The sequence below is a fragment of the Mercenaria mercenaria genome, chromosome 15 (genome assembly GCF_021730395.1).
Source record: "Mercenaria mercenaria strain notata chromosome 15, MADL_Memer_1, whole genome shotgun sequence".
Classification (NCBI taxonomy): domain Eukaryota; kingdom Metazoa; phylum Mollusca; class Bivalvia; order Venerida; family Veneridae; genus Mercenaria; species Mercenaria mercenaria.
Genome location: NC_069375.1, coordinates 33786268 through 33847215, shown reverse-complemented (window position 1 = coordinate 33847215; position 60948 = coordinate 33786268). Strand labels below are relative to the sequence as shown.

At 34.0% G+C, this 60948-nt stretch overlaps 1 long non-coding RNA gene across 1 annotated transcript; it reads right to left on the bottom strand.

Moving 5' to 3' along the window:
- Positions 1–813: 813 nt before the first annotated feature.
- LOC123553453 (uncharacterized) lies at positions 814–29938 on the bottom strand. The gene is made up of 3 exons (XR_008367417.1): positions 29571–29938; positions 1688–1792; positions 814–1189 (listed from the first exon to the last, which is right to left on the bottom strand). It is a non-coding gene; the product is annotated as an uncharacterized LOC123553453 (long non-coding RNA).
- Between the last annotated feature and the right edge of the window lie 31010 nt (positions 29939–60948).

The following is a 60948-nucleotide window of genomic DNA, read 5'->3' as shown; positions in this document are numbered from 1 at the left end:
TACGATCTTCTTTAGATCCGGATAATATGAAGTTATATTTAACGTGCTTTTAGATCCAGGAAAATTGAAGTTATATTTGATATGTCTGCATTCTTCAGGAGACATGCCTCCAGATAAATCTACTTTCTTATTACGTCATTATTATTACGTTAGTATCAAATGTTTTGTTAAAAATTGTAAATATACATTATGACATAAACCCGGAAAAAAATTCAGCGATAATGTCCGCTAGGTTAAAAGTTCGCTATTTTAAATATATAAATTGGTGCGCGTTACAGAATTTTTGTGATAAATGGCCATATTTTAGGATTATTTAATTATGTATTCATAATCTATTCTATTATTTCGATTGTAAAAAAACAATGTTCGTTCGCGGGCGTTATTTTAAAGTTTATCTATTTGTATATATCTTTTTCCATTTTTCATACAGTCAGTAAGTAAATATAATTAAGTACAAAAAATATTAATGGCATTATTTCAGGTATATACTTAGCAAATCTGAAAGGGAAAACAAGTCAGAAAGGAATCAAGCATGAACAGTAAATAGGAAGATATATCCAGCCAGGTAACTAAATATTGTCCGAATCAAATTGCGACACGCAAAATGACAGATTAACTGTTTATTACTGTCTCGGAGACGCACGGGATAGTCATAAAATACCGGTATTGCCTGTTTAATTTCGACGCATAATTTCGTAAAGTAGTGGCTCGAAGTATAATAATTCTAGGTGTCTATAAACAGTAAGTTTTCTTATTCAGGTATTGTCATTGTATACATTTCAAAAGCAAATATAACGCAGAATTACATTAATTTATTAGAAACAGTTACCTGGTGGACAACCATTATCTGTGCCGTAAATACTGAAGTTCAAGTCTGGCCAGGGGCCAATATCTGAAATGTTGCTTCTGAGTTTATAACAAAAACCTAATTTCAGATAGTTTGGAGTGGCAGGAAAAAATAGGTGCCTCTCTGGCGTACTAAAAACATGTTCTTCCGTTACGTTAACAAACTTTGTAGTTGCTTCCTTAGCTACATTTCTAGTGAGCACATGCACAGACTGGGCTGTTTTCCACTGAATCGAAAGGAAACCTTGCCGCCACCCATGATTAGAGGATTCTGGACATCCATGTCGTGTCATCGGTACAACATAAGGACCTGCTGGCCATTGGCTAACGCTCTCCTCTGTATCTATTGTAAAGATTGTAATAATAATAATGTTTGCAATTATAACATGAGAAAGAAAATGAAAAAGGTGAATACCAAATCCATTGATAATGATAAAAAATTATTATTACAATAAGGATGAAAACATTATTGAGAACTACAATAATAATTATGAATAAGATAATGTTAATAAGAACTTTACTGCCATTTATTGATACTATAATCTATTGGTGATATACTATCCCTATATTTCTAATTCTCCTACTACAACCACTTCTTCTTGTGCTAATACTAATGCGTTTTCTGTGTGTGACTGCTTTTATCGTTACAACGTTTGTACCTGCTATATGATTGCCGGTCTTACAAATTTACTGATGATGCCGCAACCAACTACCACAATAACTGCCGCTGATACACTAATGGTGTAACAGAGAAAATAAACAACAAGAACATACATTATTGAAATCTCTTATAAAAATATTCTTGCTACGAGTTAACCATACTATGAAAGTCAAAAGTTACCAGAAATAAAGTCTTCACAAATTATGTTGTGGTCCATCTTTTGCACGCATTTCTTCAGTGTATGTGTTTTGGCCGCAATACTCGCTCGTGACGTCCTAACTTGTTCTGTAAGTAATTTATCTTGTTTTCAACACATGTTGAAACACATTTTTGTTTCTTTTCATTTGTTTGCAGGTATACATTCTATTTGTCTATGTTTGATGTTTATGTCTAACTACATATCTACATACTAGTAGTCGAGAGATGAACTGTTATGAAGTTAATTGGTATGACGATTGTGGTACGTATAGTTCGTAATTACATGTGTTGCATCTTTATTCCTAAGACAATCTTCAAACAGTGACACACGAACCATGTTAATTTAATGAAAGTATTTGGTTGTAAAAACAAACATGATACAATTCTTACTACGAACAGTAGTATTTGGGCCTCTTGGGCCCCACCAATGCACATGCTTGAGAATGCCCGTGCGGCGGCATTTTGAATTCTAGTTTTAGAATGACATCATTTTTCTATGTTAAGAATGAGCTCACTCTGCTATCTATATCTCCCTGAAGTATATAGAGCCGACCTATATACCTATCGAGGACGTGTTCGTGCACATTGAGGGTCAGCCCTACACGGGGAGATAACACGAAAACAAAAGCTATACGCATGCGTAAAAAGAACCTCTCGTATAAGTAACAGGGAGATATAGATAGCAGAGTGAGCTCATTCTTAACATAGAAAGGTGATGTCATTCTAAAACTAGAATTCAAAATGGCCGCCGCACGGGCATTCTCAAGCATGCGCATTGGTGGGGCCCAAGAGGCCCCAATACTACTACGAACAAGTCTATGGTTTTCGTTTTTAAAACATTAGAACTGTTTACTTCAATTTCATGTTGTAACTTTGTTTTCAACAAAAGCAAAATAACAAGTAGAACATTCTGAACCTCTACTAAATATACATTTTAAGTCTTACAAGAATATGAAGATTGATTTAAAAGCAAGACTTCTTTTGTCTTTTTCTGCACAATGGAAACCCTCTTCCTGATAAAATTCATGAATAGTGGGCATCAATCATTAACTACTACAGCTCTTGAACACGTTAAGAGACCTATTGAATATATTGAATGGATCGACTTGACGTCATAATATGAACTGTACAACCAACTGACAAGGAACCTCTGACGAGCAGCTACCTCCTCATAGCAACAAAGTTATTCCTCCAACCTGTTTATTTTTAGGTCATTATAATCTCCGATAAGCGTTTTCTCTCCACAACGACAAACGGCAGTCAAAAAATGTTCCCTGTTTTTACTTTTACTTCCGAGAACAGGCAATGGAAATAAAGTGGGCTATCTTTAGAACAGCTAATTTGACTGATCACGAGTCTAAAAATAATATTTACTTCTATAGGACTCAGTTCCGTTTACACAATGTACTTGTGTTAGGATGAAATACAGTGAAAGATAATGAAATCGAAAACATAACACTGTAGATACTAATTTGATTTAGTGTAGAAGAAAATGTTCAATGAAAGTTTTACCTGACCATTTAAGTACTTAAATTTCAATGTTAAATGCAAAATAATGGATCATTATACTTTTAGCTACTTTTGTACTTTCCTTAAGTTCTAGACATTCTATGAATTTGGCTTTGCAAGGTGTTAAATACCAAAGATTAAACAAACACAAATTTCAAAAAGAAAACGCCATTCAAAGAAAACATCCACACTTATACACTTGGTGTAATTGTGTTACTAACAAGAGCTGTCGGAGGACAGCAACGCTCGACTATTTAACAGCCTTGTCGCTTGAATGAATAAGAAAGTCGAAAAAGGGGCATAATTTAGTAAAAAAGTAAAATAGGGTTATGGAACCTGCAAAGTGCTTATCAGCTCATGACAGTGGACAAGTGTATGAAGTTTCAATCCATTCCCATCAGTGGGTACTGAGATACCAGCTTACATATAAGAATTTAACCCAAAAACTCCTAAGTTGAAAAAGGGGCATAATTTTGTAAAATGCAAAGTTGAGTTATTGATCCTTTGCACTGCATGTCATATCATGACAGTGAACAAGTGTGTGAAGTTTCAATCCTTTCCAATTAGTGGATACTGAGATACCAGCTTACATACAAAAACTTAACCAAAAATTTCTATGTTGAAAAAGGGGCATAATTTTGTAAAAAAGCAAAATAAAGTTATGGGACCTGCTTTGTGCATGTCAGATCATGACAGTGAACAAGTGTGTGAAGTTTCAATCCATTCCCATTAGTGAGTACTGAGATACCAGCTTACATACAAAACCTTAACCAAAAAATTCTAAGTCGAAAAAGGGGGATAATTTTGTAAAAAAGCAAAATAGAGTTATGGAACCTGTGCAATGTAAGTCAGTTTATCAGAGTGAATAAGTGTGTGAAGTTTCAATCCATTCTCACAAGTGGGTACTGAGATACCAGCTTACATACAAAACCTTAACCAAAAATTTCTAAGTCAAAAAAGGGGCATAATTTTGTAAAAAAGCAAAACAGAGTTATGGAACCTGTGCAATGTAAGTCAGTTTATCACAGTGAATAAGAGTGTGAAGTTTCAATTCATTCCCACAAGTGGTTGCTGAGAAACCAGCTTACATACAAAAACTTAACCAAATCGGGACGCGGACGCGGACGCCGACGCATGGGCGAGTCCAATAGCTCTACTATTCTATGAATAGTCGAGCTAAAAATGGATAGATTTTCTAAATAGATACACTAAAGCCTGGTGTCGGAGGAGTTGTGTACGCCTGATAAAAAAGCAGTTGTTGCTTTTCCGGTCCCGAATGTCTGCATTTTGGTCGTCTCTAAACTGGCAGCTAAGGCACGGTAATCATTTGCCTCGTCTATGAATTGAAGCCAAAACTGAAGATTCTAATTATCTTCCTATTTCTGGTACAAATAATAAAAATGATTTCTTATTTCAAAACCTATTATTAGCATTGTTTTGAAAGTAATCAAATCAGAATAGAATATTTTTACAACATGTAATGAATCTGAGTCAGATTTGTGGATAATGCCCGTTGGTATATGGGACTTGAAGAAATAGTCCACACCTCAATCACATCGAAATGAAAATATGAGTTATAAAATAAAATAATAAATACACGCTGGAATCAGATAGATACAGTAATAACCAAATATTAAGGACCCCGTTTCTCGACTCTTACGACCATAAAAGGAGAAGATATAGTTCCAATTGTTTTCACTCACAAGTTGTTTCAGATTCACATGGGGCAATTAAATTGACACATGATTCAAAACTTGTGACCCCAATCAAAATAAGCATGATGTCACAATAGCTCCAAGATTATGTCCCAGCATACTATTTGATACAAGGCTTTCAGGCGGGTTTTTCATAGGGCTTTCAGGAAGCATGTTTTTCGTTTTCGTGTTCTGAAATCTGATAAATTTCCCGATCTTATGGAACAAAACTTAGTCAAGGGTCCTTACACTAAAATCATTTTCAAATAGGCAAGGAAGCCCCATAGGTCTTGTTCCAAAAAAGGTTACTGTCTAAATTATCCGAAAGGCTATTGAGTTAAGGACTCAAGGATCAATCTTAGGTCGTTTGCTTTTTTACGTTAGAGACATTACCGAGACTCTTTTAAGTATATCTCGACTGTATGCTGCCGACAGTTCATTCCCCGTTAGTTTTGACAATCTTGGGTATATCTAAACAACACCAAACCACGATTTACATATGATATCAAATAAGGCTCCAAATGGCTAGTAAATTTTAATTCCTCTAAAACAGAAGCTATGTTCTTTCACTCTGGACTAAAGAAACATTGCAAGACCCTCTTTGCAATATTCAGCTCAGTTATCTTCGAACACAAAACCATTGTGAGTTTTTTTTTTGATTTCGTGGCGATGGTACTTGGCGTACACATATTTCAAGCATAGCTTCTTCAGCATCTAAAGTATGAGGAAAAATAACAGTTTTAAAATTTAAATTTAAAGGACTATCCCTCAATCAAACTTAAATCTCCTACGTACATTGTAAGGCCACGTTAGAGTATGCCTCTATTATTTTAGGATAAGTGTACATCATACGGAAACAAATCGTTTGAGAAAATGCAACATAATGGCTAGAACAGTAACAAGATATGCTTATATAAATAATATGATAAATGAATTGGTTTTATTTCATAATCCGATAGACGTTAATTACAACAACTATTTCTTATTTTCAAATACAGTAATGGCGATTTACTAAACTACTTGAATGAACTTTTACCTAGTACAGTTAAAGATACAAATTCATACAACCTGAGAAACTATAACGATTATGAAACTGCTGTCCGACGTCTTGAAATTTATTCTAGATCAGTACTACCGTCTTCTATTACGCTTTTGAATGTCTTACATATAAAAAGTCAGAATTTAAACACTCTCTTCTTATTCGAAAGAAAGCTGATAAAACCATTTAACCCATCCGTCGTTCCAACATATTTTCTGGTAGGTGACCGTTTCCTGCAAGTGAATCTTGCCCGAATACGAAACAAATGCAGTAGCCTAAACAACGATTTATTCAACAATCATCTGCATTATAATCCACAATGAACGTGCGGCACTTTGTATGAAGATGCTAAACAATTATTCTTACGCTCTCCGTTATACATAAACCAAAGACTTCAATTATTCACCAGTACTATACAATATCATCCTCTAAACAGTCAAAAGCTACGGTGTTCGTATTGATCATTTATCCGAAGAAGACAATAATATTCTACTCTTTACAAAGAAATCTAGCGATTTAATACATTAACCAGACGCTTTGAAGCTTCCAGTAACTAATGTTTTTTTTATATACCATAAACAATAATTGTAGGTACTCAGTGGGGCACAAGAGGCACAAGGAATCGAGGGTGATCATATTCCAATATAAGACTTAGTATCTTCATTAGTTTTTTTTTCATTTTGTCTAGACATCGAAAATTTGTATCATTATTCTCTGTATAACAATGCATTTTTATATTAAATGAGCCGTGCCATGAGAAAACCAACATAGTGGGTATGCGACCAGCAAGGATCCAGACCAGCCTGCGCATCCGCGCAGTCTGGTCAGGATCCATGCTGTTCGCTTTCAAAGCCTATTACAATTAGAGAAACCGTTAGCGAACAGCATGGATCCTGACCAGACTGCGCGGATGCGCAGGCTGGTCTGGATCTTTGCTGGTCGCATACCCACTTTGTTGGTTTTCTCATGGCGCGGCTCAAATTATAGATCCATCTGTTATGTTACAAAAATGTAACCTGGGGAAGAGTCGACGCTGTAGCTGGACAAACTTTAGGCTGAACCCTTTTGCCCTTGATTTCAGTATAATTATATGTTCCTTAACATGCTTTTCAAAAAATATATATCTGTTAAAATAATACATGTGTATATTTCTATTACAAACATGTATTGATTCCTTTGAAATGAAAATTATTTAAACTATCAGATTTATGGAGCTAAAATAACACTTAGTTTAAATGGAAACCCGTTTATCATTAGACAAACATTTAAGCTTAAAGAAGTTGCTGCACGTTGTTCATGTTTGTCAAAGAAAAAGGTCTGAAAGGAATTGCATTCACTCTAAGATTAATTGAATTTCGGGTGCTGCCTTTTGGCGTTGGACTGACTATTTAATCCTTGGAGATTCTGGGATCGGTATTAAGGATGAAAGTTATTGATTGGCGGTTTTACGATCTGACAATCATGCGGTTGTATACATTCTAAATAAACAAACTTCTAAGCACCGTGATTTTACGAAGCTAGTTAGCTTGTTTGCTATAGATTTATCAACTTGACTGATTTGATTAGAGCTAAACATCTTCCGGGTAAATCCAGTGTTTATATTACCTGATCTTCTCACCCGTTTATAGGTCATACAGCTTCGTCAGTTGGCTCCTAACATGTACATACACGACATAATAATACAGAAAACTTGCAACTACGACACGAAAGAATATTGAATATGTCCCTATGTTCCTATGCAAAACATAGTTCTAGAAATGCTATTAAGCAATAAAGTAGGTTTAATGTTACCTTCTATCCGGATAAAAAACAATTTCCCGCTCCCATTTGACAGGTTAGCAAAACTTATTGATAATGCAGTTTTCAATGACACTAGACAAATACCGACTTCAGTTACTTCTAGAATATTTCCTGACTTCTTGGATTACCTATCCCATCGTTTGTTTAAGGACTTACAATCTTCTTGAAAATAGCGACGAAATAAGTTTGGTGCTTTCTTTACAAACGTAAAATTACTTTCACTCTAACATTTGCACTGTTAGAAAACAAGATGTTCATTTCACTTGCCAATAAAGGTTTATGCTTATAATAATTTTAAAAGTAATATTTGTATCAGTCTGTTATTCTAATGGTACGTATTATTATGTGGATTTTGGTTAATTTCACGTTATGCTTTCATTTTCTTTGCGAATGGAAACTTTGCCCGGACTACTCAAACAGAGAAAAATCATCCTTAAAAATTCAAAATAACATATCTTTAAAATTATCCAACGCTTTATTAAAACAAAAATGGTTACAGGGTTCTAGTGCGAGGTCCTGCTTATAGATAGTGTTTGTTTTAGCCACTTATAAATACTTCTAACCTTTAATATTGCCGAGGCAATAAGTTCTTTTAAAACTACACCAAGCTGCGTATACAATATTTTCGGGTCACTAAAATTGTTTCAATTCATGTTTTTTTTCCTTTTACAATTTGTTTTACATGTACGCCCTTTGTATTGCATGTACGTTTAGAACACTTTGTATTAGCCTGGCTAAAAGCCCAATATGTCACCCACTTAAAATAAAGTTATTTTTTTACTGTTATTATTTTTACTATTATTATTGTTATTATTATTATTGTTGTTGTTATTGTGTTCTTATAAATAAATATGGCTATTAAAACAAATAGTCTTTACGGAAATACATTTTATCGCCTTAGGAATATTCATAACGAAAATTAATCTTTTAATATTTTCTAAAAATCAAACAAACCTCCTAAGACAATCAACCAAAGAGCGATCGTCATTTCCAAAGAAAGCATCTTTTTTCTATTCATTTCATTATTATTAGTCACTTTTGTACTTTACCAAGCATTTGATATACTTTATGCCTGAAGATGGCTGTCTGGCACGGTTTTATCCAAAGTTTCTCTATCGGTAGAGGTCTCATTTATGAATCAACCAATCCTATACATCTTATGCAAATTTCATCAGAAATATTTATCAATATCATAACAACAACGCCATCTATTACTATTGAAGCAATATGCGCATTAGTTTTAAAATAATATTATGTTTAATGTGAAAATCTATGATTATATATTGGATAAGTGAGGAACAAATATAAACAAGCGCCACTTTACTTGCATAATGTATTCAATAAATTGTGTAAAACTGTTTAAAAACATTACAAAATTTAAGTATTTCCCATAGTCATAAGATATCAGCGACTTTTCTGATCGTGTTCACATTTTTTCATAAACTACATACTATCATAAAACACTACATTTGAAAAACGAGTAGGTTCACCATTTATAAACAACAACACAGCCTTTCCAATCACTATTGATCAGCAATAAAGGTCCCCTAGCGGAATATACTGGTTTTATTATAGTTACCACAATTTTAGACTAAAGTATTGTTTTTCTGTTGTGTCTACCATAATATCTGTATACTGTACAGTTTCCATGCTTCAGTATAGTTTATAACATTTTCTTCCTGTCTCTAATGAATGTTTTGTGTCATAAATCATTTCAATAAAAATTACTCAGCGAGTACCATCTTGAAAGTTATTTTTTCGTAGCTGTTTCAGCCTAATTTTGACCTATTTGAAGTCAATTGATAATTCTTCAGCCATAAAACACAGCGGGGTGAACAGAAATAGATACATGCGTATTTTTGCCAGCTAATTAATATACCGTTCCTCAAAACCTTCGTTGCAATTCAGCAGATTATTACATAGATACGGTAGATACTTCTCTAATGACGTTTATTGGAGAAGCAAAGATTTACTTTCGAAAGTTCCAATCGAACGCCATATATCCGATTGGATTTTGGAAAAAGTCCAATTGGACAACTTTTTTTAATCATCTTTTTTGTCAAAAGCCCCTGAACTACCATCCAAACTAAAGTAGAAGTTTTCTAAGTCACTTAGAAATGGTTACTAAGTGAAGTTTACCAAAATCCTGGTTTTGCAAAGGTATCCTGGTGGCTGTTAGAAGATTACGGTAAGTAATTATTCACGCTATATTAGAGTTTTACCTGAATTATAATTGATTTTGGTACACAAATCTTGGAACTCCAAATTTGTGTAAATTTTTATGTATAGTGTAGCTGGCGTTTGTGGTGGGTGCGACTATCTGCGCAAACTCTGTAATGTACTTGCGGATTGATTCCAGCCGCTTGATAAAACTAATAGCAATAAAATTAAGTGTTTGATATTTCACTGAATCACAAAATGCTTGGTTTATCTACCGAAAAGTGTCAGAAATAATTTAAAACTGCATAAGAATTTTCGAACTCGTGCAAAGCGTCATAATTTTGTCTTCTGAGACTGTTATCTATCTATACTGTAACAATTTACTGCAATCCAACATTTTCAATATATCTAATCCCACCCTACCAACGCCAAATATCTTTTATTAAAGATATTGCTTGTTTAAACTTGCTCTTTAAATGAAGTCATTAAAGTGAAATGTTTCCAGACTATTATGAAGATAATTGTTGCACTTGTCATTATACGACATTATAACTCGCCGAACTAACTTCCGGGTTAGTATATTTTGCAGTGTTATGTCGTATTGTGCTTTTTCCACTATTTCGTTCCCTAAAAACCCTTTTAATTAATTATTCATCTAAATCATTTCAACATAAATTTACGTAAGCTATTGATTTACGTAACATATCGTCAACGTGAAATAAATCATAACGAAAATTATAAGTAAATATATATTATGTACTGCTTCGAAAATTAAATAACTTCCATAAGCATTATATTATCACAACTAAAAGCAGCGGCAATGTTATTTACTTACATTACGCATGAAGAAAGAAGTCCACTAAGAATGAATATTCGTAAACGGGAATATTCAAAAGAGGCAGCATCGTCAGATGTGTTATAGGTAGTCATCTGGGAAAAAAGTAATATTTGCAGAACATCTGATTAAAAAACAGATATCAAGTAAATATAAAAAGAAGATACTTTGGAAACAAAGTATTATGTACATGTCATTCTCTATTATGCACCATTTGTTATTTTTTCTATATCGTTGTTTGATGTAAGGCCTGCCCTAGTTTCGAGACATCATGTATGGTGATAAATTATATATATTCAATGGTTTTCTTGAAGTTTTTAACATTATACATAACAGTACCATTGCTATGGTAATAATTATGTTAATAAAAATACCAGCCAGTGAAAATGAACAACAACAACAACAACAACAACAAATCTCTATTTTAAGCCCTTATGAAAAGAATACTCTTGGTAAATTATACCATAAAATTCAAAGTTACATTTTAAACTTACCAGAAATAAAGTCTTCACATATTATACTAAGGGCCATCTTTAGCACGCATTGCTTTGTGATGTCCTGACTTATCTTGTAAACAATTTATCACGTCTTTAAAATGTTTTAACAAACGACAATAAAAAATCGTACGTACAAATGTATATATTTACAAGCAGTTATTATACTGTTATATTATAATAATGTATAACTCAAAGTAAACATTTCTTCTGGTATACAATTCGGGAGAATTGCTTGTGTTCAAGTCGGCCTAAATCATATATAATATATTTGTTTGCCTATTGTAAGCAGCATATTTCATCAAGCTGGAGATCATAGGTTAACCGCCAGTTTAGGTCATGGTCGTAAAATGAACGATGCCATGCGCTCTGACGGACATTATCCGCTAGACGGACGATTACTGTACATCGGCAGTTACCTGTTAGAGCAGCTACTGATGTCTGGACGGTGAAAGTACGATCGCCCTTCGATTTTGAAGGCTTTGAATAGAAATCCCATTAATACTGTCAGCGCCTTATTTAAGCAAGCACTATCCCAGGGCTCTTCCAATTATCGGACGATGTGATATCGAGTTTAACAAAGACTAAAAATACTCCCGCTCGCCGTTGAATTTGAACTTTTCCCGGATGCAGTCCAATGGGCTAAATTAAACTATACTGCCGTCCGATTTAACCTGCTACCAGGTAGGCGCTGGAAAATTGTGCTGGATTATCTCCCAAATACTCGCCGTACGGCGGCAGATCGCCATCTGTGATTTTTGCTTAAGCCTGTGTTCAAGACATCTGACTTGTCGTGTTTTCCTGTGTATTTTTAACTCTTGTCAGTTGTCAGTAGCTTAAAAGGCGTGGACAACTAATTAGTTGATCGAATTCGTATTTAGTACAGTTGTTCTTCACTTCATCAGCATATTCAAAAATATGTCTTATAAAGTAATCTACTTAGGTAGAGCTATGATCAAATGAAAATTTCAATTTTCACTTAATATAATATGTAGAATACCAGAAGCAACCATTTGAGAGGATTCCACGGATATGTTTGTGTTCAGTTACATATTTATGCGTCTGTATGTTAACTTCTTAATTTTGGCAAGAAATGGTTTCATATTGGACAATAAACATCTTAATATTTAAGTCTTTTAACTAGAAAGGATATCACCACATTTGACTGTAAGGTAACATTCATATTCACACACTGGCCATAGCTTTATCAGATCAAGTGGGTCCAACATTGTTTGAGCGGTGAATTTTACGCAGATCAGATGGCGAAATATGGCCGATACTATAAATTTCCTGTCTTGAAAGTATGATTTTAAGGAATTTCTACTCGTTAAGTAACGACTCAAATAAAAACGATGGATGCACCTTGAGCGCAAATGTGTCCACTTTTTAGCACATGTGTCCATTTAGCTGAATTTGTGCCCTTTATTCAAACACTTCTGTACAGTCCGACGGGAGAAGGAGATTTTTGACAGTTTTTGACAACATCGCATCAAATATAGCGTTTATCGGAAACAAGTAGTTATTAAAACATTTTTCATGTAAAGGGCTACCTCTTAAGTTATTAGACCCTTTATAGTGATGTTTAAGAAATGGCATTTGCTTGGTATATTCTTACAGTTTACCGTGCTTCGCACTTTGTTGCAGATTTTTAAAAACTTTTACCGTGCCGTTTTTTATAAATTTGTGTTATTTATGGTATTTCCTCAGGATCAAGTAGAGACAAATTTCAAAGTGGCAGCCTTTATCTAAAACATTTGCAGAGATTTCATTATACCATTATTTGTTTTTATGAAAGAAACATCAAACTACATGTAATAGTAAACAATTATAAAACTTGAAATAAAAATGTCAGTATTATTTTTCTCTAGGGTACCTCAAGTAAAGGGATTTAATGAGACCAAATTCTAGCTCCAACATTAAAAACTTAAGGTCGAATCCTGCGGGTCTGTTTGAATTTTGCTCACTTCATTCAAAAATACATTGGGCAGAAGTAAAGCTACATACATTTCTAACAATATGTAATCTAAGAATAGGCAAAATAGAGAACTTTTTACGCATTAACTCAATATTTTTAAAGAGTCTAACTCCATCCTTCTGTTCAAGAGGTAAGTTCATTTCAACAGCAAGAAATAGCTTATCAAAATATTTTTTCCACTTTTGTACAATCAGTCAATAACGAGTATTGAAAGAAGTAAAAAGTTACTAGAAAAAAAAGAAAAATAAGGTGAAAAACTTTTGGTCCCGGTGGGGCTTGAACCTACGCCACCACCACCCCCCCCCCCTCCCCTTTGAAAATTGCAGACAAAGTAGGTTTATGGTAGGAATTGAATACTCTTTAAAAAGGAGGTACTCTGTTATGGGCCTAATACCTTAAAACAAAGCGTATGTATTTTCATAGAATTATTCGTGTTTGTTTCTGAAAAGTCGGCCAAAAACCCGATGCAACGCAGTTTCGAGTGGGTTGCTACGCAACGCAATCAAGTCCATACCGGTCTGTGTCTTACTTGCGAAGTCATATCCGTCTTACAAAAAGTCATTAGAGCCTAGCCATAAAAATCTTATACCTGTATTTCGTTATTAGCATATAAAACGCATCAGGTACTTATTCATAACGTTGCTTTAACACTATACTCAAACTATTGATATATAGCATTTTAATTGACTGTAAAATGTTATGCATATATATATATTTGTTTTTCAATCATGCGCACCATAGCTTATTTTCGTAAAACTGGTCAAAGAGTTAGCATCCAGTTTTTAACATCATTTTGAATGAACAAAACTGGAAACGTAGACATCTACTGGCTAATGAACAGTGTTTCTTGTGATAATTAAGTGATGCCCTATGGTTATATTTATTTCCACATTAATGTTTTTGCACTCATAAAATTCAAGTTGTCTGTGCACACACCGCATGTGTTCATTTAAATATCGTTTCTATTTTATTTTCCCCAGCAGACTTCACATTCACAACGGAAGTTTAGTCCGCATGCTTGGAACATTAGTTGCACTTTTGTTTCTCTTCATGAACTTTGGAATGTTTCCCTAGCGCTGATGACGTTAGGTAGAATTTTTCACATTTACTACACTGAATCGTGAATTATAGCGTGTTGATAAAGTGGATTTTGTCGTAAAGCATTTATCGCAAGTTTGGCACATAAAGGACGGGTTTGCCATGTCATGATGCTTTAAATAATTTATGTACACTTTGTTTTTTAAGACCCTATGCCACAAATGGCACATTCATGAGGCCTGTCCCCATTATGTGAAGTTGTATGTCTGTTTAGAGTTTTCTGATGCTTATATGACTTCCCACATGTATAAGTGGCCATGTGAATTTTGCTCGCGGAATGATTGCATCCCTACAGGAAATATATCTTGAACATAATTTCATAAAGAAATGATAAAGAGGATCTATCTTTCTTTTGACCCCGTATGCGACGAGTCGAAGATATAATAAACGGGGTCACAAGAATGTTACCAGCTTTCCAACGTTTACTTTGGAATATATATAGTAAATTTTGGAAATATGTTGGTTATAAATTTGTTCATTTATACATATATAATTGATTTACTATTGTTGCGTACATTTATGTTGGAATACTATATAACCTGAAATTTCTTTAGAAAAGAAAGGAAGCTGAAAGATCATTTGGTGTTTTACTATTATTGAAACACCATTTTTGCATCAGCTTTATTTTGCAAGATTTTAGATTTAAAAAGACCTTAGCAAAACAGTAAAGGAAGATTGAAATTTATACTCTAAGAAACAAGTTTTATCAGTATTATATCTAACTTTCGACGAAATTAAAGTATGACATCATATAAACCCTGTCTTGAAACCTCACAAAATTGATAGCAAACAACAACAACATCAAAAAAATGGAAAAAAAAACCACAACAAAATAATGTTTTTCTCGTGCATTACCAAAGCATAAAAACATTACTTTTCTAATATTTATCCACACTTTGGCGAACGGTGAATATTCTTACAAGGACTACAACACCAAATATTTATATTTGTTTTTCTGTAAGTGAACAAAAAACATTCCAAGTATATAATGTGTCAACTCATATATTCAAGTGTTAATTGTTATGTTATAAACTCACAATTTACAAGCTAAATTCATGTCAATATTTAAGGCTTAAGTAATAAAAGTTCAGTTATCGTCTATCAGGTTAAATCTCTGGCAAATAAAACTATACATTTCAAAACAATCCATGTTAAAGCTTATTGAGTGAGTCATTATGTCTCCCACAACACAGTGGTGTAGGGGACATATTGATGTACTCCAGTTTGTGTGTCTGTGCGTCTGTCACAAAGCTTGTCCACACTCTAAGTCAAACATTTCTCATCCGATCTTCACCAAACTTCAACAAAATGTGTCTGCCGATAAGTGCTCGGCCGAGTTCGATAACTAGCCAAATCGGCCTAGGCAATGCGGAATTATGGGCATTGAATTACAAAAAATGGATCCATTCATGTAGACCATCCGGAGAAACTAGTCATATTTCATTGGACAGCGCTGTCACAAAGCTTGTCCGCACTCTAAGTCGAACATTTCTTATCGGATCTTCACCAAACTTGAACAAAAATGTGTTTGACCATAAGACCTCGGCCAAGTTCGATTATTCAGTTCACCTCAGGCATTGTTTGTTGTGAATCACCATACATCAAGATCCGATCAATCAGTTAAATTGAGATTGAGTGATTGACAATAATTATTTTATACATTACCAATCGTTTTAAAATCATTTATTTTCAAATCAGTCGGCAAAGAAGCCCATAGGAAAATTTATACTATATTTTATATACCGAGCTAGGCCGTGCACGCTACAAATGAATCAAATGCCACGTGCAGATTTATGTCAAGAAAGTTATTCGGAGAAATCGTTCCTTTGCTTCTAGCAAGTTCATTGATACTGGACCTTCTGTGATTACGCTGTGTAAAAAAAATGCCTTGTTAGAGGATACGATGCGAAAATCGTGAAGCACAGTGCATGTTTAGTGATTGACCCATCTACAGTTAATTGCTACGTTTTCCTATTTGATGGTGCGATGACTAATAAAATGTAAGATTCCATGATGATTTACTCCTTAAGGTGGGTCGATACCTTATTCGTCAAATATGACATTCCTTCCGATTTTGATGAAACTTGGTCCAACTATAGCGCTATGGTTCCTTTTTTTGTTTTTCAGTCGTCTTGGCAACAATAAATAATCAGTTATGACGTCATGAACGTCGCAACGTAGGGCGCCAAAATGCCCGAAATCCGCCGTAATAGGTCTTCTAAAATATCTAATCAAGATTTAAAATAAGCGAAATTTCACAATATGATACTTTATCTAATTCACATGCGGACTAGTGTGTTTTAAGTGGTATCGCATCACAGTTCAACGGACATTTATAATTTTATTGAGCAACCCATTTCCTTCTGATATAAAATTTTGACAAAAAAATCGGCAAATATACGCGAAAATGACATCTTTAAAAACCTACAAGCCCATTAAAAGTCTGATATTCAGCACAAGTGATCAATTTGCAAATGAAATGTCAAATAAAAAAGGGAACTTTACGTTTTCAGTTTTTCACAATATTGTGTTGAAGACAAACTGTCCTTCCAATTTTTGGACGTAAAATGCAACGTTTTATCGACGTTGCTTATTGTTTGCATCGTTGCGCTTTGGACGTTTGCATTATATCTTAGGTCCATTTCAACTGTATTCATAACTTTGGGAAATTATTATGCATCAGTCTTTCTAATATTGACGCATTACCAGCTATCTGGGTTTCATGCAAGGACATTTTCCTTCCTTTTTAACTTCAAGTGGCTACTTAACTGACCGCGATACACGGAACGTAATTTTGACATCACCGATCTAAGAAATATGATCTTTCCTTTTATTTATTTTCATTTAACATTTCTTTTTTTTTTTGTCTCGTTCCCGCTGAATTTGCAGTCAGCGTCCTTAATCCAGCCCTTCATTCGCACGTGTATTCTGTCTGGCATGTTGCGTGTATGAGTATCTTAGTAATGGCTGTTTCGCATACGCACCAAAAACTGAACCGGTGAAAAAAGAAATAGAATGTAGCTAAATGACATCGAGGCAGGCCGAAACGAAAACGTGTGAATTGAGTAATTTTTTTCTTGCATGTAAATCACTTTTCCCTAATATTAGTCGAATTTTTACATGCTGCACGACTACTTTAAACAGGCGTACAGATTCATCGTGCAATTCCACACAAAATCGTATGTTGATAAATCAATGCTAACGATTTCATTATCCAATGCCGACGGAATTGTTATATTGTCATCATCGATATTAAGGACTTATTACATACTCATTTCTATTCCCCGTTAAGTTACGCTGGTACCGGTGTCGCGTGAATATCACACGCGTGGTAATATCGGAAACGTCAATATTTTTCCATATATTGACGCCTGAATTTCATATCGGGTGCGTGACGTAATTCAGTTTGTGTTGTTGCACTATTTTTTCTGTTTAGTTCAGTATTGCCAATCCTATTCAGGCTATTGAACATATTTATGATATTTTCATAATATTTATACGTGTAGATGCGTGTGTAATAAAAAGGTAATTATTTTTGCATCGGGAAATATGCACTCGTTCTTCAGCGGAAGAATATTGCGCTCCTACTGAAGAACTCGTGCATATTTCCCGATACAAAGCTAATACCCTTATAAAATCTGCCTCGGGTATTTTGATATATTTGTGAAGCACTACCCGATTCGGAAACCTTTTTTTCCACAGCAAAATGTGTAAATCTCTAAGAAAACCAACAGTATAATATTCCCAGCAGCCATTCTCGTTCATAATTATGTGAAGTCACTAATGTTGCCTACAATTATATTTACTACAGAGTTACGCAAATGTTTTCTCTTCTAATACGTGGCTTAACATGTACTTGAACTATATTTTTTTTTCAGTTAAATTGCTTATGCATCACTGCAAAGTTAAACTGTAAAAAATCGCGAACATCGGTTTCTTTAAAATACCTGCCTGATTTGCAATATGAACTTATCTTCTGTTAGTTTCCAATCATATTTTACCCCCAGATTAATGTAAATAATAGACAGACCTATCATAAATAAGAGCATTTTTGCAGTTAGAAGTATTGATGACAAAGCCAGCATTGAAAAAGAAAACCTTTTAGAAAACTATATTTCGCTGAAGTAAAAAAAAAAGTGACATGCAAAATATTTCACACCTTTTCCTAAATATAACCAGTCTTACATTATTTCCATTATAGGTTAAACAGTATGTAGACAAAAAATCACAAGATACTTCCACGGTTTAGCCATGTAAAGGCACTGGCCTCCAGATTTACGCTTGAAGTTCAGTCATGTTTTGACAATTAGAACACGATTGTTTGTTCCTAATCTGTCTTAAACTACCAAATCAAGAGAGAAGTTTTAAAAACCTTAAGAAATAGAGTAATAATTTTTTATATCTATCTTTTTTCTTTTTTGTTGTCGTAGGATCTAGAGGTCAATGCCTTTAATTTAGTTTATACTAATTTGTTTTAGCTCGATTGTGATGAAAGCTTTCAAGCTTATTGGAATCACTCTCGAGTCCGCTTCCTGGAAAAACCAGTACTGGTGTCATATGAGAAGTCATGGTCGTGTCCCCAGTGGGGCTCGAACCCACAATGCCTTTAAAAGAAGTTTACTAAAACATGTACCGCGTGAAATCATTATTTTAAAAACGGATGTCTGAATTTCCATAAATCATGACTGTTCAAATAAATCACAAGTCTCGTCGGCGTCAGGGCATGAAGGCATGATACATGTATGTTTTAATGACACAACATGATTCTTCCAATACATGTACTATATTTCAGTAGAAACTGTACTAGATCACTATATACATTTTCGTACACTGTTCGGAAGATGTAAACGTCAAGCTGGAAACGTAATTGAAATTCGGCTTGAATATGCGTAAATATCGGGTCTTCTTGACAGATAGGGAAGCAGACGTTTCTTCTTTGTATTTTGGCGGGAAAACAGCTTGTGCCTTCACGATGTCCCTTCGGTAATAACTGAATGTTTATAGAAAATTACGTTTTGTCGTTATAATTTGGTGACTCTTAGACGTTTTTGAGATGTAAAAAGGGAAAACGGTAAATCCACAGACTCTCTCCATGTTTCGATTTTTGTACATTAAGTAATTGTAGGTGGTGGGAGTTAGTAGAAAGTTCATAATTATAGGTAGTGGGGTGGAGGAAAATCAAAAATCATGGGGAGTGGGGTTGGAGGAAAATCAAAAATCATGGGGAGTGGGGTTGGAGGAAAATCAAAAATCATGGGGAGTGGGGTGGAGGAAAATCAAAAATCATGGGGAGTGGGGTTGGAGGAAAATCAAAAAAGTATGGGTGGTATTTTTTTTCCAAAAATTGCCTTCTGACCCACCAATACAATTAATTCTATAACTGGCCTTATAACATTCACTTACTTTTATCAACTACGCACGATACGATATCAAAGTTTACAATTGATTTACCCTTAGTTATATTTGCTTATTATGTTTATTATGTGATCTCCTCGTACAACGAAGAAAAAACACATGTATAGATATGAAATTGCTATGGCGCGCTGTATGTACATGGCATCTAACGTCAAAACGTTGAGTTGTACGTCCAAAAATCGGAAAGACAGTTTGTCTTCAACACAATTTTATGAAAAACTGAAAACGTAAAGTTCCCTTTTTTATTTGACATTTCATTTGCAAATTGATCACTTGTGCAGAAAATTCAGACTTATAATGGGTCTGTAGATTTTTAAAGATGTCATTTTCGCGTATATTTGCCGATTTTTTGTCAAAATTTTATATCAGAAGGAACATGGTTTGCTGTATCAAATGATAAATGTCCGTTGTAATATGGTGCGATACCACTTCCACACACCCTAGTCCTAATATAAATTAAATAAAGTTTCAAAAATGTACAGTTGCGCTGATTTTAAATCATAATTAGGCATTTTAGAGGACTTAAAACGGCAGTATTTCGACATTCTGGCGCCCTACGTTGTGACGTTCGTGACGTCATCACTGATAACACATTGTTGCCAAGACGACGGAAAAACGGAAAAATAGTTTAGAACCATAGTGCTACAGTTGGACCAGGTTTCATCAAAATCAGAGGGAATGTCATATTTGACGAATAAGGTATCGACCCACCTTAATCCTACATGCAACGGACGGAGGAAGTTGATTTTGTCTTACAGTTTTCTTAGTCGTGCCCTTAAAAGTTAGGCTCTTGTTGCTCTGACTTCAGATAAGTTGTTGCGTAAATTGGTGTAATTACACCTTAAATTTACCTTAAATTTACGTTTTGCTTTATTTATATGTTATTTTGCACTAATGTTAGAGCCTTTCTCAGTGGGGATTTTATTTACATTGTGCTTTTAACTTGTTGAAAATAGGGTAAGTGCAAGGTTGGCATGCCCTAAATGCGTTTAAACCCCCAGTTTCCTTTATATATAGGATACTGACCGTTCCAAGGCGGTGCCCCTATTTTCAACTGGTTGTTTTTCTGTATTGTATTTCCTGTTGCGTATGTTTTCTTGTTTGTTGTAAGAGTTTTTCCGCCGCCTTACTCCCCCTATTGCCCTCTCCTTTCCCTTGCATTTACTTCTTGCATTCCCTTCTCCTTTACTTTTAGTAAGTTTTCCTGGCTCCCTTTTGTTTTGGACGCCGAGTCCTAAGACGGTACTTGATTTTCGTCCCTACTTGTGTGGGTGCGTTTTTATGCGTGCGAGTCTATAACGGTGCCCTACTGTTTATTTTTATGTGTTGCTTGTTAGCTTTTTTATGTTATTCAGTTGATCATAGTAACTGTTGTGTATTTATCTTTGGTACATGAGTGTCTGTAAAGAAGATGACATTCCCTTATATATTCGTCCTTGTTCAACTTTCCCTTCGGGTTCCTTCCACCCCACCCTCCCCCCCCCCCCCCCCACACACCCGATTTCGCCCCTTATTATTTCCTTCCTCTCCATCAATATTTAGCATAAATTAATATGTACTTATTCGATGTTTGAAGCAATCCGTATGAAATATATTTCCATGACAGCTTCTTTTTGTTGTGGGCCTACTGTGCGGGTCCGTGGCTCTGGGGCTGTGTTTTTGGTGCTATGTGCTTCAGAGAGATCTACCCTTACCTATTATCTTTTGTTATTTTTTTATATAATTCAAATGAACTAAAACAGTAAATTAAATAGTCAATTCAGCGGATTCATTAGGGATTAATATAGAATCAGATAAATCCTTTCATCTTTTAGAGAAATTAGACATAAAACCTTAATAAATAAATCCAAAAAACATATTACTGAGATAACAAAACCCTTGATACAAATAGGAGAAACCCGTTAATAATATGAGAAAACTCAATAAAGTTTATAGTTATAAATAAAGTTTAATAGCTAAAAGCGTTCGTTTTGATTATTTAGAAAATCCCGAGCGAATTGCGACAATGCTTTGAACTTTGAAATCTTAAATGAAATCTCAAAGTAATATTATTTTGAATTATTAAATCCTTTGTCATATGATCATATAAGTATAGCTGAACGTACCCCAACAATTACCAATCCTTGCTAAAAGCGTTCGTTTTCATTAATTTTAATTATTTAAAAAATCCCGAGCGTATTGCTACAATGCTTATTTTCAACTGGTTTTCTGACTTGTATTGTCTGTTGCGTATGTTGTCTTGATTGTTATAAACGTTTTTTCCTCCTTCTCACCCCCCCCCCCCCCCCCACACACACACGCACACACCTATCATCCCCTCATTTCCATTGCATTTACTCTCCTTTCTGCATCCTCTCCCCCTTTACTTTGAGTAAGTTTTCGTGGCTCCACTTTATTTTGGCTGCCGGAATCGTAAGGCGGTACACAATCTTTTCCTGCTTTTGTGTTCTTGTGAGTCTAAAGCGATGCCCTACTGTGTTCTTGTGTCTTAATTGTCTGCTTTTTCTATGTTAGTTAGTTCGGTTTTGTCGTGTGTTTATCTTTGGTACATGAATTTCTGCAATATTGTGGTTTACATTATAGTGTAACTGTGATTAAGGAACATAGCATTCTCTTTGTTTATTCATACTTGTTCTACTTTCCCTTCAACTCCCCCCTCCCTTTGTTTACCCATATCCACTTCTTCCCCCTCTATCTATAGCTGGCATAGATTTATATGTACTTGTTAGATTTTTGAAATAACCTGTCTGTAATATTTTTGCATTACAGCTTCTTTTTGTTGTGGCCCTACTTGGCAAATGCGTGGCTCTGAGGCTGTGATTTTGGTGTTCTGTGCTTCCGTTAAATTTACACTTTCCATATTATCTTTTGTAGTCACAACAGCGGACATTTAGTGCCATGGTAGCTGTAAAAGGTTGCCCCGAACTATGTCTCGGTGTTGCTATAGATTGACTGATTCCTTGGAATCATTTAGCATTCATTTGCATGGCTGGTGACTCATAGTTTGACGCCTTTTAATCATTTCGATCCTGTTTTTGACCTTGCACGCTTACTAAAAATCGAACGTAATTTTATTTGGGCGCTTTGCTTCTCTTATCAACAGATTTTATCCTAGCCATATTGAAGATTATGCATTGACCGGATATTTGATTTTTTTATTCAGAAAGTCCTACCTCATATTTTATCTTCTATTTGTAGGAGTTTTGAGACTTTGTAATTTTCTGAACTGTCAGAGGGTTTATAGAATTTCCCGTTGGATCAATTTCACAATTATCATGCTTGAAACGGATTCCATTATTATAATATTATATTAGGACTTTTAATATTAAATTGTATTTACTAAATGATTTTTAACGTTTTTGGTTTTGGTCTTTTGTTTTCATGTTATGTTCAAGAAAATGTTGTTCAACCATAATTCTTGTTTGATTTTTGACAAAGGGTTAATTCCCATTGATTTTCAATATCTCTGGATACAAAACGGCTCTTCCATTTAAAATAAAATGACTAGAATTATAAAAACAAATACTTATACAAAGAAAAATACTAGTTGTGTGATATCAAACGTGTCCAGTAGATACTTATCCTCCGTATTTACTAGCTATAATGTGGTGGCCGATGGCCATTTACCTTTATATTCTGATAATTCTAGAAGAACTATAAAAGAACTATAAACAAGAACTACACTTTACAACAATTATTTATAAGTACTGATTTCACCAATTAAATGACTAGAATTATAAAAACAAATACTTATACAAAGAAAAATACTAGTTGTGTGATATCAAACGTGTATATATATATGATTTTGGTATGAAACCGGTAGGTAGACAGTTTGGTAGGTTTTTAATTGTTAAATCTTTCCTGATGCGTGAGTTTTATTGCATACAGAATTATCATTTTTGTAACATCAACACAAAAATGTCACGAATTTTCAAAGATCGTATACTTGTGTTTTAACTTAATTTCCCAACTACAACTCATTCAAATGCTTTCACACTTCACACATGCCTTCAGCATCATTTTATGACCTCCCAGGACAAGTTACATTACACTAGCTGTTATTGTGTCAAAAAGGCCCATTTTTAACTTAGAATCTCAATTTAAAGGTTTGTTTGTAAGAACGTTTCTCAGAATGCTTCAAACTGCACATATGTATTTGTCATCTTAAGATAGCGGTAACTTCTTAGGACAAGTTACATAACTTCTGCTTTTATTTTTTTTCAAAATTATGCCCTTTTTATCTTAGAATTTCATGTTAACATTTTGCATGAAAGCAGGTTTCTCAAAAACTAACCTACCAAATGCTTTCAAACTTCACACATTTATTCGGCATCATGAGATGACCTGATGTGGCAAGTAATATAACTTCAACTTGTATTTTATCACAATTATGCCCCTTTGTAACACATTTTGTGACAGCTTTGCATGAATGCTTATTTCTCTGGAATGACTTGACCAAATACAAAATGTATTTAAAGATTCTCCGTACATCTTTAGCATCATGGAATAACCTCAAATGGCAAGTTTCATAATGTTTGCTTTTATTTTTGTCAAAGTGTGTCCTCAACTTTTCCGTGATTTTTTTTTTTGTGTAAGGTAGAAGTTACGTTTAGAAATAATGCTTAAAACATTTCAATTTTATTAATCATTTCAGAATCGGTGTAAAGACATTGTTCTGAGATTAGAGCTGTGTGAAGGATGTTATAGATTTGTATAGTTTCATTTTGTACATTCGAATCAAGCCATCAGAAATAATGACTGTTGGTAATGCATTAGGAAGTGAATCTAACTGCAGTGGTTGCTTGATACATATAATGTGTTTCATGCAAACTTTTCAAACTTGGAATAATGTAACGCACAAATTGCATTTAAGGTAGATATAAAATTTGGGAAAGGTACTTTACAAGCGTTGTCCCAGTCAAGATTCTTGTACGCTGATGCTAGAATACGTCTTGCACAATCAGGCAAAGAACCGTAGACAGTCGCAGGCGATCTACTTAAACTTCATTGAACAGCTTTTGATTTTGTTTTTGGCATTAACAAATCGGTTGAACATGTTATATATGTAATGGATTAAGACGTTCGTCTTTTCAGAATAATCAAACGCTTTGCCCTGTAAAGCTGTAGGTTTACTTATTCATTACCTTTGGTTATGTGCAATATTTTGGATGTGTTGGCAAATGTCATTTCTTCAGTCTTTATTTCTGACAACATTGGATACGTTGAAAAAAACTGTTACATAATTTCTGGACAGAAAATACTATTTACTTTTGCCATTCCGACAATTTTTTTGGTTCTTTTGAACCTATCAGTGTTTATGTATGTCATCATTAAAATCAAAAGAGCACCAATCATACGTAGAAACGTTCAGAATGAACACAATCAACACACCATCTTTGCTAAACTTTCTATCGTAACTGGTTTCACATGGATATTTTGTTTCCTCTACATATGGTTTGGTATCCAAGCTTTGTCATACGTATACGTATTCATAATTCTAAATGCCAGTCAAGGAGTTTTTATAATGTTTGCTTTCGTACTGAATTTAAATGTCTTGTTTTTGTTCAGAGAAAGGCACAAACGTCGTCTGAAAACCTCAGACAATGGCGCCCGTACCCTGTCGTCTAAACTTTAGACTTCCAACAGAAATAGATGAAACAGTTTCGTCTAATATTATCATCGCTGCTATATAATACGTAATTGATCTTTATACTAGTATGTTTGGACAAATGATATTAAGTTCCTTAATCTCCAGTTCCTGATGGAACAGTAGTCTGTTATAATAAAAATAATTGTAACAGTCGAAACAAAAGTAATTTGGTATGAATTCAAGATTTACATTTATGACAATCTAACCTGTAATAAGGTAACTTATTATCATGGTAGTGCTCTATCTTTGCAATTACATCGTTAAAAACTATAACTGTGTTTTTTGTGATATCTTTATATAACTTTTTAAGAAAATGACACGAATGAAACTACATTTTTTTTCTATATGGTTTTGAACTTTTATGTGAATATTTTCAATGAAATTATCAAAGATACATACCAAACCCCATACATCGGTATATCGTGACACAAAAGTAATCCTAAAAAACTCGTTCGCCAGACAATTATTACCAGTAATCGAAAGTCATAAAGATGAACCAGGTGCTGAGACTGACAACACAAATCATATTATGCGCAATTCAAATAGTTCCCTCATATATCTCAATTTTACCACGGATTTGTTTAAAGATTGTTAAACTCATCTGTTTCAATAAAATGTTTTTTTCAACCATTTTGTTATCATGTTTTTCTTTTGAAGAAACAATTATTTGAAAATAAAAATAGACGTTAAACAAGAGGGATAAACTGGATCGCTCACCTGAGTAATATGAGCTACATGTTTCAAATGTCAAACTGATGATAAAATATTAAGAAAGAAGGTCAGTAGGTCACATTCATGGTCAATGAAATTCAGTTTTACGATTTGTGTGCAAAACTGTGTATGTCATCAAATAGTCTGTCTAATTTTCCGAAAATAAGAGTTTGTGATTTTTTTGCTATATTTTACGAAGTTGTGTTTTTTGAAAGTTTAAACACCCAACCTCTCAAAATCCATTGGTAACATTTTTATCATCATTATTTTGGCGGCCATCTTGATTTCAAAATGGCTGTCTCAAATTACGCTTTTTTCCATTTTCTTACCAATTAAATTTCTCTAAAATGTATTGTATGCACTTTGTATGTTGCATAAATACTAGAGTGTATTAAACAAGATAAATGGAACATTTAATTCTATTTTGTGTTTTTAAAATTGAGTAATTTGTTCTTAAAGGGAGAGAATTCGCTTGTAATGTTAAAAAAATAGTATAATTTGCAATATCTTCAAAATACAGATATGACATGAACAAAATACATTTCTGTATACAAAATATGTCTAAATCAACCGTAGTGTATATCCTTTAACAGTCAGGGGAGTTACTTAAACAAGTAATCACAAAAATCACTTAACCAAGTGATTATTTGCGACTGATAACTAAATCTCAAGTCTGCCCAAATTCGCTCTTCAAACGTGACTATTTTTGAATTCCGCGCTATTTTGCGTCATCAAAGTGTCGTGAGAATTAACGAGAGTTACCGTATAGAAAGAACATGGCGGAGAGAAGTGGCACGTCGGAGAAATCGAAGGAAAACATAGCAAAAAGTGAGTATTTTTCGGTATTTTTAGCGATTTTCATTGACATTTTTCAAATGCTTCTTAAGTTTTGAGCCAACTGGTAGAGGTTTTCCCAGTGAGTTCAATGTTTTAACTTTGCAAAAATGGAAAGAAAATTCACTGCGCGCGGGGTAAAAACCCTTACGCGCAGTGGCTTGAAAATCTTAGGGTCAGTTTGGAAAAAATACTTGTTCGAGTGATTTTATCATCAGAATTGATCTCGATGACGCATGTGAGTGATTTATTTTAAAATAAAAAAATAAAACACATGAAAAGCAGGCAATTAAACTAAAAATAACATTAACAAGAAGGTATATAGCATGTACATGAACAAATAGGTTGTTAGTTTGTTACTCTAACTTAATAATCGATATATTGATGTATCGTCAATATCTGTCTTCCGTTATATCGGTATCGTCGATATGACAAAGACCCAATCAATGACAGCCCTATTGTATACCAATTTTACCATATTAGAAATTTTTTAGTAGTTACTTTCTGATGTTGAAATATTCTGAACTCGTCTCATTTATCTGATTTGGACAAATCACTTGTGCAAGTGTTTTAACCAGCTAAGCTGATCATTTATTTAGCTGATTTAATAATTACCATTTCTTTGAGATGTTGAGACATTCTTGACTTGGCTCATTTACCAGATTTGGACAAATCACTTATTTAAGAGATTAAATCAACTAAGCTGATCATTTATTTAGCTGATTTAATAGTGATAAATTTAAATGTATCACCAATTTATGTGATTGCAGTTGATGCTTATTTCAGCGTATTAACTGAACACTTTTAACATTGAGTACACAAAGTCGTGTTTTCTCAAGAATGCCCTTATATGACATATAAGTCGTTACTTCCGGATGTTGAAATATTCTCAACTCGGCTCATTTATCTGCAATGTTGGGCGGTTAAAACCGCCCCCGGTTTTTACCCAGCGGTTTTAACCGGTTAAAACCGCCCCGGTCAGTACTCCCTGAAGTGGTCAATACCGGTCAGTACTGGTTGATTGGTCAATACTGGTCAATTAGTCAATACTGACTGTTAAAGTATTTCCAGAGTTTATGAATAATTAAATAATGACTGTTTAAGAGCATTTGGTGTTTGATTAAGGCAAATGCATGGTAAATTATCTGATGTGGACAAATCACTTGTGGGTGGTTTTCAAAATAATGAAGCTTTTTCTTCTCTCTCACTTTACTTTAATTCAGTTCAGTTTTAGAATGTGTTTTGGAGCAAAAAATATCCAAATCAATGTACTCAATAAATGTGTGCAATTTCAGCTTAATGGCTCAAGCAGTTTTAAAGTTATATTAAATTATATAGCTAATTTCGTCCCCTGTGCACCCAAAAAAGTGTGACATTTTACATGAAGTATAGTTGTCAACTGAGGTTTACTTTTTAAAACCATGATTTATTGTTACAGCTTTGGCTTTTTAATGTAACTTAAACTCTGCACATTTAAATAAAATACTTCTTTTCATTACCTACATCTTATTGTTACCAATATTTCATATCTTGTGATGGAACCCTTTTCACGAAAAATAGTGAAAAAAAAATACTAAATTTAAATGTTGAACACTACAATTTCATAACCCTTTTACTTTTCTAAAGTCTTAATGTTTTTCTAAGATCTTTAATCCTTTCAGCTGTGAAGACACAATATGATTTTTTTCTTTAATAAATGGACTTTCTCAGAAACTTGATGAATGTCTATACACCTAAAAATGTCCCTGTGCACCTTTTCAGTTGTTAAGTGTCAGATTTCTTTTATTCTTTAAATAAAATGGGATTTTACTTTATTTTCCTTGAATGGGAGTTACAACAGATACAAAAGCAGCCTTCAACTTCACATATTACTGACTGTTAAACATTTACAAAGCCAAAAGTGATGTCCCCTGTGCACCCTTTTTTGGACATATATCAATTATCATAGCATTACTGTAATTTGTGGTGGCATTTCTATATTCTTAGCAGTGTGTATGCAAAATTTAGGCATTACTTGATAATAAAGCATTATATAAGAAACCCTGGACAATTAAAAATTCATTGTTTGCATTTTTTTCTGAAGTTGCCAATTTTCAAGTTTAAAAGTGGAAACATCAATTTTATTGCTTCTTAAGCTCTTAAGTTTACCTAAATATGTAAATGTTCACTAGTAAATATTATGTAGTTAAAAGAATTTTACTTACCATGAACATATTCTATAAATAAATATTTTGATACAATTTGTCCCCTGTGCACCCTTGTTAGTAACATAATAAAGTATGTATGAATTTTACTATTCCATTTTATCATGCATGGTATTTTGTCATTTTTCTAATATGAATAAGCAGTTCATGTAAACTATATGATTTCAATGTGTTTGTTAAGTATAAAGTCACTTATTTTTCATTTAAAGCATTACCTTTTGTTGAATTTTCATGTTTTTGTAGTGAAAATTTTCAATTTTATAGTTATTTTGTGGAATAAACTATTTTTTTTGATAGTATTTGTCTAAAGTTTATTACCAGTAGTCTTTTTATGAATAGAAAACTAATAATGGATGAATACCGTATAACTCCGTATTAACGCCCCCCCCCACCCTCTAATTAACGCCCCCCCCCCCACGTTTTTTGGGGAAAATAAAAAAATCTTACCTTCAAAAATTGGTCCTAGATCCAACACAATAATATCCAGATAATAACAATTCCATAACAATACAAATGAATTTAAAAAAAACACACATTTATTAACACAAACTTTTAAACACGTCAACAGGCATGGCACAAATAAATCTACTGTGTGTAAGTACTGAATATGCCACGCTATAAACGCTACAGTATTGATCGAATTTAACTCGGATGATGTCACTCAGCGCGCGACTTTACACAGATTCCCAGTACGATTACGTATCGGGTTATGTCAGTGCATGAATTGGGATGAATAGGGGGGCGTTTATACGAGTTACTGACATTGTTTGGATCAAATGTTTCGTAAAATGCATCGCCCCCGGGGGCGTTTAAACGGGGTTTTACAGGGTTATACGGTATTGCACTGATCATCAGTATGTGTCCCCTGTGCATCTTTAAAATAACTCGATTTTGAGTTGGCAATTCTAGAAATTAGAATTACTGGACATTCTTGAAATTTGGCATGTGGTTTATAAACATGCAACATGTCAGAAAAAAGTTGGTTTTATAATTATATGATAGTTATTTTGCATTCAGCAAGAACTTTTCTAGGTAAAGTTTTATTTTCATGTCAAATTTGTGCAGAAAGGGTGATTTTAAAAATCTTTGTCCACAAATATATGATTAAATAAGTTTCAAACCATACACATACACCCAATTACTTATCATTTATGTTGAAAAAATTACTGCTATACATATTTCCTTGTCATAAAACCATGCAACATTTATCACCCACCTTACTGGAAATTCACTGAACTTTCGAATTAAAGGCTGAAATATTTTCTGATTGGCATTTCTCAACACTTTCCCAAAGTTATTTCCTTCAAATTTGAAGTATTTGCTATAATAAAAAATAGGTGACCACCATAAGAAATAAGTTTGAATTTTCAACCCCTATGTCACACTTTTGCTTCGTTATTTTGAAAACCACCCTTGTGCAAGTGATGTAATCAACTAAGCTGATCATTTATTTAGCTGATTTATTAAATAATGATGATTTTGAATGCATCACCAAACACTTTTAACAGTGAGTATACATGTTTTTATAATGAATAGCCCATGTATACCATATCAGCCGTTACTTTCGCAGGGCTCGAGATAATTTTTTTGGCCAATGAGTATTTAGTCATCATATTTTTTTGAAAGAGTAAAATTGTAAAATCTGAAATTGACTAGGGATAATTTAACTCCTGAAAATTTATAATGAATATGTGAAAAAAAAAAAACAACCAGAAATGAGTTTTATAACATATTTATTGGGTACATAACACCCATGAATTTGTTTGCAGTTCAGTTAATTCAGTATTCAAGTTTTTGCTTCTTTTTTTCTCCCTTGGCTTGCTTTGGCTTCATTCACCAAAAATATGAAAGTTCAATATTCAATATATACTAAAATATATCTACCTTTAGTTATATTTCTGGGATCATTTTAGTTGGGTTAAAGAATTCATAGCGTTTGTTCACTTTTCCATTTTTAGAAAAAAAACAACATTTTTGTTGTTTACTCCGCAGTGGAAGTTTTATTTTAAATCGACGCCACTTTAAAATACACTACCGTACCATCAATATTAATTCCCAACTATTTGATTTACGCACGCATTGAGTGTATAATAAAGTTTAGCCTAGGTCTGTCGAGTACCATTCAATGCATGTGTATGTTCAATGTGGGAGAATGCCTACCGTGCTCTGTTACATAAAGCATCCAGACGAATCAGATTTTGTTTACGCTAGTAAAAAGTAATTGCGTGCGTTTCTGTAATTTCATATACGTTTTTATACGCTTAAAAATTATCAGACATGCGTATATGCATTATTTCAAAGCGTAATTTACGCTAATACGCATCTTGTCTGGAGCCCTGCTTTCGGATGTTGATATATTCTCAACTTGGCTCATTTACCAGATTTGGACAAATCACTTGTGCAAGTGATTTAATAAGCTGATCATTTATTTAGCTGATTTAGCCTGCCTGCTTAGCTCAATAGGGAGAGCACAGATCAACGGATCTCGGGGTCTTGAGTTCAAGCCCTGTGTGAGGCGTATGTTTTCCGTGACGATTTGATAAATGACATTGTGTCTAAAATTATTCGTCCTCCACCTCTAATTCATGTGGAGAAGTTGGCAGTTACTTGTGGAGAACATGTTTTTACTGGTACAGAATCCAGGAACACCGGTTAGGTTAACTGTTCGCTGTGCCTTTAAACATAACTGCAATACTGTTGAAAAACGCCGTTGAACTCGAAACAAACAAACAAAATTTAGCTGATTTAATAATGATGATTTTGAATGTATCACCAAACACTTTTGAACACTTTTAACTGTGAGTATACATGTATTTATCATGAATAGCCCTTGTATACCATATAAGTCGTTACTTTCAGATGTTGAAATATTCTCAACTGGGCTCATTTACCTGATTTGGACAAATCACTTGTGCAAGTGATTTAATCAACTAAGCTGATCATTTATTTAGCTGAGTTAATAGTGGTGATTTTGAAATTTGAATGTATCACCAAACACTTTTGAACACTTTTAACAGTGAGTATACATGTATTTATAATGAATAGCCCTTGTATACCATATAAGTAGTTACTTTCGGATGTCGATATATTCTCAATTTGGCTCATTTACCAGATTTGGACAAATCACTTGTGCAAGTGATTTAATAAGCTGATCATTTATTTAGCTGTTTTAACATTGATGATTTTGAATGTATTACCAAACACTTTTGAACACTTTTAACAGTGAGTATATATGTATTTACAATGAATAGCCCTTGTATACCATATAAGTAGTTACTTTCGGATGTTGATATATTCTCAACTTGGCTCATTTACCAGATTTGGACAAATCACTTGTGCAAGTGATTTAACCTCTAGCCTGCTGGCGGCAACTGATTCTGCCTTTGCGACCAGTGCAGACCAGGATCAGCCTGCACATCTGTGCAGGCTGATCATGGTCTACACTGTTCGCTATTCTGTTAGTAAATTCTCAGTGTACACACCTCTGAATAATAAATGGTACTGCCCAAATAGAATGATGGACCAATCCATTACAGAAATTTAGCAAGCTGAAGGTTAATAAGCTGATCATTTATTCAGCTGTTTTAACAGTGATGATTTTGAATGTATCACCAAACACTTTTGAACTTTTTTAAAGACCTGCTCCAGTCCTACCTACCTTAAATTGTCACTGAAAAAGCATAAACATAGACAGACTATGAACAGTGACGCCTGTCAAAATATAGTATATTTTACATAAAATTCTATATGAAATACATGGTTTTGTGGTGTGTGGCCATTAACTGTTACCTAAATTGTAATCGTGGGTTGCATACACTCAATAGAATTTTAATAGCTGCGGAGCAGAGCTTTAACGGAGTATACATGTATTTATAATGAATAGCAGTTGTATACCATAAAAAAGTAGTTACTTCCGGATATTAGTCATATATATTCTCAACTGGGCTCATTTACCAGATTTGGACAAATCACTTGTGCAAGTGATTTAATCAACTACGCTGATCATTTATTGAGCTGATTTAATAAAAATGATATTGAATGTATGTATCACCTATTTAAGTGATTACAGTTGACGCTTATTCCAACGTATTATTAACTGAATACTTTTAACAGTGAATATACATGACTGTATTTATAATTAGTAGCAGTTGTGTACCATATAAGTAGTTACTTTCGGATGTTGAAATATTCTCAGCTGGGCTCATTTACCATATTTGGACAAATCACTTGTGCAAGTGATTTACTCAACTAAACAAATAATTTATTTAGCTGAATTAATAATGATGATTATAAGTGCATCAGCTATTTAAGTGATTCAGATTGTAGTTTTTTAATACATATTATAACAACAATACAACCTCATTATACTGACTGTATGTAACAGAGCCAAGTCAGTTCCAGAAATTCATCAGGGAAATTTTTAGCGTTTTAAACCTGGTCTCCGGGGACCATTCAGATGGGAAAAATGGCGCGTAAAACCTAAAAATTGGGAAATTCAAAAAATAAGTTTAACCATCATAAAACCTTTATTTCAGACTTGTCTTTGTTGAATGTCTCATCAAGTCTTTTATTTCTTTTTTTTTTTGACTTTTGAAAGTATTGGAAACCTTAAAATTGAGACTACCACAAAATTGGTATTTTTTGACAGATTTTTGGGAAATTTATACCTCAGAATTGAGAAAATAAGCAAATTTTTGCACTTGGGATGTGGCCTAAATTCGTCCCCAAAATCAGCCTTAAAAATCCCAGTTCATAAACGGCCAACAAATTTCTTTTATTTTCTTTTTTAATTTGAAAATGTGTATGAGAGCTTTACATCAGGAAATTGGGTCTTTCAAATAAGGAAATTTATGCGCGATAATTATCTATTTTGGGAAAAAAGCTTTGCATTGAAAAATGGGTACTAGTTTATAAATTAAATTCACAATTTAATAATATTTTAAAACATTCAAAGGGGAATGTTGTCAGCCACTATATGTCAAATTGAGCGCAAATATATTCCTTGCTTTAGGTTTGTGAATTTTACACTGTGACTGTAGCCACTAAATTGTACCATAATGATTTAGTTTTATAAGCCATTTCTCCAATGTTATTATTAGTGTTATTATTACTCGAGTACCCACAATTTTACAATATTTTTACCCCACAGTCGAAAAATGACCATTGATTTTTTTTTTGATACTGTCACATACTGTAGCTCTAGTATTTTCCGTTATGTGACATTTTTGAAAAGATAATCGACCGGAAGTAAACAAGAAATGACGAATTTATTTTATCTCCCCTGAAACAGGGACTAAAATCCGGGCCACAGAATACAACGGATTAGACTGGCAATGCATAACACACAGTCCTGTGCACTATTAGGCTATAGTGCGGCTAAAAATCGATACCAGATAAACACTTCCTCCATAAACAAAATTTAAAAAATCTATTGGTGTGATTTTGAGAAATCTTAACTTGCATTTTTAGAAGTGTCTCTGCCACAGTTGGGAAAAAATACTAACTTCTTTTATTTGGAAATAGCTGAATATAGGTCTCTGTTATACATGTTATATAAGGATGAAAAGCCCTATATAATAATATGCAGTCGCAACTGAAAAACAGTTTTTAAACAGTACTGTAAGAAAGTGTAAAGGCCATCAAGTTAACAAAAAAAAAAAAAAAAAAAAAGAAATCCTAAAGGTTTGAAGGTATTAATTTGCCGGATAGGCCTCTGTGGTCCACTGTAATGTAGTCCATATTAATACATAGTGCAATTTTCCCGCCTAGTAAAAGCCATTTTCATGCCAGATATAAGCTTTATTGATGCTTGTTTGTAAAGAGGAATGTCTGCGAATGACTTTAAGCTATGTTATATGCTTAAAATGTTTTGTTGAAGCTGTTTTGTAAACTGAAAGTGAAGTAGGTATTTCTTGATGTCTACCTATGCAATAATTAGCATTTTCATCATATGTTTCGGTCACGTGACCATGGTTTCATTTCATTATGGTCAACCCCATATTTTTTGGTATTTTTTTTAATTCCTAAAGACAGATCTTCAAGACAATGGTAGCCTCACAGAAAGTGAAAGGCTAGAAATGCTGATAAAATATGTTATAATTATACCCACACAAAACAAGGTGTTTTTTTTTGTTGGGGGGGGGGGTATATAGGAGTGAGCTTGACGGTCGGTCGGTCTGTTGGTTTTCATGGTTTCCGGATGATAACTCATGAAAGGCTTGACAGATTTAAATAATTTTTGGTATACAGGTGTAACATCAGAAAATACAGGTCCAAAGGTCAAGGTCACAGTGACCCTGAACAGTTAAACGGTTTCCGGATGATAACTTGAGAACGCTTGGGCCTAGGATCATAAATCTTGGTACACAGGTGTTACATCATGAAAAACAGGTCAAGTTCGACTTTGAGATCAGTAGTCAAAGGTCAAGGTCACAGTGACTCGGAACAGTTAAACGGTTTCCGGATGATAACTTGAGAACGCTTGGGTCTAGGATCATAAATTTTTGTACACAGGTGTAACATGATAAAATACAGGTCATGTTCGACTTTGAGGTTAGTAGGTCAAGGTCACAATAACACTAAACAGTTAAACGGTTTCCAGATGATAACTTGAGAACGCTTGGGCCTAGGATCATGAAAATTGATAGGGAGATTGGTTATGACCAGCAGATGACCCCTAATGATTTTGAGGTCAGTAGGTCACAGTTCAAGGTCACAGTGACCCGGAACATTTAAACGGTTTTCGGACAAATACTTAAGAACGCTTGGAACTAGGATCACGAAACTTAATAGGGAGGTTGGTCATGTCCAGCAGATGACACGTATTGATTTTGAGTTCCAAAGGTCAGAGTGACCCGGAACATTTAGACCTTTTCCGGACTATAACTTGAGAACGCTTGGGCCGATGATCATGAAACTTCATAGGGAGGTTGATCTTGACCAGCAGATGACCTCTGTTGATTTTGAGGTCAGTAGGTCAAAGGTCAAGAAAGTTCGGCTTTGACATTGGCTTAGTTCTGTGACAAGGCCATATTGTGGGGGTATAATCCGTCACTCCTGTGACAACTCTAGTTGTTTTTTTACATAAAAAATTTAATAGCAGCAGAGCATTTAATACATGTACCTTCTGATCTATAATGAAAAATTTGCGCTTTTTGAAATTGCTTCAACCGATGTAAAACTGGTACTTTCTGAACAGAATTGAGTAATAGTAATAAACACCATTTTAAGACAAACTTTGTATATCATTTACATATTATGGGCAAAATAGAGAGTGTTCGGAAAGTACACAAAATTCTGATTTTTATGGTGCTTCCCCAGATTTCAGTTTAACATCAGTGACATCGTTTAAGGTAAGAATGACAGAAATCGATGATTTTTTCAGCACTTTTAGCAGTTTCTTGCAAATAAAAGATAGAAGTAAGAAAAGTATGACACTTAATTTAATGAAAAGTTGGCGTATTTTATGCATCTGACACATTTTTTTTTTTGCAGGTATGGATGGCCTATCTTAATGGGGGGGTGGGGGGGGGGGGGGGGGGTGAGTGAGTGAGTTAGATTTTAAAACGTAAAGCGCTTTGAAAATGTAAATTGTAAAGCATCTCTAAATAACAATAATGTAAAAATGTGTAAACATATAAAATGTAAAGTAAAGTGTAAAGCACGTCTAAAAACATTTATGCAAAAACGTATATAAAGGGTTAAAATATTAGTGACAAACAACAATATTGCAAAATGTGTAAAGAAAAAAAAAATGATTTCAGACTTTTTAATAAATGCTTATCTTAATGGGGCATAATTCCTACAATAGCCATTCGTTCAAACTGAAACTTGGCAAAATTGTGACAATTGACTAACATACAATAATTCAATGCGAAATACTTTTTATAGTCTTGAAGGTAGTTATATGCCGGATATGCCTCCGTGGTTTACTTGAATGTAGTTTGTATCAATATAAAGTGCAATTTTCCCACCCAGTAAAGGCCATTTTTATGCCAGAGATGCTTCTTATAAAATAAAGATGCTTCAAAAGTACAGTCGAAGCTGTTTGGTATACTGAAAGTGAAAGTATTTCCCTTCTAGGCGATGCCTAGCTTAATTCATATTTATCTGATTTAAAATGAAGTAATACACCTAATTAAGTACTTATTCTAACATAATTATTGACTGAACACAAACACATTAAGCAGTGATACATTCATAAACAAACTTGTATCCTGTATAAGAAGTTACTCAAGAATGTTGAAATCTTGAATAGTAATTATGCATAAAGTTGAAACACAAAGTTAAATGCTGAATGCCAAAAATATTGTTGGAAAACGCAAAATTTACCTTCAACACAAACCATATATATCTAGAACACTGATGTTTCATGCAGTAGGGACTATTTTCAAGACAGTGATTTATGCAACATTTATTTTGATTCAGAAAGAATACAGCCATTACAGGGCACTGAGAGCAGATATACATTAAATGATAAGATGTGTGTGTAATTGATCGCGGATATTGAATAGGACAAGTATTTGCACGCTGGGGAAAATATTTCATGATGGACCTGTCAATTCTTTACTTATGGGTGAAACAGGTCTCATAAGCGTAAATACGACTAGCTTCTACAGATTATAAAAACATACCGTACGATTTGTTGTGAATTAACTGTTGTTGTACTTTTAGTAGTTCAACCGCCACCCTTGTTTAAGAGCAACATTTAAAAAACACGCTTTTTCATCCTAAAGTAATAAGTAAGTAGACTCGCCCAGTTTAATCAATCTAGACGCATAATCTAACTATACGAGCATCTATTTCACCCGATTTACATTCGGAACATTTTCACGCGTTTCGGGCTTTATCGTATGTTTAACATGGGATTTTTGAACCGTCCAAAGATGTTGGAAATGTTTGTCTCATTGTTTATTCTTTTTAATAAAACTGTTACTGCTTTCATTGTTTACCACTTTTTTTTCCACCCTTGCCCGAAAAAACAGTAATGAGTTTGTACACTGTTCAGACAACTGTGCTCTGTTGAAATTTAACCAAACACAAGTTTACCTGCATAAACAGAAAGCATGATATGTCGCCATGCGCGGATCAAGAGGGGGGTACCGGGTGTCCGGATCCCCGCTGGAAAATCTTTAAAAAAGGAAAGAAGACAAGAGAGAAAGAAAATGTTTTTCGAAAAAGGCAACATTAGGACTGCATGTAAAGTATATGCGGCTGCTGCTACATACGACCCCGACATAATTCATATTATTTATCATAAAGAAACTAAGAGTTTTACCTTCAAGAAAGCTTGATTTTATTATTTTCCCAAATTTAACAAGTTAGTCCATAAAACTGTCCCACAATGCAAAAAATGAAGTGCTAAATTTCAAAATGTCCAGGGGGGGGGGGGGGGGGGGGGGCAGGGGATCGGCCCCCATCTGGGAAAATTGGCTGTGTCCGTGCATGGTCACTATACCTGTCCAGTACTGGACATTACGGTAAACGCTTCTTTCCTGCACAAATGACAATTTTGCAACTTCTGTCCGGTTTGTACAAATTTCTGGCCGCGATAAACCATTTGACTTGTAGATAAGTTGGCTCTGTCAAGGGCATGCAGTGTAATTCATAACTTTATCATGACATCACAGTACATTAGGGGTTCTAATTGACCAATCAGAGAGCTGCATTTTCGAGTACCTGCCAGTTTCCACTTGGGTATAACTAAGTATATTTACAATGAACATAATAGTGACTTTAGAAATAAATATCACAATATTTTAGAAGTCAAATTAAGATTTTTCACTGCACATGCCCCAGATGATGCTACAGACAACAAAACTTTGAAGTTTTACTGAAATATTATATCGATTTAATACCTTTATTTTACTTAAAAGTTTGAGATTTTACACAGGGAGTCTGTGATAAAGTCCGAGTAAAAAGTAATCAATACCCAAGTGAAATAAGTATCATTCCACAATGTTTAAGACATGTTAAAATTATGAATAGTGATTTATAAATTGGCATTTTGTAAAATATCTCATATATTTGTAACGCTGCGTGTGTTCCGTGAAGTTTCTTTGGGGAATACTTTTTTTTAGCTCAAGTCAGTTTTCAAGTCCGCTTAAATTGAGGGAATTAGCAAAATCCAGATTCTGTTTCTTCTTTTATTCAGTTTTCAACAACAATATATGGATGTCCACATAATAACAATAATTTCTGTAAACACAATTAAATTAATTAAAACTTTGTAATTATCTAGTCGGATATCTCGACATGAAACACAGAAGTATATGTCCTTCTTATTTCGTAGGTAAAACTCTTCTGTCCATCGTTATCATTGACTTTTTATGCTTTTCATGACAACAATAAAATTAACCAATGATATTGCAGGAAACATACCTGTCCCCTAGCAACAAATCTCGCATACCGCGATACCTAGTGAGATTTCACATGATTTCACGTGACCAGGGACCTCTGTCCTTGCGTGTCAAAAGATAATTATCTCATAAACAAATATTAAGATTATATAATAAAATGCAATAAGACCATTAACAGACGTATAATAGAAATTAGTATGACACTGCAAGATCTTATTAATGTTTAGTAAGACATAAAACATTTTATAATGACAGCATGTAAATTCTTTTTGTTCTTTTAAAATTATTGACAAAGTTCGAGTTTTTACATATACAACCATTTTTAAACATTTTAAAACAAATTATTTGACCGTTGTTATACACCAATGTCACTGCATGACATATTTCTTAGTACATGAAATGTTTATGGCACAACACATAAACACATTTTGCCTCTCCAGTTTGCATCTTTGCTAAGTGCATAAAACTGAATCAGTTTTCTGTGTTTTCTTTGGTTCATTATCTTCAGTCAGGGTTTGCACATGTTTTTAAAAGTGATTTTTAACATCACTTGTATAAGTTATACTTTTGAGTTCTGTTAAAAACATTCCTTCCCTCATTGAGAAAATTATTTGCTTACTGAGCAGAACAAGAAAATAGACTGTTTCTCAAAAATCACTTGATCAAGTAACTTATTTCCCTTGCTTACTGGGTTGAACCAAAAACGGACAGTTTTTTGGAATCAGTTTTTTTAGAAATCACTTGATCAGGTTACTATCCAAAAAAACTTAAGATTTTCTTCTATATTTCTCCATTTATAAGCAGTTGAGTACTTTAGATGCATATACTGGCTTCTTTTTTTTCTAGCTGCCAGCTGGCAATGATTACTTAGCCTTTTCAGTGAGATTTATTGTCATAATTCTGTTCTGGAAGATTTCTCAGGTCTAGGTACAAACATTTTGTAGTAACTACTAACTATTTTATTACACAGTAATAAAAGTCCAGTGGTCAATTGTACACATTTCAGATAAATACTAAAGTAATGTTCAATTTGTATGGTATTTGAATGAAAATCACTCATGATTTTGACTGAAAATTAACTTATAAAAGTGATTTTGCATGTGCTGGTAAAATTGACTGGTGTACACAGAACATCATCTTTTATTTTTATATCTTGTATGTGATATTTGAATGAAATCACTCATGGAAGTGATTTTGATGTGAAATAACTATTAGAAGTGATTTTGCATGTGCTGGTAGAATAGCACACTCCCGTATTAAGGATCTGTGACGTCACCGATAAGGTCTGCTATCTAAAAATAGCACAGGACTCAATTTGCGGACAAACAGTCAGTGCATTCATAATACAACAGCATAAGTAAACCATAGATTTTGCATTAATTTCCTTATTTTTGTTCAGGTTTTAAGCCTGCACATCGCAAACAAATGTAACTAGCCGAAAAACTCTCTATAATTAGAAAAAAAGAATAACTCGGAAAAATGTATTAAAACCCAATAGAAAGCGTTAATTAAAACAAAAATGTATTCACAGAACAGAAAAAAATTCTACATTATTCCTCATTGTTACCGTTATAATATTAGTATTAGGCCTATAGTTTTGTAAAGAGTTCTTCTGTAAGTGTTTATAAATCTAATAGATCCACTTGTGAATGTAAAAGGAAATCTTATGATCGCATAATTTAAATTTATTGAGATTTCGAAATATGATGAACAACATGTATATTTTAAAGTAAACTGTCATATACATTGTTATTTTCGGCCATATATTCATTTATTCATTGAAACAATTAACACCTCTGTGATATACATATGTTGTGTTTTATTACAAATGACCACTTAATAGTGTGACATGTAGATATCTGACTTTTAGTAGTTATATTTAGATGTTATCTGATGAAACATGTTGCTAATCTAATGCAACGCCATTATTTCTAACAAACCATGCAAATATATGTATTGTTAAAATAAGGAAATATTTAACGGACACCGACCACAGCTGACATCGGGGATCATCATCAAGTTTGCGTATTGCGTTGTGTGAATAAGTTGTTCAAAATGAAATACATGTACTTATTGTATATATGATTTTAAAAGTGCTGATACGTTCTTTGAACGTCATGATTAGAAATGATTTACCATTAAAAGTTTTGACAAAAGTGCTCTTCGGTGTGTCGCATCCGAAAATATTGTAATTTGTTATTAAGACTGTAAACCGTTCTTCTGATGCCTTGGGACCTATTTATATTAGTTGTGTGAATGAAGATAGAATGATTAAGTTACAGTCCTCTGGACAACATACAATATTCGTGAATATATCCCTTTTCCTTAGCATTAAATCAGGATTTCATGGTACATACTTACAAGTCTTCTACCGGTCGAACATTAGAGAGGACTATAGGAATGGCATCTGTCCGTCTGCAAATCTGCAATATCTCAAAAATATTCAAGCTAGGTTCATAAATCTTGGTTTCTGTATAGAGGGCAATATGTAGATTATGCATGTACATGACGTTTGCTTGTAGGTGAAGGTAACTATTGAAGGTCAAGTGAAAATAAATTCTGCTCAATAAATTGGTTTCTGCTTCATTACATTTTATTGCATTGATGGATTTTACTAAACAGAAATGTTCCCCTTCATTAGAATATATGTCGGGACCATGACACATTTTTTTTGTCTGTCAAAGGTCAAGGTCAATATTGAAGGTCAAGTAAAATTTGTTTCTGCTTTATTAATTTTAATTGCATTGAAGATTTCTTAGTACTAAACAAAAGAAATGCTCCCAATGATTTGGCTATATGTTGCACTTTTGACCATGGTTGTCTGTCAAAGGTCAATGTCACTATTGAAGGTAAAGTAAATTGTTCTTCCACCAGAAGAGACTTCTGTTTTGCCACTGCAGTACTAGGTCACTTGTATCTATATTATTATATATCTTAAATGTATAAATTATTCAGTTTGACTCTGTGTGTGGTAATGAACACTACCTGATTTCTGATACCATATTTTGATGTTCATTAAAGATGACTTATTTGAGTGATTTTGCATTTAAAAATTACCTGTAAGAGTTCGTATAAAAGAACTTCAGTCATCTTTTCCACCAAAATTGACATTTATCAGAAATACATTATGAAATTTATTTTCATGTTTTGCGGATTTCTTTGCAGGAAACCTTACAAGACCATGCATGTGGTGATGAAGAGGGCCAGAATTTGCCAGTGGAGCTGAACAGTGTAAGTAGATACTGAATAGATACTGTCTATGTACATTTATAAGTTATTCAGTCTGTCGGTGTATGGTAATAACCACCTCAGGATTTTTCATATCATGTCACCTAGCATTACCTTTGAGTCCTATTTTATAAATACACTAATGATGACTTATTTTAGTGATTTTGCTTTGTGAATTACCTGATACAGAGAATACAAAAATATGAAGTGATGCTTTGAGCTTTTACACAGACTGTTTAGGTGAAGAAGTATTGAGAATTATACATTATGAATACAAATTATATGAGGGCTGTATTGGAGAGTCAAGCATGTTGGTTTGTCCATACATCAGACCATTCATTTTCCAGTTGCTCTAACCTTTCTCTTGATTTTTTTTAAAGAGACCCACTGGTTTGAGTTTATCACAAAAAGATCAAATTTAAATTCTGTCTTTCAGTTATGTCAGATTTGAACCGTATTTAAGTTTGACATATATTCATGTTTAGCTGGTTTCTTTTTAGGAATATTCACAAGACAAATCTAACGAGAATGACATTGAAGACAGAAATTGCCAGTGGAGCTTAATCATGTAAGTTGTTACCTGATAAATGCAGTGTACACAAATGTATAAGTTACTCAGTCTGTCGGTGTATGATTATGAACTCTGCATGAGTTTTCATACCATGTCTGAAATCATATTTTTATACACAAAAGATGACTTACTTGAGTGATTTTGCATTTAAAATTACCTGATTCAGATGATACAAAAAGATCCAGTGGTATTTTTGAACTTTTACATTACATGTGTATTTGGAAATTATAAAGAAATATACCTTTTGAATACAAGTTAAAGGAGGGCTATATTTGCAAGTAATCATGTAGGTGTGTCCATACATTTGTCTGTTCATTTTCATGTTTTTTCAGTAATTTTCAAACTGCTTAAAATGATTATCATGAAACTCACTGTTTTGAGTTATTCACAGAATGATTAAAACCAAATTAAGTCCCAACAGTTATGAATTGTATTTTAATATTGTTCATATTTGGCTGGTTTCTTTTAGGAAACTTAGAAGACAATACTAAAGAGGACGAGGATGAAGGGGGCCAGAAATTGCCAGTAGAGCTCAATCAAGTAAGTGGTTTACCTTATAGATGCAGTCTACATAAATGTATGAATTATTCAGTATGTCAGTGTATGGTAATAAACACTACCGGATTTACGGTACCATTTCTCCAAGCATTACCTTGAAGTCATAGTTCATTATACAATTTGGAAGACTGAAGCGAGTGATTTTGAATAAAAAATTACCTGTTATAAAATGATCCAGTGATATTCTGGTGTAATACATTGTTTTTTGTTTGTGCTAATGAACTGACTGGAGTTCACTACAATTGGAACAATATTAATCCCTAGATTATATAAACTTATAAAAGTTAACTGAAAATGGACTGCTGCTCAAGTCATGCCTATAGGGTTTCATTTTACTGTATAGTTCATGTAAAGAACACGGAAAGGGTATATGTTGTTGGCTGAATGCCTTGTCAGCATTGTGGATTTCAGTTAAACTCATGTAAGAGGTTATCCGACTCTTGCCAAATATATGTGATTCAATCAAGTAGTCGGCTGAAAATATCCTGCAACTCTTGTCATAGTGCTGTGGGTACTAATGAACCAACTTGAGTTGACTTGACAGAGCTGGTTTTCAACTTAGTTGCTCTGTGTGAATCAGAACTTCTTTCTAGATATATTTATCAATTATCATTATTATACTGTACAGTTGATGGTATTTATGTCTTCGGTAATAAAACATTGCCTCACACTTCGTAACAGTACAGTTATCTTGTTATTTGTTTTAGGAAGTACAGTTCAAGATTGGCAGCTACATTGAGGTAGAGTATGAGCTGAACAGAGGACGAAAGAAGGAATGTAAAAAGTATGTTGGAGAAGTAAGCGCAATTACCACACTTCCGCAACAGTTTGTTATATTAATCACATTTAAAGTAACCATGCTAAATTATAAATATGAATTTTGGCATGCTGACATTGTTAGGTGTCCGTCCGTCCGTCTGTCCGTTAACAATATTGTTTCCTCTTTATAACTCTTGAACCCCTTGAAGGATTTCAAAGAAACTTGACACCAATTTCACCACATCAGGGCGAAGAGCAGAGCGCATATTCTGGATGGCTAGCATCAAGGTCAAGGTTACACTTAGGGTTCAATGGTCATATGGCTTTGTTTCATGTTCGTTCTATAACTCTTAAACCGATTGAATGATTTTAAAGAAACTTGGCACAAAAGTTCACAACATTGAGGTGACGTGCAAAACACATGTTTTGGATGGCTCGCTTCAAGATCAAGGTCACACTTAGGGGTCAAAGGTCATATGACTGTGTGTATGTCTCTGCATATAGGTGCTCTTGTTTTTATATGGCAGATCCCTTTTTTATACGCCCGTTTGAAAAACGGGACATATTATGGGATCGCCCCTGGCGGGTGGGCGGGCGGGCGGCGTCCACAGACTTTGTCCGGAGCATAACTTCTACATGCATGGAGGGATTTGATGAAGCTTGGCACAGTTGTTCACCATCATGAGACGGAGTGTCATGCGCAAGAACCAGGTCCCTAAGTCTAAGGTCAAGGTCACACTTAGAGGTCAAAGGTCAAATTCAAGAATGACTTTGTCCGGAGCAGATCTTTATGCATGGAGGGATTTTGATGAAAGTTGGCACAATTGTTCACCATAATGAGAGGGAGTGTCATGCGCAAAAACCAGGTCCCTAGGTCTAAGGTCAAGGTCACAGAGGTCAAAGGATACAAGAATGAAAACTTTGTCCGGAGCATATCTTCTTCATGCATGAAAGGACTTTGATGTAGTTTGGCACAATTGTTTACCATCATGAGACGGAGTGTCATGCGCAAGAACAAGGCCCCTAGGTCTAAGGTCAAGGTCACACTTGGAGGTCAAGGATACAAGAATGAAAACTTTGTCCGGAGCATTTCTTCTTCATGCATTGAGGGATTTTGATACAACTTGACACAAATGTTCACAAGCATGAGACGGAGTGTCATGCGCAAGAACCAGGTCCCTGGGTCTAATGTCAAGATCACACTTAGAGGCCAAATGTCAGATACAAGAATGACTTTGTCCGGAGCATTTCTTCTTCATGCATGGAGGGATTTTGATGTAACTTGGCACAATTGTACACCATCATGAGACGGAGTGTCATGCACTGGTCTCTTTTTTTTTAATTACTTCCCTTTGCTGTTACTATAAATAGCTTATATTGTAACTTTTTCATTACAAGTCGTAGGGAAAAATCGAGACCACTTTTCTGTAGTACAACATGCATGTTACATCCAATTCTGAGGTGTATTTTGAGCTATCTCTACTTGGTTAGGATTTTTATATGGACTTGTATTTTTTTTTTTTTGATTTTTTTTTCTCTTTAAAGATTAACTTCCCTTAGTTGTTACTATAAATAACTTGTATTGTAACTTTTTTATAATTGACCGTAGGGAAAAACCAAGACCACTTTTCTGTGGTACAACATTGATGTTACTTTTAAATTTTGGATGTATTTTAAGGTATCTCTACCTGGTAAGGATTTTTTTGTGGACTTAGAAAAATAAAAGAGTTACAATAATTTCTAGAAAAAAACATTGTAAACAACTAGAAAATTAAAATTCCATTTGCAAATACAGGTGCTAGTGTAAAGAAATTTGCTGTGTCGGGCGTATATTGTGACATTCTGGCACTCTTGTTGTTCACTTTCAATAATTTTTTTTATTGAATTAGTTCCCTTTTATGTAACTTTAAATAGCCTATTTAGTAACTTTTTTATTACTGGTATTGGCCATAGGGAAAAACTGAGACCACAGCAGTGTATTGATTGGTAATGAAAATCATTTCTCCAATGAACTTTCATGGACATGTGTTTGTTTGGCTTGGTAACTTGTTAATCTGTTTCAGTTATTTGGGTGAATTTAAATAATCATTTCCCTTTGCTTTCGTTTATTTTCAGATTATTGATGTGGTCGATGATGAACCATATGTTAGCTTTTTGGATAACTGAACTGTTAGAAACATTAAAAAGAAAAGACTGATAGAAGATAAAGTCTCAGTGGCACCATCACAGATTGTGAGACATCTGAATATTCCAGAAGAAATTATTCAAGGACATGCAGAAATGTTGTATTTTAAAGATTACCCTGTTTAGAGTTAAAAATAGAAAAACCTTTCAGCATATTCCCATGATCAGCTAGACCGATCTTTAACAACCTTTGTCTGTAGCGTCATTATAATGGTTCCACTTGGTCTCTGTTAAGGATTACTAGAGATAGATTATGGGGTGGGGCGGGGGAGAAACTTCTTAGAATTGCCCTTGTCCGTCGGTCTAAGTTTGTGTCGTTTCCTCAAATACTATTTGACCCAGAGTTATCAAACCTCACAGGATTGTAATTCAGCAGGGGAAGTTGTGCCCCAGGGTTTCACACAGCCAGACCAGAGTTATTGCCCTTGACTAAGTAAAACATGTGCATAAAAAGAGCCTAAGTTTCAGTCGCATGTTTCTCTAGAAGAATATGAAACATCACTGGAAAATTATTCAGCATGTGATAATGTGAACCTAGAGGTTTTAGCTCACCTGTCACAAAGTGACAAGGTGAGCTTTTGTGATCGCGCGGTGTCCGTCGTCCGTCGTTCGTCCGTCCGTGCGTGCGTCCGTAAACTTTTGCTTGTGACCACTCTAGAGGTCACATTTTTCATGGGATCTTTATGAAAGTTGGTCAGAATGTTCATCTTGATGATATCTAGAAAAAATTTGAAACTGGCTCACGTGCGGTCAAAAACTAGGTCAGTAGGTCTAAAAATAGAAAAACCTTGTGACCTCTCTAGAGGCCATATATTTCATAAAATTTTCAGGAAAATTGGTCAGAATGTTCATCTTGATGATATCTAGGTCCAGTTTGAAACTGGGTTACGTGCCCTTTAAAACTAGGTCAGTAGGTTTAAAAATAGAAAAACCTTGTGACCTCTCTAGAGGCCATATATTTCACAAGATCTTCATGAAAATTGGTCAGAACGTTTACCTTGATGATATCTAGGTGAAGTTCGAAACTCGGTCACGTGCCATTAAAAACTAGGTCAGTAGATTAAATAATAGAAAAACCTTGTGACCTCTCTAAAGGTCATATTTTTCATGGGATCTGTATGAAAGTTGGTCTAAATGTTCATTTTGATGATATCTAGGTCAAATTCAAAACTGGGTCACATGCAATCAAAAACTAGGTCAGTAGGTCTAAAAATAGAAAAACCTTGTGACCTCTCTAGAGGCCATATTTTTCATGGGATCTGTATGAAAGTTAACCTGAATTTTCATCTTGATGATATCTAGGTCAAGTTTGAAAGTGGGTCACGTGCCATCAGAAACTAGGTCAGTAGGTCAAATAATATAAAAACCTTGTGACCTCTCTAAAGGCCATATTTTTCATTGGATCTGTATAAAAATTGGTCTGAATGTTCATCTTGATGATATCTAGGTCATGTTTGCAACAGGGTAATGTGCCATCAAAAACTAGGTCAGTAGGTCTAAAAAAAGAAAAACCTTGTGACCTCTCTAGAGGCCATACTTGTGAATGGATCTCCATAAAAATTAGCCAGAATGTTCACCTTGATGATATCTAGGTCAAGTTTGAAACTGGGTCACGTGCCATAAAAAACTAGGTCAGAAGGTCAAATAATAAAAAAAACTTGTGACTTCTCTAGAGGCCATACTTTTCATGGGATATGTATGAAAGTTGGTCTGAATGTTCATCTTGATGTTATCTAGATCTAGTTTGAAACTGGGTCAACTGCGGTCAAAAACTAGGTCAGTAGGTCTAAAATTATTTAAATCTTTTGACCTCTCTAGAGGCCATATTTTTCAATGGATCTTCATGAAAATTGATCTGAATGTTCACCTTGATGATATCTAGATCAGTTTTAAAACTGGGTCACATGCGATCAAAAACTAGGTCAGTAGGTATAAAAATAGAAAAACCTTGTGACCTCTCTAAAGGCCATACTTTTCATGAGATCTTCATGAAAATTAGTGAGAATGTTCATCTTGATGATATCTAGGAAAATTTCAAAACGGGGTCACGTACCTTCGAAAACTAGGTCCATTGGTCAAATAATAGAAAAACCTTGTGACCTCTCTAGAGACCATATTTTTCAATGGATCTTCATGAAAATTGGTTAGAATTTTTATCTTGATAATATCTAGGTCAAGTTCAAAACTGGGTCACATGAGCTCAAAAACTAGGTCACTATGTCAAATAATAGAAAAAACGACGTCATACTCAAAACTGGGTCATGTGGGAAGAGGTGAGCGATTCAGGACCATCATGGTCCTCTTGTTGATAGGAGATTTCACTTATCCAGACTGGAGTTATTGCCCTTGATTTAGTCAAAACATGCATAAAGAGACTAAAATATTACTGAGCATGTAAAGTTGTGCACCTGTGACTTTGTTCAGTCTGTCAATCTGCTCATAGTTATGGTCCTTGATAAAAAAAATACATAAATGGGATACAAGATTGTGTCAAATGTATCTCAAAATGTATTTTACTCAAAGGCATAAAACATTAGGGGATTGTTAGAAAGCAAAGTTGCGCACCTGACGTCGGCCAGACTGGAGTTGCGGTCTGTAAGTGATAGGTAATAAATGCGTGTCCTATAGACAAGCATATAGTTAAAATAATTTCTTTTCATGATGTAGTGATTACATATTTTTAAGTTGTCACAACGAAGTATAGAGAAAAACTGTAATTAAGGTACATTTTAATGAACTGTTTAAATCCTTACCAAACTTGGTCAGAAGAAAGTTCAGATGGTCGAGATGCTATTAAGGCAAATGACTTGTTTGTATACTGTTGCATCTCAAACTTGTTTCATATGTTTTTATTTGCATTGAACTAAGATGTATATATTGTTAAACTGATTAAGGCATGTATATCCATTAGTCAAACATAATTATTTTTGCACTATTAAAAACTGTGATAGATTTGCATAAGCTTTATTATTATTTAGTCATCTTCAGAGTCACAAGGATTTTTATAAAATTAGAGCATAAGTAAAACTGGATATGTCATGTACAAAATGGGAATAATAAGGTTTCTATGGCAACACAGAGGCGAAAAATCTAACAAAGATTGATCCTGTGATAATGTAAAAAGTACATGTGACTTTTGTCGAGCCCGCTTGCGGCTGGAAGACATGGCTAATCTGTGTATGTGTTTCTGTCCGGATTTGTTTGCCCGGACCATAACTGACATGCATGGAGCAATCTTTTCATACGCCCAAAGGGACGTATTATGTTATACCCCCGGTGTCTGTCCGTCCGTCCATTAGCAATTCCGTGTCCGCTCTGTGACTATTGGACCCCTTGAAGGATTTCAAAGAAACTTGACACAACTGTTCACACCAAGACGACGTGCAGAGCGCATGTTTTAGATGTCTCGATTCAAGGTCAAGGTCAGACTTAGGGGTCAAAGGTCTAATCAGTTTGTTTCATGTCCGCTCTGTAACACTTGAACTGCCTGAAGGATTTCAAAGAAACTTGGCACCAAGACGATATGCAGAGCCATGTTTCGTATGAATCGCTTCAAGGTCAAGGTCACACTAAGAGGTCAAAGGTCATATGACTTTGCTTTGTGTATATTGCTCTGCATTGCAGAGCTCTTTGTTTTTATTTGGCAGATCCCTTTTTTGTTCACTTACAGTAAAAAAAAATTGCATTACTTCCCTTTTATTTTACTATAAATAGCTTATTTTGAAACTTTTTTATTATTGGCCGTAGGGGAAAAATCGAGACCACTTTTCTGTGGTACAACATAGATGGTACCTCCAATTTGTAGGTGTATTTTGATATACCTGTACCTGGTAAAGATTTTTTTGTGGACTTTGAAATTTTTTTTGAATTTCCTCCCTTTGTTGTTCCTGTCTTTTGGGCTTAAGACCTTTAAATTTTGCTGCCATCCTAAGATGTAACCCTTCGGGCGTATATTGCCCCGCTTGGCGGAGCTCTTGTTTATATTTGGCATGAATGTTAACCTCAGTGAGATGGAGTGGCATGCCCAAATTCCAATCTCAAAGTTGGAGGTCAAATGTCAGCTCTTGTTCGGCCCATAACTATGCAATGTGGAATCTTGTTTATATTTGGCATGAATGTCAAACTCAATAAGACGGAGTGTCCTGTGCAAAGTCCAGGTTCCAGGTTCCAAAGGTCAAGGCCACAGTTAGAGATCAAAGGGAAGGCTCGACATGTTGCCCGTGGGCATCTAGTTCATGAAATGTGGTTGGCAATGTAGAGGTTATGTACAGTCATCCTATTTTGTGGCAACAATAGTCAAGAAATTTGAGAAAAAGATAATTTTGTAAATAGCGGAAAAATGATTTCACATGAAAACTGATTTGCAGTTTGTGCAAATAATCCAGATTAGAAGTTGGCAATACCTAGTTGATAAGATGACCCGTCTCATGAAAAGGTGATTTTAAATACAATTATAATAAAAACAGCCCAATCTGAAATTAAATATAACTCTGTCACATAAATTGTGTATCAAATTATAATTTGAAATATAAATTATTCTTTGAGATCACTTGTTTAAGTGTTTGCGGTATATCAAGGGAAGAAACTACTGTACGTAAACGGAACCGTGGTAACAAAAATAGAGTTATCCCCCTCTTTAATTTAATTCAAGAAATGACTTATTTAAGTGATTGGTGAACTTTAAAGTGATCACTTATCTAAGTGATATTGATCTATAAGTGAAAGGGAAACAAATCTTATAGCTAAACGAACGGGCAAAAAAAATCACTGTGTTTAGTGACTTTTCTGATCACTTGTTTAAGTAACTCCCCTGACTGTTTAAGTTAATCTTTACAATTTAAAGCATAGCGATAACATGATAAAGACAAAGTAAAGGGAGGTAAAAAACAAAAATTTGTATTTGCTTCTTGGCATCCTATTGTATTAAAATTATTCAATTATCTACAAAACGAATGCATTTATTACATCAGATAAGCCAGTGTTAACTTTGTGTGTTATTATCTGTATTTATCTTTTTGGTTTAATAAAAAGGGAGATAATTACAAAATGTGAGAAGTATATCCAGATATTTTAGACTGTACCAATTTTCTTCCATTTTGGAACTGCAGTTATGTTATACAATGCTTTATTATGAAACTTGTAACTTGAATAAAACAAATAGGAAAAAATGTGAAGTAATTTTAAGTAAATTGCTGTTATTATTGTCAAATGCTCATTTTGTGGTGTTATACTTTTACTAAATGGCAGCTGTCTCAGAGCAATACAGAACTGAATGGTTATAAAAGGCCTTCCTTTGCCATTCAGTTCATGTGGGGTTGAAATCAATCAAGTGACTTAAAATTCTTTCAGTTAGGTAAGCAATGCAGCTATTAGCTGGAGATTATTGGTTTTACCCCGGGCATTTGTTCATGCCTATAAACGCTGAAAAATTGCCATATTCCTAAATTGTTTTGGTGTGACATAAATCCTAAAATTAAACAACACTTCATGGCCCATTTCTTGATTTGATACCGACATCCCTCACCACTTAGCTACAGAGGTACCTTGCTAATTGTACTAGATGACCAGTTAGATTGTCAAAAATAAAACATTACAGAATAGAACATTTACTTTTCTCAGCAATGTAATGTGTTATTCAATGAGTGAATAATGATTAAAAAAAAGGTTCTACATAAGTAGAAAGGTATCTCCCTTGCTTTTCTTGCATCAATGGTTTCCAGTTTTTTTATACGGTGAATTGGTTATAAATAACTGGGTATTCAATTTGTATGTCAATAACATTCTTTTAAAATGTAGAAAAAGTTCAACATTAACTAGACCAAGATGAATGAAATATGATTACAAAAGAGGACCAAAGGCGTTGGACAATAAAGTAAAGTACCAATGTAAAACTCGGTGATGCTTAGCCAGAGTCATTGTGCCCCCCACCCCCCCCCCCCCATGAGTGGTGGGGGCATATAGATTTGGTCTTGTCCGTGCGTCCGTCCGTCCGAAGTTCGTGACGCGCCTAGCTCGAAAAGTATTTGATATAAATTGATGAAACCTTGCATGAGTCTTTATCATGTTATGAACTTGCGCACCTCCTATTTTTCGTCTGGCTCCGCCCCCTATTTTCAGAGTTATGGCCCCTGAAATAGTCAAAAATGCACATTTTTACCTTGTGACCCGCCTAGCTCAAAAAGTATTTGATATAGATTCATGAAACCTTGCATGAGTCTTAATCATGATATGAACTTGCGCACCTCTTATTTTTCATCTGACTCCACCCCCTATTTTCAGAGTTATGGCCCCTGAAATAGTCAAAAATGCACATTTTCACCTTGTGACACGCCTAGCTCAAAAAGTATTTGGTATGGATTCATGAAACCTTGCATGAGTGTTAATCATGATATGAACTTGCGCACCTCCTATTTTTTCATCTGGCTCCGCCCCCTATTTTCAGAGTTATGGCCCCTGAAATAGTCAAAAATGCACATTTTCACCTTGTGACATGCCTAGCTAAAAATATATTTGATATAGATTCATGAAATCTTGCATGAGTCTTAATCATGATATGAACTTGCGCATCTCCTATTTTTAATCTGGCTCCGCCCCCTACTTTCAGAGTTATGGCCCCTGAAATAGTCAAAAATGCACATTTTCACCTTGTGACACGCCTAGCTCAAAAAGTATTTGATATGGATTCATGAAACCTTGCATGAGTGTTAATCATGATATGAACTTGCGCACCTCCTATTTTTTCATCTGGCTCTGCCCCCTATTTTCAGAGTTATGGCCCCTGAAATAGTCAAAAATGCACATTTTCACCTTGTGACATGCCTAGCTAAAAATATATTTGATATAGATTCATGAAATCTTGCATGAGTCTTAATCATGATATGAACTTGCGCATCTCCTATTTTTAATCTGGCTCCGCCCCCTACTTTCAGAGTTATGACCCCTGAAATAGTCAAAAATGCACATTTTCACCTTGTGACATGCCTAGCTCAAAAAGTATTTGATATAGATTCATGAAACCTTGCATGAGTCTTAATCATGATATGAACTTGGGCACCTCCTATTTTTTATTTGGGTCCACCCCCTATTTTTAGAGTTATGGCCCCTGAAATAGTCAAAAATGTACATTTTCACCTTGTGACACACCTAGCTCAAAAAGTATTTAATATAAATGGTTGAAAACCTGCATAAGTCTTTATCATGATATAAACTTCCACACCTTTAATTTTTTGGCTGGCTCCACCCCCTTTTTTTTGATAGTTATGGCCCCTGAAATAGTAAAAAAATGCACTTTTTCACCTAATTATGTGCCTAGCTCAAAAAGTATTTAGATGTAAATTCAGGAAACCTTGCTGGAGTCTTTATCGTGATGTGACCTTGTACACTTGGCATTCTTCTTGAGAATGTTAGCTCTTATTACAGAGTTATGGCCCTTGAAATAGCCAAAATAGTGGATTTTTGTTTGTGATGCTCATAGCTCAAAAGTAATGAATCCTTTGCATAAAATGTTTGTTGAGGCTTTACCCCATTAAGACTGCAAACATTTGAATTATTGCCCCTTATTTGTGACAAATGTACCAGTGGGGGGCACACCCTGTGTCCTACAGACACATTCTAGTTTTTAACTAGAAATGACAATACACTGTATTTATACATACCAGCATGTGTAGTAAAACTTTTCCTAATCTCAGGAATGCCATATAATACTAAAGACACCTTTTAGATGTGGTTGCTTACCATTTCTTGATACCACAAGAGGTCAAGAAAGTAAAGACACTTCAGTTTTGTTCTGCGGCATTTTCTTTTGTATACTCAACTCTAGTATCATCAGATGGCCGATATTTTAAGAAATAGTTAAACGAAACTGGTAAAATCAATATAGAAAATAGATTTGAAGATTAATTCCCCAACAAACTTACTAAGGTCTAACAATGTTATTGCCATATCTACGTTTGGCAAGCCATTAAGCTTGCTTTGTTGGACAAATATTTACATGTATCTAATTAGAGGTAGAGCTCAAAAATACAATTTTTCTTCAAAAAAATGTTGTAATAAGACCTTGTTAAGGACTCAGTCATTCGGAGATTGTAATACATAAGTTCCTTTTTTGCAACTGTTAATACTCAGTTATCTGAAGATTTTGTATTAAATAAGACTGAAATCATCAGATCCCAAAAGACAGCATATCAAATGTTTCTGTGTATGAAAAATATATCATTTTGTAGTTACACTGCATGTATATACTCACAGTTTGACTGATACCTTCTATAGCACAACAATGGATTTCTAATTCATATAGATATCTATCCCGGACTATAATTGTTACAGTTAGAAAGAAAGAGTTATCAAAAGTCAATAACCGGTCACCGTGGCCCAGTTGTTAAGGCATCCACCTCGGGATCGGGAGGTTGAAAGATCGAGCCCTATGGGGGAGTGTTTTGTCATGGGACTCATTCCGAAAAGGCCGGTTCGTGAGCCGCTAGCTAGTTAAATGGAAGATAACCGACTTCTATCCGCCTGGCGCCTGGAATAGTGGTAGGAGTTGGGAGGTAATTGATACGCACAATAAAGGTGTCTCATAAGCCAAATTGACTGGCCCTTTCAATATGGGTGACACTACAATAAACAAGACCTTTACCTTTACAGTGAGTGTGTGAGAGAAATGGGTGGGATAGAATTCGTCATATTTCATAAAGATTGCTTATCTTCATATATAGATGCACACATATTACACCAACAAGTTCATATGTTGAAATTTGGCTATTAACAATGCTTGTTTGTGTAAAACAGCTTATGCAAATTCATGCTGCCTTCTACAACATTATCCCAGTTGATGACACTGTCATATTTTATTTGTAGCAAGTTTCCTGTATTAGATTTTGCAAAAACTGTACTCTTACATGTAAGGAGGGCAAACTCCAACGCAGTGATCTCCCTTGCCCCTGCGTTGGAGTTTGGTAAGGAGGATTCTAGTTACGATGATGATGTTTAAATGAAAAGGAAATCAGAAAACAACTCTAGTTTCAACACCATTACCCATATTTGTTTTTTCGTACACTTAAATAGGTAATCATTGCAGAAGGAACTTTTTTCTACATGCTGTCAATCAAGATTTATAAGTACAATGTCTTTTAAATAATTGATGCTATGTTTAAAACAAATGTCTTAAGTATAAAATTTAATAAATATTATTTCTTTAAAAGAATGACCACATTTTACCATCTAAAATTAAATGTATAAAAAAGACGATTTTTTACCTATAATTTCATTTGAAAAATTATGTTTTTCATGTATATAAAATCAATACTTGATTACTTTAAAGAAACCTTATAAATACAATCATGTACTACTTAGAAATATAAATTTCCGTTTATTACTTGGAAAAACAGGTTTATTGTTCCTTCTCACTTATGGTGAACATGCCACACTTGACTGAGCAGGTAATGGATACAAGGGTATCATCAAAGGCATCCGAATTCCAGTAGGCGCCGCCATTTTGTACTCATGCATATTCATTACAAATAGCCTCTTTGCCAATGTGTTTTTACGCATCTTTAAGTCAATCTTTAGTGAAATACAAGTACGTAATAAACAGACCTACAAAAACAATAATTTAGTTTAAACTATCTAACTCCTAAATCTTACATGTCATATTGTAGAATCGAGATTAACTAAATGAATATTCATCATCTAAAAATAGACTCCCGCCTAAAAATATCGTCTACTATTATTCAAAATAATACATATAGATCACGTTTTAACAATAACACAACATACATATATGAACTAACCAAATTTTATGAGTCAGAGTAATACATTTCTCATATAAAAGGTTAGTTATCATTCACTACTGACTACTGTCAACTACAAAATAAACTTATTCAGTATAAGAAAACTGAATATCTACATAAATAAGACAGTAATCATTATAAATATTCAACTAAACGCTTACTATCAGAAATCAAATAAACAACAAACAATAGACAAGTGAACATATAAATATTACATGAAATTTTAGACACATATACAATAATATCAAGGGCAGGGCGGGTTCGGGTATTTTCAAAATTATTTTAGACGTGATCCAATACAGAATGAAGAAAATTGTCTAAATTGAATTATAAAATACAAGAATAAGCCTATAAATGATTTTGATAAAAAAACCAATAGATTTAAAAAGAATAAAAACCGTTGACCAATCAGAAACGATGACACATAAGACGATTAACTTGATTTACAGACGCGAAAAAAGTGCTGTTCTCAATAATTAACCGATTTTATGAATACAGAAAATCGCCTAAATTAAATGATCACCTTTTTTTCTTTTTTATTTTTATATAAGAAAAGGCCAAAATTTTTGATGATAATAAATATTTATTAGGTTACATATAGATCACGTTTTAACAATAACACAACATACATATATGAACTAACCAAATTTTATGAGTCAGAGTAGTACATTTCTCATATAAAAGGTTAGTTATCATTCACTACTGACTACTGTCAACTACAAAATAAACTTATACAGTATAAGAAAACTGAATATCTACATAAATAAGACAGTAATCATTATAAATATTCAACTAAACGCCAACCCACAGGCCCAGCATAAAAACTTAATACATTATACATTTACATAAATAAACCAAGCAATTGCTACATATAACAAAACCTCAAAGAAACATATATGTAACCATCTACAGATACTATATCTACAGATACTATATATACTGTATTGATAATTGTAAATTTACATCTAACTTCCTATAAAACTGAACTCCTAATCAGAATGTTTGTCCTTTATGAGACTGTTAACAAAATATTCCATAAATCTTAATGCACAAAAACAACCATATTACTACTACAATAACCAACCTTTTTCTAGGGAAACGTTACATACCATTTCCTCTAAAATTATGTTATTCCAAAGTATGATATACTACTTTGTAAACTGAATCAACTTCCTTTGAATAAATTTATACAAAGTGAAGTTATTGCACTTAATGCATTCCATTTTTATTAAAAGGTATTTGTTCTTATAATTATGACAACTACTAAGGTTTACTTCTAATCACAATGATTCTTTGAATAAATATATAAAAGTAAAGTAAATGTGTTCAGTTTCAATCTAAAGGTATTCATACCTTTAAAGTAAGTATAAAGAAACTACTATGATTCACCGCAATGAAAACAATGTCTTTTCTTGTATGAAATGAATTAAATAAATAATTCCCTAAATAACAAGTCTATAATACAACTGTCCTTTTTCTAGGGAAACGTCACATACCATTTCCTCTAGAAAAACCTTATTCCAAAGTATAAGATACTACTTTGTGAATAGATAGACTTCCTTTGATAAATTATCTGAAGTGAAGTACATGTTGTTAGATCAATAAATTTTTAAACAAACAAGTCTATAATACCACTGTCCTTTTCTAGGGAAATGTCATATACCATTTCCTCTAAAAACCCCTTATTCCAAAGTATAAGATACTACTTTGTGAATAGATAAACTTCCTTTGATAAATTATCTAAAGTGAAGTATATACTGTCAATCACTATTTGTAAAGGAATATAATCCCTTAAATAACACATAAATGTAAAAAAAAAATTTTTAAGACATTCGAGTCTTAGACTGTTAGTGTACTGTCCCTTTTCTAGGGAAATATTGCTTACTACTTCCTCTAGAAATATCATATTCCAAAGTATAACATACTACTTTGTGAATATATCCATCTTCCTTTGATATATTATATACAAAGTGAAGTGAAACTCAGTTAAGCAGTAATAAAAAAAAATATTTTCTATGATGAGAATAGAACAACTTACAGAATACACAGATACACAATTATAACTGAGTAACAATTCTAACAAGACCATATTACAACCTTCCATTCATATAGTGTTTACATATGTGCTACTGTGTTTATAAAAAATATTTTCAAAATTATTTTAGACGTGATCCAACCAAGAAAAATACAGAATGAAGAAAATTGTCTAAATTGAATTATAAAATACAAGAATAAGCCTATCAATGATTTTGATAAAAAAAACCAATAGATTAAAAAGAATAAAAGCCGTTGACCAATCAGAAACGATGACACATAAGACGATTAACTTGATTTACAGACGCGAAAAAAGTGCTGTTCTCAATAATTAACCGATTTTATGAATACAGAAAATCGCCTATATTATTCTTCTCGGTTTCATTCTTTGCTGCTTCCAGGGGTTCTTTTTACGATTTTATTTCATACCAACTTTAATATATCAGCCATATTTCTCAATCTGATCGGCGTAAAATTCACCGCTCAAACAACGTTGGAACCACTTGATCTGATAAAGCTATGGCCAGTGTGTAAATGTGTTTGTTTAATTATTATTTTAAGTTAAATAAATGTTTGTGTGAAATAACTTTAAGTATTCTTAAAATAAATAGATAAGAATGCACGTAAACTAGCAAAAATCATAGTTCATAATTATATTTTATCAAAGATCCCTTAAAAAGAATATTTAATGTGCGCTAGAAGGAACCTGTTGGTAAGCTTAATCTTGTTTAATGACTATATTGAATATATAAGGGCATACTTACTGAAATATAGCCGCCATTTTGAAATTCAATGATGGCCGAAAAAAAATGTTACCAATGGAATTCTTGAAAAGTATCACATTAGCTTTCATAAAAAACATAACTTTTCAAAATATAGGAAAAAAATAACTGGATTACAATTTGCCACAGACTAAAAATTTCAAGGCTGTATCTTAAAAAATAAGAAAGTAGGTCAGTAGGTCAAGGTCACAGTCAAGTGACATCATATTACTTGGGGTCATCAGGTAATTATAATTAAACAGTTTTGGAAATAGGATAAGATGATTTTTTAAGTATTTTTCCTGTATAACTCACACAATAAGTAAGTGACACCAGGGCGGGGCCTCTTTTAATCCCAGGGGCATAATTTGAATAATTTTGGTAGACGACTACTAGACAATGCATCATACCAAATATTAAAAGCCTAGGTCGTATGGTTTCAGACAAGAAGATTTTTAAAGTTTTTTCCTATATAAGGCTATATAAAACTTGGGACCCACAGGGCAGGGCCATTTTTCACACAAGGGGTATAATTTGAAGAATTTTGGTTGAGAACCATAAGACAATGCTACAAACCAAATATCAAAGGTCTAAGTGTTGTGGTTTCAGACAAGAAGATTTTTAAACTTTTTTCCTATACAAGTCTATGTAAAATTTGGGACCCCCGGGGCGGGGCCATATTTGAACCTAGGGGGATAATTTTAACAATCTTGGTAGAGGATCACTAGATGATGCAATATACAAAATACCAAAGCCCTAGGCCTTGTGGTTTTGTACAAGAAGAATTTCAAAACTTTACCTATATAAGCCTGTATAAACCATGTGACCGCCGGGGCGGGGGCCATATTTGTCGCTAGTGGAAATAATTTTAACAATTTTGGTAGAAGACTACTAGATGATGCTACATACCAGATATCAAAGCCCTAGACCCTGTGGTTTTGGACAAGAAGATTTTTAAAGTTTTTCCTTTCGGTTGCCATGACAACAAGAATCCTGTATGGAATTCAATTCTTTAAACAATTGTGAAAGGGGGCCACCCAAAGAATCATTTCTGTGAAGTTTGAGGTATCTCTGCCCAGTGGTTTTCAAGAAGAAGAGTTTTTAAGAAAGTGTTGACGGACGACGCACTACGCACGACGCTCGACGGACATCAAGCGGTCACAATAGTTCACCTTGTCACTTCGTGACAGGTGAGCTAAAAAGACGTCGCTAATTACATATTCAAACTTAGTACGCCTTTCTTTGTTAGACTAGTGTGACGTCACTCTGCTTGTTCATTCACTTTTGTATAGACTTTTCATTATTTATGGAAACTAATTTATTTTTAGATTCTGGGATAGTCTATCTTAAGTAGTGGTAGTGCGTTAAGTTCTTACACAAACTAACGCACTAAAAATCTTGCGGTTAGAGTTTTGATATCTATTTATGAACCTAATTTTTATTACATATTTTTGGGCAATTAGCTCCAGAGTGAACTTAACACCATATGCGTACAAGCAACAGTAAACAATCGCTCCCTAACATTTCCAAGGACAGTAATAACATGTATGGCATATAAATTTGTATAACTGTCCAAAATGCATA